The sequence below is a fragment of the Seriola dumerili genome, unplaced genomic scaffold (genome assembly GCF_002260705.1).
Source record: "Seriola dumerili isolate Sdu_G_001 unplaced genomic scaffold, Sdu_1.0 BDQW01000138.1, whole genome shotgun sequence".
NCBI classification, from domain to species: Eukaryota; Metazoa; Chordata; class Actinopteri; order Carangiformes; family Carangidae; genus Seriola; species Seriola dumerili.
In genome coordinates this window covers 7,299,944-7,372,032 of record NW_019174393.1, presented here as the reverse complement: position 1 = coordinate 7,372,032, position 72,089 = coordinate 7,299,944, and the positions used below count along the sequence as shown (strand labels likewise).

The window sequence follows — 72,089 nt, the reverse complement described above, 5'->3', positions numbered from 1 at the left end:
TGCATTACCCTGACTCTCTCCCTGAGCCCTGTAGCGTCAAACGCCTCACGCCTTGCTGTGTGTTTAGCTTCACACTCGCTAAATACAGTAAACTTTCAATTAACACACATGCAGAACACAGTCGACCTTTTGTACATTAATCTACATATACAGCTAAATACAACAAATGAGCAGGGACACACACATATAGACACAAAGTAACATCTCTTATGTATCTACACTGACTTCGCCCACCCTCTTGTAGCACCATCCTTCTACAAATGTCATATGTGAAGTGCTTGCGTCCCAGGGACAATGAGGGGTATAGGGTTTCCTGGCAAGACTTAGCAGCATCCAAACTTAGAACTGACTCCCTAAGGATGTTGGTATGTGTGTGTGTGTGTGTGTGTGTGTGTGTGTGTGTGTGTGTGTATATGTGTATCTGAGTGTGTGTGTGTGTGTGTGTGTGTGTGTGTGTGTGTGTGTGTTTGACGGTTGATAGGAGATAGATGTACACCAAACAGTAAAATTAGCTTCTTGCCAACAGCCTTTGACAGTATGTTCCAGTAATATCCTTCATGTGTTGTGGAGGTTAGAATACCGGACTAATACACACACATTGATACTTCATCTACTTCTTGTTCTGTATGTTGCTGTGAGTGAATTATTTTCACAATGAGTGAAGGACAATCTTTTCAGCTCTTCTGCTGACTAATTCCATCTGAAATGTAAAGAGTCTTTTATTAAAGTACTTGGTTGTTGTGATCATTCTTCCTCTTCGTTCTGGCCTTGAAGTACTCCCTAACTAACACAACTACACTGCAAGAGATGGGAGCCACAAATCCAGAAATGTTGGACAAAGAATCATTTTTCCCAAGTCCAGTTGAAGATCATGAGACCTCACCAGTCTTTTTAGTCAAGAATTCCCTGTTTGTTTCCCTTTCCTTCCCTCTGTTTGTGTCCCTTTCCTTTAGACAGAACATTTATTTGAAACTACTTTGATAGCTGATTAAACAAATAATTTTGGAACAAACATGTTTAAAAAAAGCTTCTAAAATGTGAATATTTGCTGGTTTTCTTTGTGTTCTGTTATATGTGAACATACCGGTATGTTCAGTACAAGGCCGCAGGCGTATCAGCCGTGCTGATATTAGGTACAACATCACTCCCTCTCGTGTGATATTGCTTAAATATCTTCTTAAGCAGCACTTTGGGGGGTGATTTTGCATAAATGAAGACTATTGATTTTAGCCCCTTCTCTCTTATAGTGTAGTCATGTTAGAAGGGGATCGCTTCACAGCCAGTATAGTGAGAAGTAGAGATGAAATGATTCATTGATCAACAGAAAACTGATGTGCAACTACTTTGATAATCTATTATCATTTCCATTATTTTTCAAGCAAAATGTCCTGGTTCCAGCTTCTCTATAGTGGGAGGATCTGATGCTTTTCTAGGTTTTATATAACTGTAAATTAAACAGCTTTAAGTTCTGGACTGTTGTTCGAACAAAACTAGCAATGTGAAGATGTGAAATTGGGCTACAGGAAATAGTGATGGGCATTTTTCTCTATTATACAGTTGATCAAGAAATTGAACGGCAGGTTAATCACTAATGAAAATAATCCTTAGCTGCAGTCCTAGAAAGAAGGAATGATCATAACAACCAACAACTCTCTCAATGTACATGTCATATGAGTATTGTTTTAATAATGACTTGAAAAAAACTGTACCCTATCCTTTAAATTGGGATAAATGGGGACCTATATTTTGGATCAACCACCTTAAACAAGGATTTGGAGAGAATTTCAAATATGCTCAATCAACTAATGTGAGCAGGTGCTGCCGAGAAGGAAACATGAATAAAAGATTGGCCTCACACACAGCTGTAACGTTCCCAAAGGATGTTTGCTCTCACCACAGATCAACATTTGAAACCTCAGATCATTTGAGATCAAAATATTGGTCTCTGTGGTGATAATAAAGACCTTGGATTGTGGTAGTATATAGTAGTAGTAGTATACTTCACATTTTTGAGCCATCACTAGGAGCATCAAGGAAGCTGCAAACTCACCTCAAACACATGTAGTACTTAGTCTTTATATCACACAGCTCTATCAGTGTCACTCCCGGTTTAACACAGTGAAGAGCTTACAACTAAAACCCTGTAAAACACAGAAACTCTGAGAGGCTTCGATCTATGTATTTACAGATGACTGAGGAGATGCTATCTCATCTCATTTAAGTCCCTGGTGTCTACACTGGCACTAATGACTTATGGAAGATAATGACAAGATCCAGTCATCTTCATTCTCAATCATATCAACCTTTGCCTCCATAATGTCTTGGTTTTGATCAAATAGGTAGGGTAGTGTGGAGAATCTCAGAGTGGGGAAAAACAAAAGGACAGTTTCAGTAGGCATCCACTCTGACACCATGAACCCAATTTAAGCAATAGGATGCGGCAAAATGAACCATATCATAACAGTCCTTGTTATGTGCAATAATATACTCTGAAGTGTATCTGAAATTAAGAGAAAGCTTTAGCAGTTAGACATATCAAGTGTTCATGCCCCAAAGTTACTCTTTTTAGTACAAAATTACTTCTGTGTTTCCCTGGACAATGTTTCCATGCCGAGCTACAGTGGAGGGACTGCAGCATATAGTTCACCTGACGATTATATGGCACTTCCTATTCACAGTTACAATGTAAAATGATGGGAAGTATTCTGCTCCTAAAAAGTGATAAATAAATGATCAAGACCTCAACACCGTCGAAAACAAATCAGTGTTATTTTAACAATGTACCCTGAGTCAGAGATCCCATTTTCTTGTATTTGATAATATTCACTTGGAAGACGATTGAATTGTACTACAAATAATGACTGCAAGAGTGGTGGAGTGTGTTATGTTATGTTTCTGTGAGCATTTCTACTTGAGTGAAGATGCTTAAAGCATGCAATACAGTAACACAACAATGGGTGAAGGGGTTAATGTGAGGTCAAGTGGGTGCCTTCTAGAACATGACGCATGTATGCAAGCTCAAACGCACAGCCAAGGGGACACCGGATGTGGTGTACCAACTGTCAGTGTATGAGTCAGACTGCAGGGCAACATTATTGACAACATGAGCGAGCTGACACTTAATTACCTGAAGCCTATAATGCATCACACAATATAAAAAATACACACATCCATGATGGGGAAAAACAAACAGAGCCGAGCCAAGATAAAACAGACAAAGTCTGACAGACGACACACCAGCATTAATAAATTGCATCTAATCCTGTGACTGCCACTACTGACACTTTCTTACAGCATAAAGAATGACAAACTTCAGCAGTTTTTTCCCCCAAATTAGTTCCAAAGTGAGTTTTGCCAGTTTTATGACGTCATCAAGCGAATTATGTCCATATGCTCCCTAAAGTGAAATACAGTCAGGTCCAAAAGAAAAAACTAAAACTGCAAAAATGAGGGTTTAAATAGTATCCTACTTTAAGCTGGTGAGCTAGGGAAAATTATCATTCTAAAACATTATACCCTAAAACACACATTTTACAGCTTAGTGCAGCCCTGCAGGTAAAGTGGCACTTGTGTGATAAAAGCTACTCTTCAAAGTGATGTGGTTTTCCATGAGTAGATGTTAAAAACATATCAGCTTAAATATAGCACACTTATAACAGCTAAAATACTCACCTGAGACCCTGATGCACTCTCTCATCTACCTCTGTGTGGCTACTGGTAACTGGTTTTCTGCACCTAAAGAATTCATATGAATAAAGGAGCAGGACAAACTAAGATTGGTTTAGAAGCTACATAAATGTTATTTTCTTTACACATTTTCAGGCCTGATATATTTCCTTTCCTGCTGAAATGGGTTATTGGTAAAGGACAATGACATTGATTGAAGACAATGGCAGGCATGAGGCAATAATTATGTTCCTTTCCAATTAATTAGGCTTCTAAAAAAAACATATCTTATAAAACCAGAAAGCATTTAAGGTTAAATAGGTGTGCGTCATGAAAAACTCGATAACAATTTGGGGAGAGAAATCACTTCAAAGCCTCACCTGAGGACCTGCAGCTCCACGTCTCCTCTGCTGCTGGCTCCCGGTATCTGCTAACTAGTAAACAAGCTAATGTTCACCTACTGTTGACATTGCTGAGTCCTTATCGTGTACTTTTTAGTGCTCTCTCTGCTTTTTTCTGTGGACGAAACGTTTTGCTGCATCGGTTTGAGTGTTTCTGTTGACGTTATAAAGGCCTGACTTACCGTCCGTTGTGAAAACGTCGGTTGGAAATATCAAAACATGGTCAGTTAGTTAGTTTTGTTATGGTAATTAAACGTAGTTTTGTTTTTTTGTTTGTTTTTTTAAGCGCACCACAGTGTTGTTGGGAAACATTAAATGAAGTCAAACTAATGTTTTCAGAGTCAAAATGGTGTCTCCACTTAGTGGTGGAAGATGCACAGGTGAAAGACAGGAGCCAATTAACTGACCAGGGAACTAATCGGAAGAGGCGGAGCTAGACACATTTTAAATCGGCTACTTCATGAAGTGTTTTTTATCTTACGTTACTTTATATTCCTGCTACATAAATGCAGAAATATTGAATTCAACTAAATTCAAAGGTGCTTTATGGGCATGACAGGTTGAGAAAAACAATATTGCCAAAGCATTAAAGTACTTTCAAATTCTAGCTTTTTCTACTACACTACATTTGTTTTACAGCTAGCCAGTAGTTATCAATACCTTTCAGATTTTTCATATCAGTTTATAGTGATTATGATATCCTACATTATCATATATTGAATTAATCAATAAAAGTGCATACTGACAATTCTCATACATTTCTCAAAATAAAATCAAACTGTGAAAGTTATAATTACCAGTATGTTGTGTAAATAGTCGCAGAGCCTCCTGACACATACAGTATATTATTGTAGTTTTTAAGGTTACTTTTCTGCATCTGTTCTTGTACTGAATTTCCCTGTGTGCACCTATTTTTCATCCATAAAGCAAGATGTTTTAAAGCAGGGATGGATATAATGGGACAGAGTGGCAGTGCTTTTTAGTACTGCAGTGTGACTGGTGCAAATGGTTTATACAAGTCAGACAGAAGGAAAGGTGGTTTCTTTGTGCCTCGGGAAGCTGTCATTGGCACAACACACACTTAGCCTAAATGTATATGTGTATGTGTCTGTCCATGTGACAAGTGAGATGAGTTGTCAATAAAGCTGCAGTACCAGTTAAATTTAGTTATTACTGAAACAAAAATCAATTGGAGCACAAGAATATATTGATCAGAGAGTCATGTCCGGATACAATTTCTTATCCACAATCTACATCATGTTACATAAGAAAAGTGAGAGTATGACCAAAATAGACATTGCCTCATTCACTGTACAGACAGGATCACTCTCCAGGGGATTTTGAGCAGTCACAGGTTTGCTTTTCAAACTAGTCGATCAATACTGTGCAAAAAGAAAATATGCAAATCTGTGGTATGAGTGAACAGAATAACAACAGAGCTCTAAAATCTGTTAAACTAACAGAAGAATCTCCCAGGACACTAAAACTGGAGGCTGTGCCGTGGGGTCTGTCACAGGTCTGTGATTGATTATACTGGGACATTAATGGTCACGGTTCAATATCCATATTCACAGTGAGAGGCACTTTGGAAGACATACAAATATCAGCATTATGGTCGTGTGTCAGAGACAGTATAGAAGGAGAAAATGAGACCAAGAGAAGGGCGGGTAGATGTAAGAAAGGAGGATGAAGGATTGATTTTTGTCCTTCGTCTTCTCCGTCTCACTCTTCTGTTCTTTATGAACTTGCATGTCTGTCCCCTGTTTCTTTCTACAACCTCCTTCCTATATGGTAATTTGAAAAAGAAAAAAAAATCAGCGGAAGGAAAATATTTGTCCCCAAAAATCCTGAGAACAATCTGATGAATCGCTGTCCTTCTCCTTTGCTGTGGTAGGGGGGTGGGGGGGTGGGGGTGTCTGTGTGAGAGAGACAGAGCACAGGGGTTGGGCAAAGAGTGCGACAGTGGCTAAAAATAACCCTGTGTGTAGGCTATGTATGTGTGTGTGTATGTGTGTGTGTTTGTGATGCAGAGTCTAATCAGAGCCAATCTACACTCTTTCTTTTCTAACTGCAGACACACGCACACACACACACACACACACACACACACACACACACACACACACACACACACACACACACACACACACACATCCAAATCCCATACACAAACACAACCAAATACATTTGAATACCCTTATTAAAATCCCCCGCCCCTGACAGAGGCATGTGAGTGCTGATCACACTGACTTTCCTTTGGTTGCTGCCCATGCGTTTCCTCCACAGGGCATTTCACTGCGCTCTCTGGAACTAGAAGAGACAAGCCCCCATGTTCTGACTGGGGGCTGAGGCTTCCAGCTCAGACAGAATTAACCAACTCTCGCTCTCGCTTCTTTTTCTCTCTCCACCCCCGTCCACTTCCCTCCATCAGTTTGGCTAAACCGAAATGTAATTCATTCCGCTCAGAGTTCAAATGAGAAAATTCACCCTGTATCAGTTCATATGCTCATATACACTGAGGTTTTTTTTTTGTTTTTTTTAAGTGTCTGTGCCTGCTGAGGGGATAGCGCACCCAACCCAGGCCAAGCCACAGTCCAAGCCAGGAGCAGCACTGATAAAACATTCCCCCCTTGTAGACAGCGACACAGCAACATGCCATGGCAGATGGTGTGACATTCAGCCTCTGTCAACAGAAGAGGGAAAACAGAGAGGAGCACAAGCGGACACGAGAGATAGTGATGGAGGAGAGGAGGGAATCAGGTGAGAACAGGAGCAAGTGTCAGGGACACTAAAGGGAGATATGATGTTGAGTCAGAGCGCCACCATGTGGACCACGTGGACTGCCTGTGGGCTCTGCAAAGCCAGGCTGAGAAAGAGACATGTCACTGATTTTCCACACAGTCAACAGAATGATTTTGCCATGCAGGGTAAATACACAGCCTCCCATAGTAATTTCTCCAAAATACACACATACATGCACAGTCACACACTCATAATCAAATCCCCGCAGAGCTCTACCTGGCAACGGCATACAAACAGGATATTTTTTTTTCCCCTCCCTTTGTCTCACGCAGAACAACATGCATGTCTGACTCAAAACCCTGAATGGCTGTGTCTATTTATACCTGCATGCGCGCTATGATTAATGAAGAAACAAATACCAAAAAATGTAAGGTGATATGTGATGTTAACAAGAATCATCCTACTGTTTAGCAAAGCAGGAGTCGGTGAGTGATGGGAGGAATGTGTTTATCAGCTATACAGATTAATCAGCACAAATTAAGTCAGCCACCATCCCCGGTCATGTTGAACTACATTTTTTAGTAACTCCACATCTGAATTTTTTTTTTTTTTTTTTTTTTGCAACAATAATCCCTGTGTGGGTGGCTGGACTGGCTAAAGGCGCCTGTCATGTGGTTGTGACGTCCTCGATTTGATTCCAGACTAGGACCTTCGTCGCATGTAATTTGCCTCTCTCTCTCTCTCTGTCTCTAAGCTACCAAAAAATGAAAGAATTTCAAACAAGGAAACAGTGAGTTGTATGATTCATGACTGCGATACCTCACCTATGATCACAGGCTTCAGGTTGTGTCGAAAGGAAATCAGAATTGTAGATAAAAGCAGCAAAAAATGAGCTTTCTCTAAAGGGTGACGAGACTCACCCTTCATGATAAAGTAGAGCTTTACAATTTAGGATCAATTCATCTGTATATTTGTGTGTTTGTCTGGCATGAAACAGCAAAAAGCCAGGCAAAGAAAGAGAGCGTTATGTTAGCATTAAGAGGATTGGATCACTTTCAAGTCTTTTTTTCTCTACAATACATGCTATGAAAGTTATTGCAACTAATCCTGAAGGGAACATGAATGTTTGTCCCATGTTTCATAACAATCCATCCATGACAGAACCAGAAAATGTAGAATCCATTCATTGTTACCTGATGATGGTCTGCAGACCATAAACATCATTAATAAAGGATATTAATAAAGCAAATTTGTTTTTCTTCTTTCACAGTCAGAGTTTATAGCCTGACACCCCTTTTCATAAGACTCTCTGAAGAGCAAGATCTTTGTAGTGATTATTACGCAAAAACACAAATGTCATGGTAGCACCAGCGAAAACCTGAAGGTTTAAAATCCAAATCCATCTATATGATAACATATTTCACTGAATAAGTGAAATAAGTGACCTGCTCAGTCATCCTCATGGCTGCTTTACTAAATTTGATCGCAAATTTATTAGCAATCCAGCTAATAATTGTAAAGATAGTTCACTACAAGCTAAAAAGACCAAACTGCTGGTGTCACTAGAGAAAAAAATTCAGGAGATCACTAGAGTCAGTTTAGGATTCATCCTCTGGGAAATATGAATGTCTATAATCCATCGAGTATAGTTTCAGTCTGGACCTAAGTGGTGGACCGACACAAAGCAAAAACCAGACATTGCTTTCACCCCTTGGTCCTTCCCCCTCTTTTCCTCCATCTGCTCCCCTCACACCTCTTGAACAGCCAAACCAAATGCTCTTAATTAGATTTTAATTTAACTAATATAATGTCTCAGATTAATTTAGCCCAAAGTGAAGTCCAGCACGGGGGGATGTTATGCCTCCCTAACGTCTGACAGAGAGAAAGAGAGAGAGAGAGAGAGGTGTGTGCTTCAGCGTTTGTGTGTGTTTTGTAATTGCAGTGCACGAGCCTCATTAGCATTTTAGCAGCAAGCCTGGCGGGGAGGCAGACTCACAAGATTGGCTAATGACAGAGATGAGATAATTTACAGAGAGGGTGAGAGTGAAGGCTTCTTTTCTTCACCAACACGGGCTTATGCAATGTGTGTGATCACCATGTTAGTCACCCCTGCCCTGCAAACACACATACTGTCCACTGAAATTCAAAGGAGACATTGGAGGTAAATGCCAAACCAGGGCAATTAGTACAAACAGTACCGACTGACTCTAACTGGAACCACATCACAGCATTTCTTCCCATCCAATATCACTTAGTATTAAAAAGGCTTTTCACTGTGAGAAATACTGTATTGCTTCTGTTGAGTTGGGCTGGTATTAAAGGTTTGTGACAGTTTGAATAAATGAAATAAACATTTCAAAAAGAACAGAAATAAACAGAAAATGTGAGACTACCCTATTAATTAGCCAAGAATTGTAAGAATCTCAGCATGTATGGTACATTTAAATTAATTTGATGTTTAAGGAAATCCATACTCCCATACCTCTTTCTCTCCTGTTTCTGGAAAACATGGGATTGATAACTGAGAAGACAGGCGACAGTAAAGGAAGGCGAGAGAACATGGCAGTGCGGGCAATAAGTGTGGACAAAGCAAGTGAAGAGAGCTGACGAGAGAGCACGGAAAACACTTTCAAGGCTGCTTCTGCTAGCAATGAATAAGGTGTCCTTGCTGCAGCTTAAGATTGCTTTTAGATGATAAATTAAATTGACTGAATTTCAGAACCAAAGGAGAAGATGAAAGAACCGGCGGCTGGACATAATTAGGAGTGAGTCACAGCTTTCTGCATGGCAGAGAGGACGAAACAACCACTTATTCTCCCACCCATGTTGTTTAAGTTGACAATACTACATATACCACGAAGGGATACAGAAGTATTTGCACACTTCCTAGTGGTTGTTTTAACCTACTTGCACTGTCACATGGGTGGGGCAGTATGTTGTGTTATTTTTACAAGCACAGACAACAGACCCAATAATCACATCTCGTTATATCTCTCATCTGTTACTGATACAAAACACATCGAGATACAGATCCAGTAATAGCAAAATTCAACTTAATTCAATACAGTTTATTTTTAACCACCATAGCTCCATGGCTCTGAGTCCACCTTTCCACCACTTTGTTCCAGACTGAAATATTTCCATCACTATTGGATGGATTGACATGGTTCGCAGAGGATGAATCCTACTGAGTTAATAATCCTCTGGCTTTTCTTTTTGTGCCACCATGAGGTTCTTAGTGAAGTGTCTTGACAGCTGATGGATGGACTGCCATGACTTTGGTGATGCCCTTTTCCTTTCATTGTAGTGCCACCATCTGGTTAAGGTTGATTTACTTTTACTTTAGTGGCACCATGAGAGTCACTTTTGTGATTTTGAAAAAAAGATCTCAAAAACTATCGAATGGATTGCCATGAAATTAGGTAGAGACTTTTGTGTAATAATTTTGACGATCCCTTAACTTTTTGTCTAGTACTATTTACCAACAGATCAAAACTGTCAATACTTTAGTTTGGTAAATACTTCCTGTTAACATGGAAAGCAGAATGTGGAGAAATACCAGTATTGAATTTGTTTGCAGAGACTTGCATGCTAACCGGCTAACCGTGGCCCATCTCTTAATACCACTTTGAACCTCAAGAGGTGATAGTGAGTCACTGTTGTGTGCAGTCTGCCCTCAGTCCGACAGGAGAGGATGAGGAAGTAGTGCAGTCTAGAGGACAAGAAACCATGTTCACTGCAAAATAAGTGAAAGAAATACAAACAAAATAAGCGTTAACATTGGCGTTGCTTAAATTTCCACTATTGGAGACAGCTCTTGCTGAGTAAAAGAATAAAGTTTGATGCTGAACTTGCAACGTTTCTTCTAGACTGGTAAGTAAACAGCTCTTAGTGCTAACTTTGGCTGTGCACTTAACACCTTTAAACCTACATTTGTGCATTTATTTCAAAGCACTGCTGTGCCTGAACAGCCTCACAGAGCCACTTGCATATCTGTACACTCATAGTCTTGACTTGCTCTGTTGTATATGCTGTGAATTGTATTTAACTCAGAGTATGAAACTAAAAACCTATGTTGCATTTGCAAGAGAGCACACCCACAAACCTAAAGAGCTGAGGATATTTAAATGTCTAGAGACCAAATTGTCATGGAAAAATCATCACTCATGTATGTAGGAAAATATGTTGTATACTTTGACATGAATGATTCAGGTGCTGATTCAGAAAACCAAAACCACCTCTTTGTGGTGAGTTCAAGGATAGAAAAATGAACGTGGGTGACAAATCTGAGGTGTGAACAACTTCACAAACTCTTCAGAAACAAGCCAAACTCCACAGTCTTTGAATGGTCTCCTGAAGGACATTTTAACCACCGGGTCCTTGACAGATTGTGGCAGCTCCTTTCTATTCCTGGAAAGAGTGCAATTACTCTGATGGACGAATGAGGGAAAAATGGAAGGAAAGAAAGCACTGTTTGTTCTGTCTGGAAATGGAAGTTAGAGGGGCAAAACCAGTTTAGGTGGTTGGTTGATATAAATTATTAGCAGTGACTGACCATAAATGAATTCACTGACTGTAGACTCTACAGAAATAGATGTAGATTCTGTGAGAGTGTGAGAAGGAAAAGTAGAGCAACAAAAAGTCTGTCTGTTTGCAAGTGTGTCCATTGCCTGATGAGCAGGAGGCTTAAATTTGAAAAAGGAATTACACACCCACATGTCCTTGTGTACAGTTATGTTCATTTAAAAAATGACCTTTTGCAAATATGGAAAAAGAAATGAGTTGTCAAATTCAATTAAATTCACGCCTCCACCTCCAACAGCAATCATAGCCACTTTAGACGGACAAACACGGGGATGGTTGAAGGGCTTGGTTGTTTATGAGCATCTATTTGGCTCAGAGATCCATATCATTTGCATAATTATGAACAGTAGATATGGTTGTCAAGGGAAACAGACTGGTGGGATGTGAGAGAGACAGAGTGCTGCAATGCTGATATACGATATGAGCTATGACAAGGTATTCTAGCAGAGGTGGGGAAACCTTAAATCTCCTCTAAACCATCCAAATAAATTGAAAATGAAACCCAAACATGAAGTCGAGAATCTGGTAACTATCATCACATTTCTTAATATGTTTAGACTTAATAATAAGCACCAATTGTGTTGTTGATTAAAGCGGCATGGTGTTGAATGTCAGGGGTTTACAAGTCAATAAATCAGCAATCTTTTACACACATGACATTCCAGTGCTCACAATTTGGTCTAAACAATGAACAATATAAACTGTCAGAACCTAATCTGACCAAATGGCAGAGGAAACACAAAATGTAAACAGCTGAAATCCACTGAACATAACTCAACCTACCCTGAAGCCAGAAAACCTGCTCCTGATTAGAACAGGCAACACTCCACATCATAAAGCACCGAAGTAAGCACTGAAGCCTGCCACCAAACTTCACGACTTTATTGAACAAGATCTGATTTTTCATATCATAAATCATTATGTTAGGGCAGCATAAATTACTGGACATGCTGAAAACATTACAGAAAACAGTTATTACTTATATATTACTTATATGCTTACACAATAGTTTAATGGATTTAGTAGTGATTAATCTTTTCATCTAATTAAAATGCGTAAGGTTTTGTTTTCTGCTCTTTCCTCAAACTGAACCGTGGTATCCTCTAGTGACTCTACTTCAAATGGCTGTTGAAAATTAATTACTGGTCAAACCAAAGCAACCCACACATATGAACAAAAGGGCATCACAGCCAGAGACATGAAATGCTTCCCAGGTCTAACACTTTAAATGGAGTTGTTATGTCATTAATTGGGGGCAAGTGTAGTGTGAAGGCCCACACAGATAATTTGGTCTTCTTACACAACATCACCAAATGTGTTTGCTGTGCATGTTAAAACCCCAGAATGTGGTGGATTAACCATGAACATCTAGCAGTAAGATGCATTTTCAAGTAATCCAGTGTTGATATCGTTTTTAGCCATTTCTTCATTCTTCTGAAATATCTCATCAACTACTGGATGAAGTCCCAGAGAACATATCCTACTGACAACGATGATCCCCTAATTTTTCATTTAGTGTCAACCGCTGGTCGAAGGTCACACTTATCCAGTGTAATATCTCAACATCTATCACATGGATTGGCACCACATTTTGTACAGACATTCATGGCCCCCAGTGGATGAAACCAAATGACTTCTGTGTTTCCTTGACTTGTCCTCCAGCACCACTATGAGACCAAACAATCATGACTCCAGGAAGAATTGCATTAACTCTGGTGATCTTATTTTCCTGGTCCTGGTTTGGGATTCAAAAACTGTGTGCTTTACTGCATGATCTCTATGTACTTTAACACTGGTGTGAGAATTGTGGAGGGTGGAGGTTTGAGGCACCCTTGAGGAAGTTAAAGTTAAAAAGTGTTTTTGACATCGAAATGACTTTTTTTGAACTGAAAACATGTTTGCTGCCTGAAGACATATGGGATGTATAATGTGTATGTTTTTGCATCCTGTATGTTTGGGACTGAGCTGTTTCTGTGTCATGTGCTGTTTCTATGCTGACAATTCTTTAATATTATTCTTCTGCTTGAGTGGACTTACAATCTGTTAGATATACATACTGTAACGTTGCATTTGTGGTGACACATTATCCTGGCTGCCGAGGCATTTATGACTGACTTTGATACAGATCCAGAACGACAATTTGACACATTTCTTCTGGGAGAGCTCACACAACCACAAAAGTCTCAGGATAAAACAGAACAAATTTAGATCTAGTCACCGTGAGAGAGTGTGGATGGTTTTTGACAGGAACAGCACCGAAGGCGAAAACACCACCGAGGGGTAAGATGTATGCCGTGTCATAAACAGCTGCAGGCGTGCTGATAGACACAGCATGAATAAATTTCATTTAATGGCATAAAATCTAACAGGTGATAAAAGTCCATCTTCATCCACAAGGTGCAGGACGATTGTTTGTGCGCCGCTGTTCTGTCACATTCCCATTTTTTCTCACACATCATCTTAAGGCGATGAGACAGTGTGAGTCATCCTTCACCACAGAGAATTTAGCAAAAATCAATTTTCTTCATTTATTCCTGGCACTTGTGAGGAAGAGTAAGCGTGATCGATTGCACAGCTTTTGTCCTCAAGGCTCGCATCTTCTTCCATAAGCGTGTGCTGTGCTCTTCTATTTGTTTGGACAGTTTGGACGTTTATTTTTGCACTTATGAGCCTATGTGCACATATTGATTGTATGTGACGTGGGTTGCGTTTACTATCCACACATGAGCGGCATAATTTGCTGTTGCAGACGCATGTTTACGCATAGACATTTTCCATGTGCTGTATGCATGTGCACACCCCGACACTGCATGTGCTTTGAAACAAAAGGAAGCTGTGTGGAGGGGTTGCAATGGACCAAACGACGTTTCCTTGTGGAAGTGTGTGTATGTGTGTGTGTGTGTGTGACACTGTGTCTTTATGATGATTGCACCTGTACACTGGGTGACAAATAGCTGACAGGAAGCGTGTCCAGCAGCAGGTGATGGAGGGGGGGGGGGCTGTCTCATATTGTCCTTGGCTCTCTCATCATATCGATCTCCCTCCGTCTTATTTAGCTCCTGCCAAAACTCGCAGCCTTGTATTGACTCAAGCTTATTACACTTCATCTTTACCCAGCCACACAACAAAGTCAGAACAAAGCAGCTGCTGGCAGGTGAAGTCTGCAAACCAAGTGTTTTCATCAGGTTGTTCACTGAGCTCTGATTGTAGTCAGTAAGGTATGAAGGCCTTGGTGACCACTAGGATAGTAGTTCCCAATCTGGGGTTCAAGACCTCCCAGGATAAAGCTGAGGGGTCACACGGTCATCTCTGCTTGTGAATCAGTCAAAAAACCAAGCTTTACTTTTCTTCATCTTGGAGCAGCAAGCTGCATTCAACTTTTTTGTTTCAAGACATAGACACTCATTCACTCATCACTGCAAAAGCAGAATTATTCACTTGTTTTACAAAAATGAGGTTGGAGGGTGGAGAATTTTAATGGTGATGGTCAGAGAGACTTTCATGTTTCAAATTTCCATTCTCCATCCATTGTCTTACACTTATCTGAGGTCAGGTTGCAGTGGCAGCAGGTCAAGCAAAGTAGCCCAGACATCCATCTCCCCAGCAAAGTTTTCCCAGGCCAGATTAGATGTATAATCTCTCCAGCGTGTTCTGGGTGTATTATGAACATGATTGCTTTAAATAATACATACATACTCCTGGGATTTTTATATATTTATATATACATATATATATATATATACATTGCCATGCCATGGTAATATGCCATCTTTTAAGGAGACAAAATAGTGGGTGTCATTTTTCATATACTGTGTTAAAACTAAAATTATTCCACCCCTATGGGCTGTGGTAAAAGGTTATTTGGACTCAGCTTTACCTTCAAGGTTATGAGTTTACATATAACTGTCATATGTGCTGTAACTCAGTCAACACTTAGTACCTTACAGCATCATGAGGGTGTCATTTTTGCAAATAGGTCGCTCCAGTGGGAATAACACTCCCACAGTGATGTTACCACCCTGTAACTATTGAGCTCCATAGACTTGTAATTTGAAACGCACTGGGAGATCAGCATGGCTCGATAAAGACGCGTAGGATATTACTGCCCATAAAGGAAAGGAGGTTGCCTTTACTTTATTGAAGATGGTCTCAGAGGGCATTTCTGCCTTATTGGATGTCATCGTGAAGGGTTGGAAGAGCTCAGAGGTCAAAGACGCCATATGAGACACAAACCATAACCCAGACACCAACCCATAAAATCATCAGTGCGTAGAGAGCACCTGAGCCCATTGAGAAGCAGAGGCTGTTTCATGAATGTTCATGGCTGCTCAGGTAGCTACTGTATCTACAGGCCGAGATTGAATGGCTGGAGTTGACATGCCGCTCAGGTACTAGCTCAACCATCTGTTGTTTACACTCTGCTGCCCTCAGCAATATCTGACAATGACACAGCTGTCCCTGCCCCTGAAGTGACAGAGACACTGAGACTCTGAGAGCGCCGCCACTGATCTCCTCTGCACTTCCTCTAAGCTGCGCCAGTCACACAAAGCTAACACTGGGTAAAAGGTGCACTGAGAAATCTGACTGACCCGATGCACAAAGAGACGACGATATTTCTGTCGAAAATGATTTCTCTCTCTCTCTTGCTGTAATTTTTTTGAAAGTCTGTGATTTAACAGTAAAACAGACTGAAAATCAAATTCTGAAATTTATTAAAAGAGTCTAAAAGTATTTATTCAATGATGACTGTATGAGTAGCCACAGCGATTTGACATTATATCAAGAAATTAGTTTCCAGAAAAGTAGATTTAGCTGCTAACAATTGTATACTTTTACTTCTGTTACGTCCACTTTAAATGCAGGACTTTTACTTGCAGCTGAGTATATTTTACATTAAATGATTTGAATACTTTTGTACCACTGAATAAAGATCTAGTTTTTATGTTGGGTAATTAGTTCAGTAATGTAATTCATAATTATGGCACATCAAATCCTGATACAGAGCCTGGTGCACACTACAAACCTCAGCGAAGGAAGCTATAAATTCATGTCAGAGTCTGCAAGTCACCCGGTCAAGAGATGACAGCAGCTGTCACGCACAGAGGCATGTCTGAACTATATCTAGATACAGTATGTGACCACTCCTCCTCACCTGTATCCACCAATCATAAAGCAACAGCAGCCGTGAGCGTCTGTCTGCACCTCTGACCCAGCAGCCTGTAAGGAAACGGGGTCTGACATGAGAAACCAGCACGCAGGCTACGAACGCAGTCAAAGAAATATCAGACAAGACTGACAGTTTAGTGTGTGTGTGTGTGTATGCGTGCATGTATGTTATTATTAACAGAGGGCTGATGAAATCAAGGAAAGACGCCAGATGTGTGCGTTTGTATTCCCCATCACTAGGGGAAAAAAAAAAAAAGTTTAAAGAGAGCAGAGAAATAGTGTGTATCCTGTTTCCTCATGTTTTTTCTTCATGCGTACTCTCTGTCCACAAAGCAGCTTGTTATTCACTAAAACAGCCGCGAAGAAGCAGTGAAAAGCAGCAGATCAAAAGAGGCCAGACCTCTGCTTGTGCTCAGCGAAAATATTATGTACTTCTGGGAGTAATGTTTGAACCTCACTCGAGTGAATGTTTGAGCTTGTGGATGCGTGGTAAGATTGAATCAGGTCTCTTCTCGCTCTCTGAGTATGCCAGGTTCGTCTGTCCATGTCCTTGACACAGTTAGAGGACTGTCACCACATGTGGCAAATCCCACCCCTGGACAGAGTGTCAGTAAGTATCTCACACACACACACATACACACACACACACACACACACACACACACCCTTCTCTACCTGCCCATTTCCCTGTAACTGCTGGGTCAACGGCCATTAACGTCCTGTGCTCAGTCTCTTTGCAAAGAAGCAAAGCGAAATGGGGAGATGAGGACGGAAATAGATGTGGCACAAACATCCCTCAGTTCCTCGCCTGTTTTGACTAATGAGCCAGTATTTCAGAGGGGTTAACTCCCAAAGGGTGCACAGGGTAACGTCAGTGCCCCGTTCTCCTTGCCCTAATTTTCTTTTTGCGTGGAGTCTGGGTGTATTTAAACGTGTGTGGTTGACAAGAAATGTTCAGCCTGGGCTGGGCACAGCAAGTATTTGGGTCACAATAAAACCTCTAATGGATGGCTAAAGTGGGTCTCAGACCAGCACACTGTCTTACATTAATAACTCTGAAAACCACAAGGAGATGAACACACTGGCACAATAAATTGGTCAAAAATGGCACTTTGTACTTGAAAGGATGTGTTGACCCAAAGCTTTGAGAAGTACCTCCAATCACTTTCCCTCAGATTGCACCTTCCCCCGTCCTCATTACCACCTCTGAGGTTCCTTTGAGCATGAGGCTCAACCCCCGACTACTCCACTAGAGCTGCTCAGTGGCTAACTGATCGCACTGTGGTTATACTGAGTGTTTATTTCCCAGGTGTGAATTTATGTTACTGTGTCTAACAAAGGATGTTAGAAGGATGCACCTCCTCCAGTATCCTCCAGCTTTTAAAGCGCAGGGGCAGCTAGAACATACCTGCACACTCTGTCCTTCACTCAGGATACAAACTATGCAGTGTGGCCATGTACATGCACACTGGCAAGTTGCTCACGTGCGTGTACCTGTGTGAGCGTTTCTATGTGCACTTGTGCTGTGGGTCAGAGTCTGCTGTACCTTCGGGGTATTGCGTCAGCAGGTTGACATGACCACCTGAGTGTCCCTTAGCACTTTTCCTGTCATTTTACAGTGAAGGTCACAGCAAATAAAACACGACCCTCCCCGTTCTCCCCCCTAGACGCCCTCACAGTTTCCAATGAGATTCCTAGTGTGCTATAAATCTATTTATTACCCATCATGAGTCAAAACTGAAATAAATGAATAAACAAAATAGCATGTAACTCAGCAGCTTTCTTGCTATTACTCAGTGTCATAATGTAAAAAAAAAAATCAATCAATCTTTATTTTACCTAAGGGGGTAAATTTGGTTTGTGGTCAGATTACATCACTCAGTCACAGTAAACAGCAGTGACATCAGACACTGTAACAATGGTCAGACATGCAACACTGTACAATACACAATAAACATCAAATCACCCTAAAGTAAAAATAATTCTTCATATTTTTGTCTTTTTGTGGGGAATTGCTTTCAAATCTACTTAAATTTTCTCTCTCTAAAATAATTTTGAATAATCTTTGATTGATCTCCTGCCTGCTCTGATTCTGGTTTCAACTAGAATCTTGTCAGAATTATACTAACATACTGTTTTCCTATGGGTTTCACCGTTGATGGCTCCTACCAAAATAAAAGGGAGATTTTGAGTCTGGTGCTATACCTAAATGCATGAAACTGAATGAAGATACAGTAAAACACAGACACTCACCCCCTCCACTGTATCCTGTTAAAATGACCCTGTCTGCCTGTTAACTGCAAGATGGCTGCTATTTCCACCTTTCTGCTGCCACCTACTGTACAGAGAAACATTTTAAGCTCTTAAATCAATTTTTGTTCCTCCTTTGGGAGCGTTTGACAGGATTTAAAATGGCTCCACACCAGATAAAACCATAGAAATAAATTGTAAATAGTCATAATAGCATTTATATAGTCATCAATGGTAAAACCATTATTTAATTTTGCCTCAGTGTCCCAGGATATTGTAGAAAACTATCTGATATTTAAATCAGGCTGCTTAAGCTAGGGAACTAAGCCTATTGACGCCCATTTGCACCAAAGTGTTTACATGACAAGGGTGTGGTTTTAATGCTAATCATTGTGCATACTGATTACTCACCTACATCCCACCCCCATCATTCCCAAGTTCCAGTTGGAAATCACTTTGAAGCTCCACTCACGAGCGGAAAAACGCCAAAATATTTACCCTTCAGTTAGTCACTTCTCTCAACAAAGGATCTCCACCAGAGTTCCTTCTCATGGGAGCTGAAATTGCTGCTGCTTCCTTTGTTTTGATTCATGTGAAGAACTTTCCTAATCTGATCTCTCGGGGGTGCGTCCTGAAGTTCACACCAAAACATACATCAGCGCAGACAGATATTCATCAGCGGCTGTCAGCTTGGTATTTTTGACTTCGTGTGGGGTGAAGAGAAGGACTTGAGGATGAAGATTACCTCTTAATTCCCTCCACACATACTGCCGCCTGACATTTATCCGTGATGTGTTTTCACACTTTAAGTAGGGCTCAAACACACACACACACACACACACACACACACACACACACACCACACACACACACACACACACACACACACACACACATTCGCTCACACTCCAGATTCTTTTAACAGCTTCAATTAAAAGGCGGCTGTGTCCAAAGTCCCGTCACAGCCAAATCCCAACTCTTGGCCGGTTGCCCCGTCTCTTCATGTGAGGGCCAAGTGCCCAAATTTCCTCCCAGCAGTGAGGATCTGTGCTGAGCTGGGGACGGACGATGACTGAAAATGCCTCTTTCTGGAACGACATTAATAAAGACACATGATGATCTCTTTGGAGAAATGTCCTCTTTTCACTCATCCTCTCCACAGAGAGGTCAGAGGTCAGCTTGTTCTAGAGGTGGTAGTGATCCTGTGTCACAAGTACTCAAGTGTACTTCAGCTGGGGGATGCACTCGCGGCACTGAGCTGGAACACTTCATATGAGGGTCAAAAGGTCGGTGTACCTGGTCACCAGGGTTGGACTAGGATTTTTTGAAATACTTACGTCCTGAGTCTTCCCAACATAATCCAAGAAAACCTGTATAATGAAAATCTGTATAATCATTTAATTATCAAATTCATTGATTGCTCAGTTAAGTTTTCTGTAAATGTTATACTTGAAGATCTAAATGCTTTTCAAAGGAAAACCTTTGTATTGAAATACTAAAACACATAAAACCTATAAAATACTGAACCCATTCAAGTTTCATTTTCTCATACTTTAACCCCCCACCCCCACCCCCACCCCCACCCCACAAGTCTCTGAATCCCCTACTAATCACTACACAATGACAGCAACAAGGTACTTAACAGTTCTTCATGGCGTCACACTTTTATCATATATTCCTAGCTTTTATCAATGTTTTTTTGTTATTCTCACAATATAAGACTTGGGTATATTTTCTCGTATCGTTTTCAGTAAAAGGCAATGTGTTATTTTAGGTCCCTAATAATTTCCCTAGAAACTAGTTTGGTAGTTTGGTGATAATTACAGGAATACAGAAACAAAGTTCTGAGACAATTCTTTTAAGCTGTAGCTTAATTAGCTGTGTTGTGATTAGAAACAGTTGTTAATTTCCTGAGAATTTCCTTTAAAAATACATTTTTCTTTTTTTAAAACCCAAGAATTCATTATCAGAAACTTTGTTGTTGAAGTGTGCTTGCCTGCAGACAAATTTCAGCTGACCTGCTCTGCACTGGCTGAAAGACTCTCTGGGTTATGTGAGCAATTAAAGGGAATTAATTGGAAGTGAACCAACTGAAGACTTAGTCAGTTTCCCCTATAAATAAAACTTGGAATCATACCACGATTTTGCAGTTACATATCAGTGCCTTTCTATGAAATTTCTATGAAACTATGGGACCCCTAAAATAAAGTGTTTCCAAATAAAATAATAGACTATGCTGTGAAGGCTCATGGAGAATGAGCTATTGTTCCAAATGACCAGATAGGCACATAAGTGAGACGAGCCAACACCCAGACCTTTACACAAGACTGCACCAATCACATGTGGATCGATGCTGTGGCCGCCCACAGGAGTATCTATTAATCAGCCAACAGCAGTCCTGTCCAAGTCTCTCCAATCTCCCACCCACACCCACAGTGCACCTTCAGGTGTAATTGCTGACCATCATACTTGGCAGTTGGACCACAGGGAGAGCTTCTTTTAGATTAACAGGTACTGAACCCGGACAGGCAAACAGTGGCCCTGGGTCCTGCAGCAATAAGAGAGGGTGAAGCCAATGCGTCACTCTACAGCAACAACTGTGGTCATTTCTCAGAGCTATCTGCTTCTGAATCAGACAGGCAGAGATTGAAAGAGAATCAAGATAACTGCACTGCAGCTCTTTCCCAGCTGAGTTTTCTCCCTTAAAAAGACAGAACTATTACTGTGCTGCTTTAAGAACCCCAAAAGGAGCCGCTATAGTTTTAATATCCCATATCAGATGTAGATTAAGTTAGCGTCATAAAGTAAATCACAACTTAAACAGTGATTGTCTTTCAGGTGTGGAATGTTTTCAGTCATTCAGTTACTTTACAAAAAACATCAGTAATTCCTCCCTGCAGCCATAAGACTTCATATAGGAAAGTGCCAGTATGCCCCTGACCGAGAAATGTCAAGCGACATGATCTAAAAGTGGACCACCAATAAACACCTCTCCCTTTGGCATCGACTCAAGTGACCTGGAGGAGTTCACCCTCTCAGCACCTCACATTTGCTGGACACTACTGCCATCATGTGGTAACTTTAAATATTAGTTTTAATATGGATGAATGCCAACACCATTTTTTTCCCCTTCAAATGAGAAATCCCCAGAGTGCACTCTTATTGCAACTTACTTTAAATTGCATCAGTAATTGGCCTGTTGCAGTGCTACTGATGACACTTAAATGGTCAATTTAATCTTTTCAACAGTAGATACCCACTTATTCTGTAAACTAGGTTATTCTCAGTAATTTACATTCTTCTACATGAAATGTCCTTCAGAAGGCCCTGACAGACATCCGCTTACTCTAGTTGAACTGACCTCTATGTGCAGATCCTTAACACATGTACATTTAATGATACAACTTTAGGAGTCAAATTTATGAACGTTCTAAGGATTTGAGCCAAATGTCATGTTTACTATAAAGCCCTTTAACAACTTTGTGGGCAGAGGGAATATAATGAATCTCACTCTGAAATGTGAACACAAAATATCTTGGACTAACTTTTCAGTGTAAGATGGTATTAATCAGGAAGACGAGTTATGAGGCATTAAGAGGCTAGCATTAAAAGACAAAACTATTGCTGTATGGCTTATGATAAATTCCTTTATTGGAGGAACAGTGACAGATATTGAACTGATGAAACAGTACACTATAATTGTGGTCATACGTGCAGGTTTATGCTTACAATTCATAATTTTTTTTGAATTTACCTTGGGATTGTTACTCTTTCAATTATTGAATTTTAAACATATATATATATCTAAATATAAATGTCAACAATCTAGGCTAGCTGGGAAAAGCTAATCTGAAATAAAGCGAATCACACAAAAGTGTCAATTTTACATGTTACAATGCTCATTTACTGAACAGTCATTTAATCATCATACTCAATCACTTTGTAATCTTACAGAATAAATGCAAATTCACACACTCATTTTAACATTAAAGTGATAAACATTTCGAAACAGGATTATCACTTATTTGGACTTTGATCTTCTTGGAAACAGTCGAGATAACTATTGAATGTCACCTTATGTCAGTCACGTGATGACCGACCTCCTTGGTCTCCTGCTCCCCCACAGCCGAGCCACATGTCCTGGCAGGAGTGACCTAGAAAACGCTCAGACAACAGTGACTGTGGAAAGCACTTTCCTGTATCGCATCACAATTTACTACTATTGCCTACATTGACAATGTAGTGCAACATAATACCTGCCCGGGTTTACCTGGATTTCACAATCCGTGGCCAGGCCAGAGCTGTGATGTCTTTGGTTCGTTCCTCTGGGGGGCGCTACGCAAGGCTCAGGAGCGCTCCCTACCGGGCGGGTAGCGTCCAGTGCGCCGCTGTGAGACAAATAAAGCCCAACCATGAATCATGCGACACATAACTCACATTACATGACCTGGGCAACACAAAAGAAACATGATACCATAAGATACAAACATAGCACTCATGTCAAGTATTTACAACGTAACTCTTCACACCTTTATGTTTGTCCTTATGGGGAAAGTCAGTGCTGGAAAGGAAGCCAGACCAGTTTCACAAGGCCACGTAGACCAGTTCATCCCGGTTACCAACAGAGGCCAAACATATCCTCAAAGTCCCTCTGCTGAAAAGCAAGACAGCTTTCGTAACCAGAGTCCAAGGCAGTATACACACTACTGGGCGACAGGGATTCACCATATAGATGTGCAGATGTTTCATTTGAAACTGAAACTGGCTGGATGTCGTTTGTCTTCATATCTTCATACACATTACTCATCAGGTATTGCGTGGTGTTTTCCGGCGCCATTGCCCCTGGTGGATGACGGTTCGTGCAGGCCGCAGCCGGACTTCCCTCATACATGGACTCCCTTTTCTCTTTCTTGCCCATGTCTCCCAGGACTTTGGCGATTTTGACCAGCTGTGCCCGCTTCTGTTCACGGTGGATGTATTTTCGGATGGTCGCCCTCACAGCGGTGGCGTGGCACGGTCTGGGAGCCTCGTCCACATCCGTAGACACACGGAGAAGCCTCCACCTTAACTTAGAATCAGGTTTCCCGGTTTTACGCAGCATACAGTTGGGTTTAATGTGTTTCGAGCTGGTATCCATTGTTTCTAAACACATATCCAACCAAAAAGTAACTGTAGAGAAAAGAACCGTCGATTCCGGAAGAGTGACTTGACGGTTTTTGTTTGTTCTTTCTGTACAGCAAGTTTTCTGAATCTAAAAAAAAAATTCAAAAACTGGCAGGGATAGCCTTTTCTGACAAAATGTCTTTTTTAAAACTTCAAACGCTACAAAAAATGAGAAAATATTCGCTAGATCGTAGGAGCTCAAGCGACACGTCTCTCACGAAGTTCCTTCCAAGCAAAAGTAACTTACAACGTAAGAGTCACGTTGATTTGTATAAGAGAAAATACCCATAATCCTTTGGTTTCTGAAACTGACGATAGGGCTGCACGACGGTGCTGCCACCTACTGGTGTGGAATGAGACATACATACATATATTCTGAAATAACCCAAAAATCAAACTCAATAAAAAATAGATCTCAGCTCATTTTATTTCATTCAGTTTCATTTCAGAGATACATATTTTATTGTTCTCTTATTGATTGATTGACAGACACTGTGATGAGAAGGAGTTGTGAAAAAAAATGGACATGTTGTATCTTTTTTTATTAATTAACAACTTGACATAATAATATTCTAGCAAAGCACTCAGGAATGGCAGCCTCTAACTAGGTTCAGCAGCATCAAATTAGCTTCAGTAGCCATTTCCAATTCTTAGCCAAAAAATTGCAGAACATGATGTGCATAGAGGTGATAATTCTAGTTATTTGTTGGTTGATTGTGGACATTTTTTGCCTCATAATCCTGCAACATACAGGATTTTATTATTATTATTATTATTATTATTATTTATTTATTATACATTTCAAGAGAATTATTAATAAAAAAAAAACACCAAACAATACTAATTTCATGCTGTCATGTATGTTTTTTGGGTCAAATAATTAAAACAAAATTACAACATGAACTCATCATATAGCCCAGAAGGGAATATAACTAATTGTATTTCAGCTGTCTGTGTTATTTCAAGGCAGCATGTGTTTTTTTTATATGTCCAGATCATAAACAGTACACATTGCTCACAGTTACTCTGCACCAGTCATCCTGTGGAAATATGATACTACCATTATATTGTAAGATAATGCTATTAGGATACAATATTCAATAACAGGACTGGACAAGCTGGTCAAAAAGGCTGGGTCTGTGCTTGGCAGGAGACTGGACTCACTCAGGACTGTTGAAAGGCCATCTTAGACAACACCAACCATCCTCTCCACAAAATTCTGGCAGGACAGAGAAGCAGCTACAGCAGCAAACGTCTCATCTCACAGCGCTGCAGAACAGAGGTTTAGGAGATCCTATGATCCCACTGCTATCAGGCTATACAACACCTCAGCCAAAGGGAGTGGACTAATTAAATCATAATTGTTTATCTATTATTAACTGTTATTATTACTGTTACTGATAAATAAAGTATATATGTCTATACATCTATCTATATCTAAACAAAACAACAAATTCTCTATATCCTACAGGAATATTACAATTCAATAATTGACAGAATCTCAAGGGAAATCATTTGTCATTTGTTTATTTGCTTGTGTGCCACTGGATGGCAGACGTCAACATGATACATCTCTTGTACTCACTGAGCAGATTCTTTCATATACCACCAGAGGGCATACATAGATGACAGACTGTTCATTGTGTTGTAAGTACAGACACTTACTTGTGGACGTCTGTTTTCCTCATGGTCTCTTAAAGCCTCTGTGTGTCTTTGAACAAGTAATGTCCTCAGTCATACTGTGTGAGTGTCTCTGTGTATGGACTGTAATGGGATACATGCATTGATTTTAATGTTACTGTACCCACTTCAAACTGCGGGATTCTACGACTTTGCAAAGCTATTTGAGGAGCAGAATAAGGCAGGATACTGTCTCTAAAGTAGTTACAGATTACAGTTTACAATTGATAATTGCCACCACTCAAAATAATGAAACAATGTGTCTTGGATTTCACACAGAAGTGAACAAAAGCAGCTTCTCATTTCTAGCCAGTGAATGTGGATTTTATGAGATGAAATGACGACTTGCAAGCAGATTTTATTAGCTGTAAACTACAAGTTGTTATTTACGTTGGATAGTTGGAGTACAGCTGGCTCCTCTGAGCTTGTTTTGCAGTGGAGATGAAAGCTGTAAGGCTCCACTATAAGGTCGGGCCAAAGAACAACTAAATCTACATACAGCTGGAGAGTTGTCAATGGCTACAGTGAGTGTTTTTATTCAGGGTTAACAAGAATATCACACATTTCAATGCCATGGCTGAATTAACCTGTTACGGGGAAAAGCATAATCCAAATATATCCAAAAAGGTAGTATATAGAGTGAAGCAGATAAAATCTATTTAATTTACATCTCATACTTATGCTTTGTGTTTTCAGCTTGTGGAGAAATCCAAAGATTATGGTTGCAAGGAAATGATTGAACCATCTGCTGTTCAAGGTGAGCATTGTCCTGTAGCGGACCCTACTCTCAGTGGAGGGCAAACTGCCAAAACATGAATATCTCCTGTGGGGTTTTAAAGAGGTTCAGGGTATATTTCTCTGAGCAGCCCTCACACAACGCTAACTGCCTGCTATGTGTTCACTCCTATTTCTGGTCTGACTCTTGGCTTGAGTCACATGGTGTTGCTCAGAGCACAGCACACATCATCTATCAATCTAGACAAACTGTACAATGAATGATGCATACAAGCTTTCCCCCATAAACAGCTATGACTTCACAGAGACAAAGAAGTTGCATAGAGGTTTTAAGCAGTTCATTTCAAATAGAACAAATAAAACTCAGTGTTTTATTGTTATCACTGCCTCTCTGAGTTTGGAAATAAAGTGATTACTTCTTAGGCCACTCTACTTTAAATATTAAGTAATTCTGCATTATTAATACTATTGATGAAAGATGCACCTGCAACAAGGGTACAAATCATTTGGCCTCTTTTGAACCCTGGTTGTTCTCTTATATTCCTTTGAACTCTTGCATATCAAAGTGCATGTCGCTGGTCCCCTTTTAGCACTAATAAACGCTGCTAATTAGCATCCAGCCTAATAAGTTTTCAGCCACTGATTTACTTTTTTTTATTACTATTTTGTGCTGGATAGTTAAAGTACATCTGACTTCTCTGAGCTCATTTAAGAGTTGGGTGGGGATGAAAGCTAAAAGCTAAAAGCTACATACAGCTGGAGAGTTGGTCTTATTTGTCAGTGGCTTCATAAGTAGCCCTCTCACATTACAAGGAGTATATTGATTCAGTGTTAATATGAATAATCTTCAATGCAATGTGAGAAAATGTTATGGGGGCCCCGGGGCAGAAATTTGCTTTTGTGCCTCCACTGTACCCCTTCTACTTTGATTAAATACAACTGTAGGAATATGTATCATGTCAGCAATATATAAACTTAAAACTGCATTACAGAGAATGAGAGCTATTATACGGCCACTTGGAAACAGTGGAAACAACATAACACAGAAATATAGTTTTTTATTAGCTGCAGCTAACTAGTGTAAGCTAACGCTAATGTTCAGTTAGTTGGTTGAAAAGCTTAAAGCTATGTGCTCCAGGAAAAAGTTAGCATCCTCACCAGCTGGTGATGATACATGCAAAACAAAAAACAACTTGTATAGCAGGGTAAGGCTAGTTAACCCTAGTGTTACAGGACGGTATTATAAACAGAAAAAAAACATACTTGGACAGGCGCAGCACAGGAGAAAGCTCTACCTGACTCATTTTACAATGACAATCCTGTTGGCCACTGTGGAAAACAAGCTGTCAACACAACACAAACATATAATCCTTCTTTCTGGTTGATATAGTGAACTTGTAAGAAAACAGATGGTTGACTTACAGATGGGGTACAACATTAGCATTAATTTACATTGAGTGTCATAAGAGTCAACCAAAACAGTAAAGGTGTAGGTCATAAAACCAAAACAATGAGCTGAAAGACACTAAAGTACTCTGTGGAGCTGACAGAAACTCAGAGTTGCATGACATTTCTCACCTTTCACATTACCCATAGTCATTTCATCCATCCAGCTTTAATATAAATATCAACCAATGCTGATTTGAGAGTTGTGCCATGAAGTGTTGAGGTTGTTTTGTCTGCCAGTCAGATGATAGTTCATTAGGATTGGCTCAGCAAAATGTAGTACCCAAATTGCCTATCCAATAAGCAGAGGTAAAGCTTTTTTATTGTGTTCATTACTGGAATTGAAGCAATAGAACTCAATAGCAATAGAACTCTGGAGAAAAATAACATCATTTTTTTTATCTGTGGGGAAATAAACTAGACAGATTAGGAAATGCCACAGCTGTGTCTTAAGTATACATTAGTGGAAGGAAGCAAAAATAATCCTTTCCATTTACCAAGATTTTTTTTTTCACAGACGCACATATTAACACAAACTTTGACAGAAAGCTACAGAAATAAGCCAGAGGCATATGGGAATTTAAAAATCCTTCCAACAAGATCATGTCTGACATATTACATGTATTGCATATACTACTCCTGTTTCTTTTAAATTAGAGATATCAAAGCATCTCTAGTGTGTCAGTTTCTCTACAATTTTATACAGAAACTGAACATGATCATGGGGCTTTTTTTCTTTTTTTTGGGACATTGTTTGTGGGCTAATAAATAATACTGTCCTGTAGGTCTGAGCGTGTGTGTTTGTGTGGGTTGGTTTGTGTGTAGGGCAAGGAGAGAGTTATGTGTGAGTGATATTCACGGGAGCTGGGCACAGTTCAAGTTTCCTCCGCAGTGCAGTGGCTCTATGGAGAGAGAGAGGCAGAGACAGAGACAAACAGAGAGAGAGAGAGAGAGAGAGAGAGAGAGAGAGAGAGAGATGTTGCTGAATAGCCTGACCCCTTAAAACAAATCACTCACTGCACACACACACACACACACACACACACACACACACACACACACACACACACACACACACACACACACACACACACATACCACCAGCAGCTTTATCAAGTGTACATTTGTATGATTTGATGTGACTTTGCGTGTGTGTGCCCGTTCATTGTTGACGGCCTAAATTCAGCTGGACATTTTTCAAATTGCTTGATGTAGATGCTCTATGACCTTGAACAACCAAGTCGCAAACAATACAAATGCCACAAATAAATTTGATCTCTCACTTTCTCATTTAAAGGCAACTTCATTTTGACTCTTTTTTTTTCAGCCTGCCCGTAAGCCTCCATCATGTTCACACAAATCTCACTTTCTCCTCTGGAGGATCTATCCTCCCTCACTATTTGCAGATAGCCAACAGCCTGTTTATCTACAGATAGAGGTCAAAGTCATTTTAATATGACAATTAATAATCTATCAGATATGCTAGCCTGGAAGTCTGGACCAGCATTTGTCAGTCAGTGTGTATGTGTGTGTTTGTGCATTAGGCAGAGGAAGAATTAAAACAACCTTTATCAACATGAGACATAAACTGACAAATCAATGAGATGACTGTGATAAAAGGTCAGATGAGGGAGGGAGAAAGGGAGGAAGGGGGTGGCAACATAACACAGAGTCACCTGAAGCTGTGTAGCAATGGCTTATTCAGCATTATATGTCATTATACTCTTCAGCTTCTGCATCTTGTTTGTTTGTTTAAGCTATGGCTGTATGGATAGCAGTGTTGGTCTGATGGTTTTTGGTCCAGACTGAAATATCTCAACATCTACCTGATGGACTGGCACAAAATTTTGTACAGAAATGCACGTCTCCCTGATGACGAATCCTCCTTCCTTCAGTGATCCTTTAACTTTTCATCTAGTGCTATCATCAGGTCAAGATTGGAAGGAAGCTGTATTTTGTAGCCCCCTTTTAAAAAGAGATGCTGCCATATTGCACCTGACAAGACCTGACTCGTTGTGCTGCTTTTGCTTGTTTACACTGAACCAAACAAAGCTGGCCTCATGCTGGCCACGTGTGTGATTTCATGCCAGCGTTCTGGTATCAGAAGCATGATGTGAAACATAACAGAGTAGGCATCTATCCCGCCTAACCCTGCCAGCCCCCCCCCCCCCCTTTTCAGGATCATCTCTTCTTCACTGAGTATGAATGAAAGTATGCGCATGTTTTCATGTTTTTTTTTTACTTTCTGGAATAATTAAATAAACGATCATACATGTTTTTTCCGCATTTCTTGATGATTAGTAAAGGTATTTTTAAATTCCCCTCTCTTCTCTCAGAAACAATTAGTCAATTACAGTAATTGATTAATGAATCAATAGATGAATAACTGACAATTATTTTGATAATCTTTTAATTGTTTAATTATTTTACAAGCACTACTTCTCACTTGTGAGGATTTGCAGCTTTTTTTTGTCTTATGCACTGTTGTTTGGAAAAAACAAGCAATATGAAGACCTCATCTTAGGTTTTAGAAAATTGTAAAGGACATTTTTCAAAATTTCCTGACATTTTAAAGACAAAATGCTTGATTAAGAGAGAAAGTAATTGTCCTGTTAATCTCTTCGCTTCTGTTTTTTGAGATTTTCTTGGTACAGTTTTGATTTTTGTTTTGTTTATTGTGCCAGAAATAACACATATCCGAGGAAAAAGACCTGTTCTCCAGGGTTTGGTACTTGTTGCCATGACAACGGAATGATAAGAAACAGGAAAATATCTCCATCCTTCAGTCTTGAAGCAGAGGGGCATCATCAATGCCCTTTGTGTCATTTTCACAGAGGATTTACTCCACCACCTCTTGTGTAGGCGTGTAGGCGTGTGTATGTGTGTGTGCATGTGTGTGTGTCGCTACGCCCACTGGCCACCTGCTGCACCAAATGAATACTGGGATATATCACACAGACAGATTGAACAGATGATCAGCTCAGACAGTGCATTTATGTGTGCATCTGCTGACATGCAAAAACCGGCTTAAAATATGGTTTAGGGGGAAGCTTCTGATTCTGAGGATAGCAATTCTGGTAAGATTTCTGGTATGAGGTTGATGCTAACAGTGTCCTATTGTACATTCTGTTCCCATGCTTGCAGCGGGTACAAACTCAAATCAGGTAGTGTACTGCAGTCTTAGTGTTTTGCTAGTGTGAGACAAGTGAGTCTCTTAGTGTTCACCTCACTGTGCTGTGACCCTGGCTCTAGCGGGATGTGTCTAATGAGAGCTATAAATATCCTGAAACAGACCTGGCTGGGGCTCACAAGACCACAACCTCTGCACACACACACACACACACACACACATACACGCACAGGAGCGCATGCACTCATTCCCAGCGCTCCTCCCACAGAGGCCGACGAGAAAGAGATGGGGGGGTGGAGGGTGTGTGTGTGTGGAAGAAACAAATAAATTATGAACAAAGCTCTACAGCACAGTCAGATGCAAACCCCCTGCCTGCTCTCTCCCACCTACTCGTCTTTCCACCCACTTGCCATTATTCTCCAAACTCTTCCTACATGCCTTCCTTCTAGCACCAACATCATGAGTCACAGCAGGTTCCTGTGATTGAATTATCAACAAAAGTAATTTAACAGCTGGGAAAAAGCGGAGATGAGCAAGGAAGAAAAAATGATGGTGGTGAAGGATTAAGCAGTTAATGCAAACTGCACATAGGCTGTTCATATGGTCCCACATCTACAAACACACAGGCATACTGTGCAGAGGGTCTCTCTAATTGTAATTAAGGGTCTTTGCTCTCTGCTGGTGGTTGTTGAGCTCTGTGGTTACAAACAAGCAGCAGGATAGCCCCACACTCACAGCCTGTCGGTCTCATTGGCCTTTCCTCCCCGAGAAAACCATGCATCTCCAGATGTAGGGATTTTTGAATTTTTCAGATGAACTGAAGGAGCTGGTGCTAGCTCTTTCTCTGTTTCCAGTCCTATGCTAAACTAAGCTAACTGGCTTGTGGTTGTAGCTTCAGATTTACCACACAGACAACACAGTGGTATTGATCTTCTCATGTAGCTCTCAGCAAGAAAACAAATAAGCAGATTTCCCATCTATTCCTTAAACCGCCTGAAAGTCTTTTGTGAAATTACTGTGACCTTCGTGCACTGGAAAAGTAAAGTAAACAACACTGAAAAATAATCAAAAGTTTAAAAAAAAAGTTAAAAAAAAGTTTTAGCTTACATGTTAAGCAGATGGTGATTCTGCCATGGTGACAAATGTCAGTAAAATGTCACAACATGGAAATTTGTGTGTCAGAATGATTCAGCAAGGTCACATTTGGAATCATGACATGAGAAAAACTGCATGTTCAGCTTCTGAGTCACAAGATAGCATGTGATAGACAAAATGCAAAACTGAATTCACACCACACTCTTATTCATTGATAAGAAATGAGGACCCTACTTTGCTGACAACTTGCTGTACAATGCTGTAACTGCTGTAATGCTGTACAAGAATGTGCAAGAAGTTGAGATACTATACTGTGTGCCCGGTATTCCATCTAAAATCTAAATAAATCTTGAATTCTCATACCCACTCACCATATGACATATTTTTTTAAATCAGTGTGGCTTTAAGATTACATTCTTTAACATTTTTTTTGCATTAACTGGATAAACACAGCTGAGAGACTTTGGGGAAGAAAAGGCTGGGAGAGATGGAGGAGATTACATGTGACTGAGGTTCTAGGCCAGATTTAAACCGAGGACATTGTGGTTACATGGTACATGCCTTTTCCAGCTGAGCCATCAGGATGACCCTGTAACCCAGTTTTTACCTGTGCTTGCACTGACACAAGCATTGGGTTACTCGAATAAAGAAGTCTCTGTGCATTCATGTTATTTCAGTGAGAAAATAATGTCATATCAGATGAATTAAGTTAAATTCCATGAACAAACACATAGCAAGCATGTACCTCCACTGTAACTTAACTAATACACTTAATAATATACTTAATACTGGAGCAATTTTATGGTAATATCAAAAGCTTTCTGAGCAGTAAAGTCCTTGGTTTTTTTGTAGTGGCCAACAATGAGCAACTGTAGTGGTGTTTTTTCATACTTATTTAGTGTATCTCCATGCTTCATAGTTTCAAACTGACTTCATTATATTCCCACAACAGTTTCCCTGAAGTACATCTATTACGTAAGCCTGTCAAGATTTGGATTTCTCCACATTGTGAAACCATGGATGAATAAAGAGAGCTGGATATGGCACTACCACTCAGCCTCGCTGCCAGTATATCCCTGTGGCCACTCGCGGTTCAATGAAAAAAAATCCTCTGCGGCCCAGAAAGCATTTTCCTCATTGACCACCATTATAAAAGAGAAGTCTGTCTATGAAAGAGATGATCTGAAGCAGATTGTTATGCTTAAATCCATTGGCTTTCATTTCGCTTGCACACACAACGACAGTTATTGTATGTTGGGTTCTGAGTGCTGCCAAAATCGCTGCAAAAGCTTTACTCAACACAATGCCTGAGCACATCCTGTGTAGACACTGATGCAGGACTGAGGCTGCTATTGGGTGCTGTTAAGTTGCACCATTTGTTACCTGGGTTGTTTAGACATTGTGTAATGCACATGTGCTGTAGGTTGCACTAAGTAGAAGCAAACCATGAGAAACAGGAAGACTTTTCTGTGTTATGTGCTGGATAAGCAACCTTCATTCAAGTGAATGGGTGCCATCTTGAAGTCCGGGCTCCAGTTTTTAAAATACATTCATGGTTCAAGTGGTGAGCATGGGAATGTTATACGAATGATTGAGTTTGGAAGGTGTGTATTTCTTTTAGTCTCTCCAAAACTGAAAACACAGGCAAATGTTTGTCTGCTCAAAGGCAATCTGCTAATGTTAGCATGTCCAGATAACTAATGTACTACCGACAGTAGTAACCAGGTGATTCTTGTTTTAAAACAAACTGGAAACATTAAAAAAGACTAATACTGTTAGTTTAATTAGCAAGCTGGATACACCTCATAAAATCTGCTAGCTAGTTTTGCAGCTGTCAATGAGAAGCCTGCTTTTGTCTAGTTCTGTCCAAACCAATTGGGACATATTGCGTCAAAATTTTTTGGAGATTTTGAGTCGAATCTGCAATTGTTTCTGCAAGATCAGAAAGCTCCACCAGCATAGCACGGGGAACACGGCATTGCATATGGTCAGTTATGGTCTCAATGTAATTATGCCTTTTTACAGATGAAATCACTCTGATTGCTGGCAATTTACCTAAAACACTTTGGACAGTTTAGCTTTTAAGCTTGGCTGAAAGATAACCCGTGCTGATGAAAGATAACCTTTAGTCAGTTACTCTTGATCTCTCTTTCTCTTACTTAGAGTGCTGCACATTGATTTGCACATAAAGATCAGACAGATGGCTGGATTGGTCTATCAAAGGCTGCGTTTTGTCATCTTCCTTTCAATTACCAATGCTTTTAACCACATAGATTTTTTTCTGTTTACCCTAAAGAAGGTCAGACTGTAGCTCAATTGAACTATGGTGCACACTTAACCGATTTTAAACTTAACCGATTTTTTAAAAAAAATGCGGGAGACTGCAGACATAACAAATTTAACCTATTTTTAATATGTCAATTGTAATAATGCAGCAGACGATTCAGTCAAGATGCAGGATCACATGCTTGGCCACTTGACACTAAATAGTTTCAGAGTAGCAATTCCAGGGACTTGGGATCTCATAGAAACACACATGGAGGCCAATCGTCATTATCAGCTGGTTGAACTTGTGTGTGTTATGTTTTCCACCAAAAAATGATAAAGTACGAAGAAAAAAAAAAAACTGTGGAAGAAGTCATAGCTGAGAAAACTTAGAATCGGCTTAGCTTATGCACTTTGTAGTTTGAGCTGGAGGCGAGTTGGAAATAAAGTTTCATTGTTGGTAAGCAACATCTAATTGGTGATGCTTCCTGGTCAGCTTACTCTCATATGGGTCCCTGCTGAATATTCTATCGCTGTTCCTTCCACAAAGCAGGATTTTCCATTGCTGTTCCTTTCACATTACAGGATTTCAAATTACGTTTTGAAACTGGGGAGACTCTGATCCAGTCGGTAACATTAAAATTATGTCTGTAAATCCGTCACACAGCAGGATCATTTGGGCAGATAATTGATTCAGACCAGCCTCAAATCAGGAACGCCCCTGGCTGCAATTGTCAGCAGGGGCGAATCGGGCCCAAAATCTGCCCAATTATCCTCTAGTGTAGAGCAGCATTAGCAATTCCTATCCCCTGTGCCTAGGTCCTGGCCAAACCTGGCACAAAGCCAGGGAGTTTATTCAGATGCAGTAGGTTGTGGCTCAGAGTGGTGGGAATGTCATTGGTCCAGAAAGAGCAGGACAATATGATTGGTCCAGGGGCAATGCCACTTTCTGTCCTCCAACTCCTAACCCTGCTTATCTTTCTGTTTGACTCATGCCTGTCTTGTGCCTGCTGACTTTTACTTGCTGAGGCAGTGATAAAAGCACAAAAAGTGCTGACATTTTGACCTCAAGAGTTACACTAGATGAACATCAGACTTCCTCCTACTGAACCCAACAGAGTCAAACAGGAACAGAAAGAAGAAAAATCGAAAGTTTTGAGTTGACTTTCAGCTAAATGTTGGCTTACTGGAACAATTATTTGTGGCACTTAGTACTAAGCTATTTTCATTGTCCCTAATGAACACATTAAAAAAACTGTGAAGTGCTTTGACGTCTGTGCACTTTAGATGTGATGATAAGATCATATAAATACATTACGCATGGATTTCACAATGGCAAACAGCTTTCAAATGAAAGTGCTTAAGTAAATGGCTAAGCTTAAACATTAATGCATGAACTGAGTTCAGTATGAATTTGATTTGCAGTGAAGGGGTGTTTTTACAGTGTTTCAACTTAAACCTGCATTCATGGCAGAGTAAACAAGCTGTAAACACAACAATGACATTATCACTGTTAACATGGATATGACAAACGTAGTAGTTAGCAGCTAGATTACAGATCAGCTCATTTCCAAAGTGGTTAAAGTTGCACTGCAGCCCTTAAATCTTGTTTTCTTCCAGTCCATTTCAATGGACTGCATGGGTTCTTTGGAAGACATCCCAGAGGCCTTCTGCTTTCACCCCCTGTTGGCTATGTGATACATTATGGATTGGATGGAGGGAAAAATGGCACACCACCAGAGCGAAAGCTAGAGAGCGACAGATGATAGCTCTTTTCCTTCTATCTAATAATTTTATTTTTGCTTTTTTGAGCAGAAACAGCTTTTACATATTTCACAGAAAAAACCCTCAGTTTGTTATGTGGAGACCCAACAATGATTATACAGTAGAAAAAGACAAGGATGTTGAAATAAGTCTCTCATCCAACCTAAACAACCATACAAGTTATTTATCCCTATTTTCTTACATGACCCACATGAGCATTTGCCACCTAATAAAACGCAATATGGTGTCATAATAAACTGCTTACACCAACAACCTATGGGGCAGTTTTTATGCGAAGCAAGTCTGCAATTATGTGATCCAAGCATGAATGATAATATTTATACAAGACGTACTCAAATTATTATTCTTACCCACTTACAGACTCTCTTCAAAAGATTTGGATAAGAAACAGAAAACTCTATGAAAGGCATACCATACTCTCACTCTCCCTCGCTTGGATTTCTCTAACCCTCCTCGACTGCTCCTCCCTCCCAGCCCACTTCATGCCTGCATTATCTGCAGGAAAGTAAAAAAAATCAAATTGCAGTCTTGTTGAAATTTTCTCATTTGAAATATGGAAGTATGAGCTCTGACGATATAATACTGAACAATTATAAGGTAGTGGATAGTGCACATAGATTATTGGCAGCCTGAGATTCATGGAGTTGAGATTTTTCAGATGTTTTTCAGTGGGAAATATGTATGTAAGTTTTTCTCATTTTTCTGATAGATAGATAGATAGATAGATAGATAGATAGATAGATAGATAGATAGATAGATAGATAGATAGATAGATACATAGATAGATAGATAGATAGATAGATACATAGATACATAGATACTTTACTTATCCCCTAGGGGAAATTTATGATGCTTGATACCAAAGATTTATTCAAAGAAGCTAACAGAGTAGCTCCAGAAATACAGTATGTTTCGACGCCTTTAACTCCCCATTCAGTAATTGAAACATTCCTTTGCACTGCTCACCTCCCACCAGTCTCCCTTATTATTCCTCCATAATGTCAACACTAGGGAGGGGGTTTGTAGTGACGGGCCAATCCCATAGCTTTTAGGAGCGCAGCCCTGTGCCCTATTGGCCCAGGGGGCCTGCTGCTGGATGTAATGAGAACTGACAATGGGCACCGGTGGGGAAACATGTTTACATTTGCATGTCCCAACGGCCTCTCTCCCCCTCTGCCTCCGTCGTGAATTTACAAGCTGCCAGAGAGCTCAGGAACACTTGTGTGTATGGGTACGTGTGTGTGCATATGAAGGGGGCGAAGTAGTGCCCCATATCAACAGAGAGAATCAAATATAGATGAAAGGCCATGAAAAATGGAACGACAGAAAAGTCATTAAAAAGATTTGATTCCTCTATTATTATTGTTTTATTATTATCATTCCACACAGTGCTGTTTTGAATAGCTGCAGCTTTCAGGTGTGCAGATCAGCACCTTAGCACCAAATGTATTTTATACCTGAACACTTCAGTAGGGACCTAATAAAACTCCTATATCCAGCAGATCAAAGACATCTACATGTAATGTTGATGCTTGTTTTCTGGCAGGCATGAGGATTTTTTGTTAGAAATTTACATCAAGGTTCAAAATGAAAAAAGAAATATCATATTGCAGAACAAGAAACAGATGGACCAGAGCAAAGATAAGGGATCACTTGATTACTCCTGAGGTTAATTATGATTGCTCAAACACTGGTCCTCACAAATTGAACTACTGTACTTGAGAAAATAAAAACGATTTTACTGAATCTAGGAATTTATCTTTTAAAACTACAAGAATATTTGCTTTCCTAACACAACACTATTTATATTTTGAAGAAAATGGTGTTAAATAATTTCAAAATCTAGTCATCTTTCAATACTCTTCTTGTATAAAGTGTAGTTTTCTTATTTCAAGACAGTGACCCTTGTTCACAAAGAAATCCTGACACTGTGCTTATCTCGTACCAGTTTGTTTCTAAAGCTAAGGTGACATGTTGTGCAGACTAATAATCATGGCTCAGTTGTTATTGCCTTAGAAATTTAAAGAAAACAACATTTTGGAATGCAAAGGGAGGTTTTGGCGCCCTATTTCAGATCCTGACAAAGCCGGTTTGCACTGAGGGAAAAATTAACATAAACTCAGAACATTGAGGTGGCGCAGCAGAGACACTGTTTAAATTTGTTTTCTCTCACCTTCTATAAATATCACGTATATTAAAGAGGGATGACAGAGGAGGCAAAACATTTAGCAGTTATACAGCTTGTGCATACTGGCATGTGTACTTGCATGCATACAGCAATACGTCTGCATTTGTGAATTTGGATGACTGGCTGGACCTGATCAATAAGATGCATATTAAGAGCCAGAAATATCCCACAGCTTAGACACTGCGCTTAATGGTGTTGACGCCCTGAATGAATACAGACTGTGCAAGTCTATAGATGGTTGTCTGACCTGAGAATATGGTGCTTATTAGCCAGATGTGGAAATTGAGAACTCAACTTTCAGTTATGACATTGCGGAAGTTGTTGGTAACTTGTTCCTTCTGCGGCTTTGCTTGGAATAAAACCAGGGATAGCAGCTGTATCAACAGCTAGTACCTGAAAATATTTTGACATATAGCCTACTGTATAATATTATCTGACACCCATCTCATTTAGCAATTGTAAAAACAAATTTTGACTTCCTGCCTGTTGAACTTCTGGAATATAAATAAACTCTTGTCTGTTTACAAGAGTCAAGATCTGTGTATGTGTTTCCCCTGTAATTCTTTTGATGCTGTTCAGTAAAGCCTTTCCATATTTATCAATCTGCCTCCTTGTGCTAATGCATGTCGAAGGGGCTATACAGAGCTTCAGTCATATAATTGTTAGTTATAATATGCCCTCAGAGCAGTGCTGCTACGTCAGGACAGACTGAATGCTACAATGACTCACTATCGGAAAACAACAAGCCGGGGCTAGCTGGTTAGCATGCTAAATTCAGTAGAACAAAAAAGTGGTAGAAATAGAAGGTGTTAACATTGGCGTTTCCACTGCTGGAGACAGCTCTTGATGAGTAAAGGAATGAAGTTTGATGCTGAACTCGGATCATTGCAACATTTCTTCTAGACTACTAAGTAAACAGCTGTTAATTCTAACATTGGCTATGTAACAATAGCAAAAATGTACATATAACTCCTTTTAAAAAAACAGGTTATACTGCATGTACTACAACCACACACTAAAGACCTCTGTTAGTTAAAGTAAGCATGTCAGAGACAAGCCAATAAAATAATTACAGACAGTGAGATTTCCTCTGGCTGTTTGGAGTAGTTTAACAGATGGTGTGGAAGTGGGAATTGAGAGGAAATGCAGGCCCACCTCCAAACCCCAGTGTTTTAATGGTCAGATCTCTGTGTGGATCCCACTGTACTGCACATTTGGGATGATGTTTTCATGTTGGTATGTAGTTCCCTTTCTACACCATACATAGTGCTGCATGTTCTCCCCAAACAATTCAACCTTAGTTTCATCAGTCCATAAAACATTTTGCACCATAATCTGCGTGAGGTAGACTCATGAAAGGGGATGTTAACCTGGTCCATTGATTCTTTTAAGCCTTTGGCTGTTACAGGGCTTCATTTTTACTGATCATCACTGATCATTCTGCGTCGTCCTTGGAGTCATCTTAGCTGGACGCCCACTTCTAGGCAGAGTAGCCACAGAACTAAATCTTTTCCATTTCTAAACATTTTGTCTGACTGTGGACTGCTGAATATGTAAACTCTCTGAGATTACCCACCAATTCTTGATCCTAAGTCGTCTGAGAACTCTTTATTGCGAAGCATGGTTTACATCTGCAGATGCTTCCTGTGAAGCAACTTAAAATGTTTTTAATTAGAATTTTTTTCACTTGGTTTTTCTTGCCATTGTATCTTTGCGTGTGCATGTGTGTGTCTGTGCCCGCAGCAAAATACAATCCAGCATCATGTTAGTGGCATTACACTGCTGATTAATTCCACAGACATCTGTCAGACAGCTTCAGCCTGGGCTGAGCTGTTACTCTTAGTAGCATCACAAGACAGTGCCCTAAGAAAGAAAAGGCCCCATCCATATTACTGTACATACCATAATCATATGGTGATGGTGGAGAATATCAGATAGATTTACTTGATCAGTGTAATTGCTGGTGTCTTAACTTTTAATGAGTGTTTATGATTTGTGAAAACTCAAGAGTTTTACTCCACTATATTTCAAAAATACAAGTTAGTGACATTGGTGCAAAAAGCAGATACTCACAGGAATCCATTCATACAAAGGTAACTTATATAATCATGACAGTGCTGCTGCTGTGATACTTCCGCAGAGCAATGTTTCAGTGGTTGATGAAGCTGCTGTGGTACACTGTGTCACATCCAGCACAACAGTGCAGTTGTTAGTCATTTTACATCCAAATGTAGCGCAAATTGTAACTCAATTTCCAGGACATATGCAGTAGAGAAAAAATGCAAATGAATGTGTGTTTCCATCCACTACTGTTACGCAAATATTTGGAGTTGGGTGCACCAACACAAACAGTTGGTGGCGCCAATTCTTAAGTCTTCACCACTCTTCACTGACAAGTAATGTTTAATGTTTAAGTCAAATGCTTCATGTATCACCCCCCCCCCACCCCCTACCCCCCCCCCCCCCCCCCCCCCAGCCAAGCATATTCTTATTTTTTATGCAGATAAATGGGTGGATGATAGAAACATTTGTTGCAATAATGACAGAAATGCAGAGGTGGCTGTTTGTGTTGTGTTTTTTTTCTTTTTGAAAGTTTTCTTTGAATAATAAGATCAGTGTTCTTCAACGCTGAAACCCTGGGGTCTCCTGACCTGGATAATCTAGCCACGCTGTAGATTTATGTGTTGAATTGAAAAGGATACACTGACAGGGTTAAAAAATGAGCTGGTAAACAGACACGTGCTGTACAAGGAATCCCATTTAAAGCTGAATATCTGCTGGCATCTCTGACAAGGCCAAAGACTGGAAAAGCCAGAATTCTTAGTGTACATGGCTCCACTGACCTGCCAATAAAAGCTTTATGGAATCCTGCGGTATATTATAGTATATAATATGCATTATATATGCATCTAAAGAAGCAGAGTCACCTGCTAAGAGCATCAGTGGTGCCATAAGCAAATAAAAACATTACATGCTGTAGTCAGACAGTCACTCAGTACCTCTTAGTCTTTCATTATAGACTTAAAGGAGGTCATCTGACTGTCCAAAACAGTGTTTACAGTTACTTCACTGTCCAGTCACCGCTCACAGCAGAGCACGAATCTCTTCGAGAGGAGCTCTTTGAATACAGATTTGTTTTGTAACACATCAGTAACAAGAATGAAGATAGAAAATGAAACTTATGAAGGTCAAAGGTCTGTGACAGAAAAGGATGGTCATGAAATCAGTGTAACAATAAACATTAAACCCTTCAAGTGTATCAAATTCCAGCATTGCATGGCACACAAAACTTTATTTCCATATCAGCACATTGAGTGAGTTCTGGGTGTATCCTGTGGAAAGACAAAAACACTCATGCATGTCCAAGAGTTGCTATTATAAGCTTTAATAGTGCAGACACTGTGTGTGTGTGTGTGTGTGTGTGTGTGTGTGTGTGTGTGTGTGTGTGTGTATCTGTGTGTGTATGTGTGTGTGTCTGGGAGAGACAGAGATTTTCTTAATCCCACTCAACTTTTAACATTTCCTACTTTGTATGGGTAGGTTGCTTGAGTGCCAGAAATAGAAAGAAGACATAGCAATTCTCTTAATCATAGTTGACCACAGTGGTGGACCAGCCAACAGAGTGACATTGCCATCCACATAGCTATGCTACTAGCGTGGCTAAATATAGTATAATTCCCTAAAGGTGGAACTGTCCCTTTGCAAGTAATACATTCCCTGTTGCAAGCAAATGCACACACATGTACACACACAAGCACACTCTCATCTATTTCCTTCAAATCTCCATAATTAAATCTCTGTCATCGTTAATATGCTCCATCCTCTCCATACCAGATAGACAAATTAGGGCCTTGATCATAAGTACAGTACATGTGAAGCTGAACGGTCCAGCGGGGAACAGGGGCCTGAGAGACAGCTGTGCAGCTTTTGCTGACACATCTTTAAAAATTCATGGCCCAGAAAACAGGCCATGCAGACGGGGCTGTGGCAAGCAGAGGGATTCACTGATGCCATAATTGCCATTCTGCAGGAGCAGAAACATTCATAACCTGTAAACAAACTAAGTCCTGCACACCCACACAAACGGTAAAGCGCAGGAAATGGTTTGAGAGGCCTCACAAAAACAGAAGTAGAAGTAAAACACCTCTCAATTTTAAACTCAGCTGCTCTACATTTATCTTTTGTTAATATGTGGCTATGAAACAAGACATCACCTAAGAATGAGCACATGTAACAGCAGCACCTGGCAATGCTCCAACACCAGAACAATCTTTAAGAAAACCACACAGCTGCAAGCATTTTTCATTTTCCTTCTTTTATTGGACACCAGTGTTGCCTTGTATAAGGATATGGTTGTTTTCATCAGTTTTTTTTTTCTTATTCATCCTTCACAGTTTATTCCAGGTGGCACATACAATTGGTTGAACTGCATTTCTGATGTATTTTGTAACATGCTCAGGCAGGGTCGCTCACATCAGATGATTTGAATGAGCAGAGGAGGTGATGGTTGGGTCGGCACAAACAGCAGTGCCTTCAACATGTTTTTTTTCTTTTTGTAACAAAATGAGTCAGTCAAGGCAAATAAAGCACATTTACATCTGCTGTTTAAAATAACCAAGCTTGGCATAACATCAAATATTTTAAATATGTAGGAAAGTTGAGCAAAAATTGTAAAATTTTAAAAATGATTATTTGTACTTATTTTAACCTAATGTATTGCATCACCACAACTACAATTGTGTCAATAATTAATCAGATTATAGTATAGTTTAACATGAAGTATATTTGATTTTTAATTATTTGTCTGGGATTTGATTCCAGTTTTTTAAAGCCACTATGTGCAGAATTTGAATATAGCTGACTTTGGCGCCCCTAGTGGTAGTATTGAAAAATACAGCAATGACTCAACCCAAGGACAGTGAGATGAATGGCCTGTCTTATTTCTTATAGACAATATATGCCACTAGGATAATTTGGAAAATACGCTACAATCGTATAGAAATCCTACACATAGAGGCTTTAACTTGTTTTTCTGCCTAAACATTAGTAGTCAGTAGTTTCGTCAGATTAAAACAAATGGCAAAATGTATTTGCATTTACTAATTGACCCACTTCATATTAAGTTTGTAATGTCATTTGTGATACAGCGTGTCCTCACAAAACCATCTCTGCATCTGACACTCTCTGCTGGGTTAAACCTGCACTAAGATCATCAGCATGAACAACTAGGACCGAACAGTAGAAGACGTTATCATCATGAGGTGGGATACAGCTGCAGAACTAATAGACACATAAACAGTGGCTGGGTTTCACACTGTAATCATGTAGGAATAGGAGTGTCTTGCTCAAGATCCGTGCGGCTCATCATACGGCTGCTATGGGGGGATCAAACATGTGACCTTACTATGACCAGACTCCAACCAACTGGTCACCCTGCAGCCACACATACTGTGGCTAGATAAATGTGACCAGTTGGCCTGAGACAGGGAAGGAAATGGACAATACCGTCATTGTGTGTTCTATTTTTGCTCTGTTTCATTACACTTTTTTCCCCCCTGATGGAACTCATGCTAACACTGGCAGCATTAAAGGAATAGTTCGACATTTTGGGGAAAATGCATTGATTCACTTTTTTTCCCACCCAAGAGTTAGATGAGAAATGTAACGTGTGCATTTTAGAGTAGTATTGATTTTCTCGTGTGCTTATTAGCAAGAAAGCCAATACGTGTATTTCCCCAAGTGTCAAGCAAGTCGACACTGGAAAACACAAGCATGATCATGACACTGTAGAGCACACGTTGGCTTGTTACAACTGCTCGACATGAAACTTGTGATTGGAATGTAAAAAACTGATGATATGCTGCCCTTGTTGCTGATGGTGATGATATTGCTCTTACACGTTCTTCCACGCTAGATCAATAACTGAAACCTGATGTATGATGTCACTGGTTAAGACTTTGTGCTTCGAACTGACAAGATGCACACAACACGTGACAAGTGAGCTGTGCAGGTTGAAGCAGGAAGAGCACGGCTGCAAACACTCGGATGTTTTTTTCCTTTGGTGACAACTGCAGTTTGTTTCGACTTTGTTTAGACTTTAGAGAAGTTTACTTTTAAAGAATGATCGGAGATCGGGAAACGAATTGGTCGCAGCGCTAAAAGACCAACGTTTACATCACAGATTCATCTCCTTTTCGATAAGAGATCCCGGCTCTGGAGCGGGTCTTCCATCGGTCAGATAGGATGGAATGAAGGTTTGAAGCCAAACATAATGGGTATAGGTAAAAATCTGTGTACCAAAACACATACACATTTAAAAATCATCATGCTTACTTAAATTTCACACCGTGTCACAACTCATTCATTCACAATACTGGGCAGGAGAGAAAAAAAAAAATATAAAGGTGCAAATAAGAAAACATCACAATAAGTAAAACAAATTGGTCTAAGTGTTCATCATGTTCAGTTCTCAGTCTCCAGGAGCCACATGTGCGGTCGGACTGGAAATGATTAAATTTTGTTTCATCTCATTAACTTGGTCCAGCTGTATGTAGCTCACTTTAAGTAAATTTTATGTGACGTCAGGGGTCATTAATGCGTCACATATTGTCCTGTGACTGATCCACAGTTTAACCAAGAAAATCAAAACACATGTAAGAGCATGATCAGCATTAGAAATGTCCCTCGTTTGAATGATTCTTTTTGCCTTGATACATCTCAAAGGCACTGGACCTTATTCAGTTTTAACAGACAAGGAGTGGATAAAAGCATAAAGCACCGAACTATCCACATGTTCCGCACCTCGAGTCTGAGGAGCATTTTGAAGGGTTGTGGTACACTCCATGCACTTTCCATGCAGAGTCATCCATTGTTGCGATTCTGACGATATGGCACGGGCACATTTATCACGCTTAAGTAACATAACATTTCTTTTTACGAAAAAGAAAAAAAAATTAAATCAAGTACATTGTTGTCCATCTGCAAGGCCTGCAAGTACAAAAAAACCAAACAAAAAAACATCTGTCATGGTGGCTTCATGAGCGAGTTATTTTTTTCTTGTGCACAGAAAAAACAAAAAAAAAAAAAACAATTATAAAAAGGAACACAGGACAGCGGCTCAGTTCTTCCTGTGCTCTGATGCCAAAAACAAAACACATTAACTAACATTAACACAATTTAATCTATATGGTGTCTAAAGAAACAAAGTCACCCCATTAAAATGCCACTTAGTGACATCGAGTCCTCAAGTCTGTTTCTGTCACTACCTCTCTTTATATGAGTGTCTTGCCATTATAGAGCCCAAGGACAGTGCGAGAACATGTATCAAAGAGACCACTGTTCCCTTGGCTTGGCACTTGGCAAGTACAGCAGTTACCAAGAGGCGACTTCTAGCAGCCCCTCTAAAGAAGTGGGATAGGCTTTTTTAAATGTAAGGAGCCTGCCTGTGATTGAATCATACCAAACAGTCAGTGATGACGCCAGATGAAAGGTAAGGTAACTCCGTGTGATGTTCTTTTTTTTTTTCATATCTCATTATATATGTTGATAATGCTTCCTCTCTTCTCTTCGTGGCCACTGACAAAAGAAGAATTCACATTAATCCTGAAAAATCACATTTGGCAAACAAAGACAATATGGATACACTGTGGTGTGCTCGTTTTCCCTTTTCGGTGAAGGGTTAAAATGCAGCTTGGCTAAACATTCGAGGGAATATAGGACTTAAGACTCCATTTCTAATGGCTCCTGCTTTGAACTAAAGCTCTGTCTGGCACCAGAGAATGCCTATCAAGCGCTTGGTTGAAGGAAAGCAGAGAAAAATCCTTTCATACACACACCAGCCAGCTTTCACTCTCCCCCCTGCCACTCTTTTTTTTCCTCCATAAAATTTCAGCCCTATTCAAGCTACTAGGTACTAGACACCATTATCTCTCCCTTGTTCCTCGCATTTCGCCAGTCTTTCAGTGCGTTTTATTATTCCCCCCGGTCCTCCATTCCTTCTGTCTCTGTTTAACAAAGACCCAGAGGGGGGTTAGGTCCAGCTGCCCCATATGTCAGTCAGATACAGTAGTCAGCATACAAAAAACCCCCATCCCCCACACATCCACAACCACACACTCTCACCTTCATTAGTCCCAGCTGAGGCTTCCCATAAAAAGAGACACATCTGTGAACACACAGTTTCAGAAACACGGGGTAGAGATATGGCAGGTTTTTGGGAATGTATGATTATTTTACATTTTGTGTGTGTGTGTGTGTTTGTGTATTTGTGTGTGTTTTTGTGTGTGTGTGTGTGTGTGCCAATGTCTACTCTGTCCCTGATGCTGCTGGTCTGGGTGGAGGACATTCTTATGATAATTAGGGATTAGCGGGAGTGTGTATGGACACAGATGCAGTGCCGAGGTTCCTCAGAGGAAACATGTGCACCCATTTATGTCAGGACAACAACTTCCTGCTTAGTCACGACCTAAAAATCTTATTCTGCTTGAACTGACCACAACATCACTTCCCAAAAGCACTCTAACTCCCTCCTTCCTGGGGGGGGCAGTGTCCCACCCTCATGCGCAGCGTGCCGCTTTTGTGGAGGTGCCAAAGCTGGACAAACTCCTCTGGCATGGCGTGGAACCACTTATATGGCAGTATGTTGTCATAGTAATGGTGGCTGACTGGCTGCTCGTCCAGGCCGACGGAGAACGGCCAGAAGCCGTAGGCCGTCACTTCCTCGCACAGCCCGAGGGCCAGGCTGATCAGGAAGAGCCCTGTGGAGAGGCGTTTGGCGTGCACGCTGCGGGCCTTCCAGAATTTGCCCACGGTGCGCAGGAATTCGGGGTTAGCAAACAGCATGGTGAGGTTGGAGGAGGTGTCTGCCAGGGCGTAATACGCCCGCAGTGATGGGTCGGTGCCGGGCTTCATGGAGAACGCTGGCATGTAGATGTAGCTGGAGCCGTAGACCTTCATACTGTCCACAAAGGCTTTTCTCGACCACAGAAGGTTCTGAAATCTGAGTGACGAAGGCAGAGTGATACAGAGAAAAAGTGTTTATTCTAGTTATTCTACATGTTGTGGTGAAACAACTGAGATAAAGTTTTGGGTCATACATGATCTCCTGTGTAGTCATCTGCTCCTTCTTCCTTTTCTTTGCCTGTCTATAGAGGAAGTGAGTTTCCTTCATTCTCATAAAGGAATAGGGTCATTGTGGTGTTGACTGGTTTTACTAAACGTTTTGCTAATTTAATTTAGTTAGGGCGAAAAGTTTTGTGAACTGCGCTTTTAAGTTTAATCGTTGTTTCTCATAAATCAGTATCTCAGTACATCTACAGGCACCATCACACTGATTCCACCTTGTAACCCATCAGCCTTTTCTATCCATCTGTGCTAAGATGCTCAAACAGACTCTGTATAATTAGATGCCGACATGTTTCTGATTCCGTGCGATGTTCGAAGTTCAACCTGGTTACCTCTTCTCGATGATGCTGGGGTTGGCTGTAACCAGATGTGTTCTGGTTCCTACATCCTCCACATATTCCTTTGAGAGTGGCGGGAGGTTGCACCTAAATCAGCAAAACACACACGATATATCCACAATGTTGATTGATGTAAGCTGTTCAAACACACACACTAACACACACACACAAAGTATAAACACTTAAATGATTCATTTAAGTCATTATGGCTAATTAGATTTGATTACAATAGTGAACAGAGGCCGATGAGAGCTGCCCCTGCTCATCCAGAGTAGTCGTTATATTTTAAATCATTAATAACCGTAGTGATGATGTCCCTGTGTAATTACAGCCTATGCTGCTGTGGTTGAAATGGTTGAACACAACTTTCCTCTTCACTTTCTTCCTCTGTCACACACAGGAACACAAAGTGGCACAGCGTCCCTTATGATGCTAATTAAAACAATAACATTGCATCCAAAAATTTATATTTCGTGTTTAATGGATTGAATTACAATAATTATGGTTTAATTGCTTCCCCACATGCATGATCTGTGGTTTATGACTTCTGTCACATCAGAGATGTTTATGATCAGCAGATGCAGGAATTGAAAGACAGCTGAAAAGGGCTTTTTGTTTTGTGAATGCTGAAAAATGTCTTTGTGTGCTTGCTATAGTTCCCCCCTCTCTCCTAGTTTTTGATAAGCTCCTACTTTAGTTTAGGTTCAACTGTCTCAGAAGTTCAGTCTTCTGGGTCCGTGCTTGATGTTGACCAGTCACTGTTTGACTTTTACTTCCCTGTCAGTTGCATTTTTTGGAAGAGTCATTCAAATCTGGCTGCCTGAGGAAGCTGGATGATCATTACTGTCGATGAAAGAGTTGATGCAGCCTGAAATTGCTTAAAATTTAAATTTTTGTCACAGTGGGTGGCACAGCGGTACAGTGGTTAGCTCGCATTAAGAAGGTTCTGGGCTCGAATCCCGGTTGGGGCCTTTCTGTGTGGAGTTTGCATGTTCTCCCTGTGCCTGTGTGGGTTCTCTCTCGGTACTCCGGCTTCCTCCCACAGTCCAAAAATATGCACAATAGGTTAACTGGCAACTCTAAAGTGCCCATAGGTGTGAAAGAGAGTATGAATGCTTGTGCGTCTCTTTATGTCAGCGATAGACTGGCGACCTAAGCCTAAGCAGTATAGATAATGGACGGATGTTTGACAGAAACTGGCATAAATGATGACAAGACATTTTTCTTCTCTCTTCCAGGCAAAACTTGAGTTTTGCCTGGAAGAGAGTTGTTGTTAGGCCGTTTCAATTCCAGCTCCTTTCATCTCCTTTCAAAACACGTCTGGTAGGTTTCTTCAGCCTTTCTCCAAAGAAAATTGTTATTGTTGTGCAGCAGATGGAGAGTGCAATATCCTGCTGGGGGGCAGACGGGGGTCTCTTTTTATGTTAATTTCAGATTTTTGGCCACATTTTAAAGTGGTTTAGTTGCAGTGTCTTGGGGTTTTGTGCAACAGTGTCACTTCCGTCAAACTGGGAATGAAACAAGAGCCTGTAAGAGCAGTGACATGGCGGTAAAGAAACACTGTAAAAAAAAAAAAAAAAAAAAAAAAAAAAAAAAAAAAGAGAAAGGTTTCCAAAGCAGGTCAGTAATCACACTCAGAACAAAGGAGGGAAGATGATGAATACAAAAATGGGAGATAATTTAATATGATCAATATGTGCACAAAAACAGGCCCTCCTTGGCATGAAGGACACACAAAAGACTTGATTGCATTGTGTTTCAGGATTGATGCTCATCCTCAGGCAGCATCACATTTCACCTCCTCCCCCTCCTTTCGTCTGGGTAAACTGACAATGATGAAAACACTGATGATCCACAAGCAGGGGTACAAATTTTTCTTTCACGTCACATCACAATGAAATTTAACCAGCACAGTCAACTCGAACAATCAGGATTAAGAGATCAAGTAAACAAGTTTGTTATTTTGCAGCAAGTAAAACACCGTAGTCCTCATCAGTCCGCACAGTCTGCTGTACATGCAGTAGCTTCTAGCTCTCTGTGGTGAAAAGTATCAAAAGCTAAAAGCCACATTTGTCGGACGGGGATCTAATTTATCAATCTTCAACGTACATAATTAGCTTAGAATAATTAGCTTGTCACACAATAGTAAGCCAACAAGCTCTCCAACCAAAACGACTGTAGGTTGTTTATCCCTACCCTCGGATACGACCTATAGGAGCGTATCTGATCTAATTGATATACTTTGTGTCACTGTGTAAATAGCAGTTCATGTTTATCAAACTGCTGCAGAAGAAAGTCTCTCATTTTCTTTTAGCTCCATCAGTCTTTCACACTGAGTGAGAATAAAATGGGTCATGGGTTTCCTGCAACGTAGGCGCAAGTAAGTTCAAACACTTGTCACTGAAATGCATGAGGTTAGCGTTAGGAAATCAACTGACCTGGAAAAAAGCAAGTAGCATGAGCTGTATGACTGTATTTTTGCTTTGTATTTAGAAGTGATTAGTGGTTTAAGAGCCTTTACAGTCAAAGACAGATATAATGATAATTTAGGCTTTTGTTCCACTACTGTGGATCAGAGGTTTTGCAAACATCTGTCAGGCAGTCGACCCAATCTAAGATGCCATGCATTTTTCTGATCTGAACTTAATGACTGTAGATTTTACATCAGTTCTCTCTTCAACCTATTCTGCTGCAACACTCTCTTCAGAGATGGTTTCCTCCTCCAAACCAACACACACACATCTCTTTTTCAAATGGGAAGCATCTTGATCTTATGTCCACAGTATGTAAATGATAAATGATTCTTCTCGTGTGATTCTAATAAAATCCCACATCATCACTCTGCATTTATTTTTTAGTTGAGGATTGAGTTTTCTTGAAGCTAAATATTTTTAATGCCCCACCAGATGGATTCATTCTGCTTTATGCCTCATCTTATCATCTTAGTCTGTTCCTATTTTGCTTGCTCATTCCTACCAACCTCTTTTCTCTCTTGCCCTCGCCCTGCCCCATTTTTCTGTCTGTCTGTCTGTCTCTCTCTTGCCTACAGTCGACACCAGCTCTCATTATCACTGATGGCTGATGGTGTTTGGCTGCTCTCTTGGGCACGGCTGATTCACATTCGAAGGCGCAGTGAAGCAGTCATATTCGTGCACACACTTGCAGCCACAGAAACAGAGAGTCGTTTATTTCTCACCGCATGACGAAGTCGGCCTGGTCAATGTGCCGTCCACATTTGCTGTGTCTGAGGATGCCACCGTTGCCCACCACCGCACACTTCTTCAGGGGCAGCTGCAGAGGGTTGTCCTAGGGAGAAAACATCATGCATCTTTGTTAGAATGCACATGGACATAAACACATAAAGCCAGTTACACACATGCACAAAAACAAATATCAATTTTCTCTGAACTCCCTCCTAAACTTCAGGCAGGCGCATGAATCACTCTGTGTTCAGCAGATCTCGGGACCTCAGCTACTCCTCATTTCCCCTTCACAGCCTTACATGCTGACAGACAAACGAGCAAAGGAGATATGAACCGAGGAGCTGCACAAAACCAAGTCGGGGTCATACATCTTATGAATCAGCTTCCGTTGCTCGCATATGCTCCTTGAACAAGGAGATATTTGTGGTGAAATGATCAAAAATACCAACCATGTAAAATCTGAAATTAAACAGGGTGTTCAACCAAGCAAAAAACACTGTATCATAAAAATAAACAAAGATTATCTAAATCATCTAGCCAAAAACTATACAGTGGATGTACACTTTGACCTAAAGGTCCTCACATTATTTGTCACATAAAACGACAGATTGCAGTGGTCCAACCTTTTTTATCTGACATACTCCCACAGCCCTGACAGAAGTATCCTTTCATTTCAACTACTTTTAAACTCCATATTATTAATGTGATTATATAAAACTTGATATTGTTACAATAATTTTTAATACAACTAAACTGTTGCATTAAATGTTGAGATTGGATGATCGTGCTACCACGCGGAGCGCAGTGTTGGGCGTTGAGTTATTATCACCTTTTAGCTAATTATTTCAACCATTTATCCCCCACTTTTGGCTAACTATTTTAATGCTTTATTATGTACTTTTAGCTAACTATTTCAACCATTTATCCCTTTCTTTTAGCTAACTATTTCAACTGTTTATCCATTATTATTAGCTAGCTATTGCAACCATTAATCCTTTACTTTTAGCTAACTATTTCAAGTGTTAACAATTTCACAATCTTCCACGTACCCCAAAGCAACTGGAAAAATCTCCTGGTTGTGAATTACTGCCCTATCATCCTCTAAATTAAAGCAGTGTATAGACCAGTATTAAATCTGTTACAGAGGACACTGAAATACCACACTTCATGAAGCTAGGGCCAAAAATGTCCTTACTCTTTGCCTTGGCTGCATTTAAGTCAGTGGCATGGATTAAGCAAGACAGCGGAAACAATTGTGCTCATTATTCCCCTCGGAGCGCACACACACATACACACAAATGCACACACACACTTCTCTTTGCCTCAGGGTCTCTTTTGGACCGTGACAGGGGGGTAAGTCAGTGGACAACAGCCTGCTAACAGGACATCAAGCAAGGGAGGGGAACCAGTTGGGCTTTAACTTATAGGATAGGGACACTGTCCAGTCCAGCAGCTTCTGTAAAGCTTTTAATCCAAATCTTTTACCAATATCTTGACAGATTTTGGTTTAGTTTGTTCCCTAAGATTTTCAAGTAATGCTTTTGTCCATAAAATGTCAGATCCCGAGCTGGGCCAAAACTTTTTGACTGTTTTTTGGTTGCAGTTTCATAATGACAAACCTTCAATGTACGTGTTTGTCATGTGATTTATGAATGATCAACAATATTTTGTTGCAATTTACAGACTTTTGTGTGGGATTGCCAAACCTTTCATGATGCTGAAATTAGATTCTTTTATTTAAAGCCTATCCTTTATCCCAGCCATGTCTGTTGCGTACACTGTCATGGGACAACAGAAATGGGAAGTACAAGAAGGTTACATCAGAAAAGAAAAGATCATAGGACTCTACTGTACAGTCCAGTAAGCTGTGTGTATGGATGCTCTGTTTGAGCTATTGAACCAACCAGCAATTAACTGTCAAAGCCCTAATTGGCACATTCCCTGGCAGATGCCCAGATACTGTAGCCGCTGCCAGCTTAGTGTAGTGTGGCTGGTTGTCTGTGAACAGACCTGCAATCACAGCACTGGTAGTTAAGAGTAGAGAGTATTTATGTCCGTGAGTCTGAACATTGTCCATCCCACCTAAATACCAGTTACCTTCCTTCTGGGAAACACAGAACTGGCCACAATATAGGCTTGTACAGTAAGTGCAACCATGCTACTAAAAATAGGGCTTGCAAGCATTAGATAGAGAGTCACAAGAGCACAAAGTTGTACAATGCACCGACGTGTCACCACAACCATGGGAATGGTGATGCACTGGAGTCAGAAACAAAGAAAAATAAGGAGCAGCAACATCCCAGTGCGACAGAGTCATGATGGATGGAACAGAATGTAACATCTAAGTGTGATTATTGCTGAACCTGTGTGTGAACCAAGAATATTTGTCACAACACAGATTACTCACACAAACGCACAGCCAAAGAGTTAAGGAAATACAATGGATAACTGTGAAGATTAGCGTTAAAGGGACAGTCCACCCAAATCACAAACATACCTTATTCTTCTTCTTATTCTGAATAGAATCTATGTAAATATAGTTGGTTTTATTCACTGAGGTTGTAAGATATCTGCTTCATAGATTCAAATTATGTTGATTAAGAAACCAGGACATTCCTTCAGGAAAGACAAACTGCTGTTGAGTTTTCCAAATGTAAAAAATGTCTTATAGGTGGTGGCAAATATCTCAGCTGTGGATACAGTCTGCAGAAAAATTATTTCTTTATTATTTTTTAATTTTCATTATTGACTAATCTCTTCATTACTTTCTCTGTTAATCAATAACACATTTTTGTCAATAAAATGTCATAAAATAGTAAAACTTGAGGTGATATCTTGAAACTGCTCATTTTGTCCAACCAACAGAATAGATCATAAACATAATTTTCTCAATTGACTAATCAAGGAATCAGCTCTAATTTGGATGAACCAGTATATTCTGAATTTACCACCGTCATTAGAAATAAAACAGTGTAGAAATTCTACTTTATACACACACACACACACACACACACACACACACACAAAAACCCAGTGACATTAAACTCTGTTTAAACCTACTGCTGTACATTCACTGGTCTTGCTCAGCCGCTCTCACTTCATATTCTCATCTCTTTATTTATTCATCCTCTCCTCCCCCATCCATCATGAATGAAAATGCACGGCTCACGCCTGCAAATTAGGGTCAGATATTCATCACATCTACAGACCGGCATATTAGACTGCAGTTGTGCGGCATCAGTAATAGGGATCCAATCTTGATTATTAGTGATTATCATTACTATCTTATTATTATTAGATGTGTTGCCCATGGATACAAAAACCACAGCAACAGCACTTACACCTGAATTTCTCATCCTGTCCTGTTTCCAGGCACAAACACATATAAACACCCTCATCCAGATGCGCACACACACCCACACACAGGCATGGAACCATGTAAAAATAGCCCAACAGCCCTTATCTGGGTACAGACACACAAACAGAGGCATAAATACACATTCTACGTCCATTTTTGCACTATGCTGAGGTCTGGAAAGGAAAAAGGGATAACTTGAGAGGGGTAAACTTGAAGCACATCCTCCTCCACTATTTACTCATGGTTTAAATACCCCTATCTTAGATTAGACCAAAGTGGAAAGAAACACGACAAGACAAATCCTCTTCTGTGATAAACACAGAGCAGGAGCCTCATCTGATGTAAAAAAAAATAAGTATACACACACACACACATATATGTGATACATAAATATTGTGGAGTTGAATAAATGAATATGAAAGAACATGACATATATCCTTGATTCTTGTATTTTAACTGATGTTTCCAGCATCTTTAAGTTGTCTTGTCGCACTAACCGGCTCCTCCTCATTCACATCTTCACAGTGACTCCCCCTCACACTGAAAACACTATAGCAGTAATCCTCTCTGCTTTTGAGAGTGTCTATCTGCTCCACAGCCTCCTCCCCCGCGTCATTATGGATCAACAAGGATCCATGCTAAAACCCACAGTACCCACTACAGTGTCGTATTGCGCTGACTGGTAGAAAAATCGTTTTCCAACATCTGGTCTTAGTTACATTTCAAGAGGACAGCTGCCTCTTTGAAAGTCATGTATCTTGATGACTGCAAGGAAGTCTGTGGCTGTCTGAGGGAAAAAAGGAACCATTAAATCTCAATGCAGAATAAAAGCCTCACACCCTTCAGACTGTCACTGCAAATACAATTGTGATTCAGCCAATTGTATTACAGCTACTGTTTATATGGATGGTTATTAAACTCTTTCCTACCTGCACAAAGAGTGGGTATGTCTCGTTGTTGACAGTGTGCGAGTGGTAAAACTCGCCATCGTACCACAGCACCTTGCCCATTGGTGAGTTCTCCTTGGTTACTGCAAACATCCTCTGTGGATCGCAGCAGTCTGTCAACAACTTCCTGTGCAGAGAGGATGTGAGAAATTATAATTAAATAAAAATAAGTTTAGACACTTTAACACAAATTGGATTTCACAGGGCATCAGGGGTTCTAGTCTAGGCTATAATAACTGCTTACTTAATTGCCTAGAGACAGCCTGAGCAAGATGTGTATTAATATGGTAGGACAAAGGACCACTGTGTGAGGTCAGTTACTGTACATGAGAGGAAATGATCAAATATTTTATCTTATTTGTGCCTCAATTTAATAATATCAGGCTGGAGATGAAAGGATTTGAGCATTCAGTTGCAGGCTCGTTGGAAACTGGGACTGTCCTCATCTCTCTCACTGTTAATTCCTCATCCCCATCTCATCTCATCCCCCAGTAGGCCCTGCCCGCTGCTCTGCAAGTGTCACCTTCTCTGATTATCCTAATCGGCATTGCCTCGGGAGAATCATCTGCACATGTTCTCTGCAGGATAATCTTTAAATAAGACTGTCACTGTGTAACGAACATGCTCTGTTGATAAAGTTTTCATTTAAAAACAGTGTCACTGCCCAAATACAAAAGCATCTGTGCTGCCTAAGTGTTTGTTTTTATGTCTGTGTGGCCTGTGGTATTACTGTGATATCTCTCACTGATGTCTTGCAAAGTTCTGACTGATGGAACATTTGAATGTTTTTTTTTTTTTTTGAGAATTACAGTTGTTATTTTTGCTTGATTCGTTTCTAATCTTTACACTTTAACACTTTGATATTTCCCTTCTCAAAAGTGGATACATGTCAAAAATAAAAACCATAAACAAATAGGAAAATCTGCACTTTTCTTGTTGCATTCTGTTATTCACTGCCCCTTTATTAGCAGGGCTCCTAGCAACCTATTTAAGGACAGATGGAGGCCCCGGGCCGCACATTGGGAAACACTGCTTTAAATCAATGAAGAGAAACGTGAGCCCTGAAACGAACCTGTACAAGTCGATGCCGGTCTGATTCTTCTGCCATATTTCCCCCTGCCTCAGCACCTCCTCCACTATTTCTTTATCGCGTGGGAGTCTGTACACGGGGAAAATGTAAAACCAGCAGAGCACCAGCACGCACAGGGCGGCCCACACCGACAGCTTGCCCCGGTAGCATCGCACCAACATCTTTCCCTCTCTTGTCCGTTGCACGGCTCAAAACAACCGGTGCATGCACATCCAAACCGGTGCAGTAAAAAGCAGGCTTGGTTCAAAGCTGGTCTCTCCGTCCACTGCAAACCCCCGTCTCATTCCGCAGACAGGGTGGAGGGGGTATGAATGGAGCTGCGAGGTAGTCTGTTAACCGGTTGTTTGGCTCAAGCATCGGTTTGGAAACCCGGTTTTCTGTTGGTGAGGATTTGATGGAGAGAAGCAAGAGTGGTTATCCCTGCAGCAGCGTCTCACGCTCGGTTGCGGGTTTGTGGTGCAGTGTGTCAGGCTCTGCAGGATTCCACCGCTCTGCTCTCCGTGCATCACCACCATCATTACAGCCTGCGGATCGTGAGGAATCATGCGGGCCCCCTCCCCGCCCGGTCTCCCGCTGCATCCCAGTCCGAAAGGGTGGTCCGCGTGCGTGTGTGTATGTATGCCGGTCCACTAAGATCCGCTTTCTCCCGCCCGATCCGGTCCCCTTCTCGGGCCTCCGCCGTCCTCGTCCTGCTGCTGCAGGGTCTGCGCTGCAAGTGAACCGGTCCAGTCCAATTCAGTCTCCCTCCTCCTCTTTCTCCTGTCAACACCCCCTCCGCCGAGACAAAGTGCTTCTTGTGCTGTGAGAGGCGCGTCCAGTCGGCCAGAAAAGCGCGGGTGAAAGCGGAAGTCGGCGTTCAAAAATAAAAGCACACATACACACTAAACTAATCAATAGCCCTTTGTTAGTGTTGCTGAGCTTAGCACTTTAAGTTTCTCTCCAGACATGTTCTGGACTATGTAAAAAATACTCTGCTATGATTGATATTTTGTTTCACAGGATTTTCCCACATATAAAGTTAAAAAACAATCAAAAACTGGGACTGTAAGCACATCTCTGCTTACTTCCTCATTGAGAAATCCGGATCAGGCCTTATGCCCCGCCCACCACCGCTGCTCGTGCTAGTTTAACAGGTGAAACGGCAGTGCCTATTAAGATAGATGGTTACCAGAAGAAATATCGGAGACTTAGCTATAAGTTTGAGCCTCAGTCAGAACAAGACTCAGGAGTTTTTGAGGAGTTTATTTTGCACTAAAGTCGGCGACTAGAAGACGTATCAGAACGGTAAGCGTAGTTAATTGGTTGGTTAGCTTGTAACTGGCTGACAGTGTTAGTGCCTGTGCTAATACAAACGGCTAGTTCTCTGCGCTGACTAGCTTTCGGTTAGCGCAGTTAGCATCTTTTATTTGTTTAGGCTGTTTGTTAGCTTGTTACTGGCAGTGTTGGTGGTTGTGCTGATGCAAACTGTTGCTCACTGTACGATTTCTGTCTTCTCAAATGTAAGGATTTGATGCTTTTCTTTGTCATACATAATAGTATACCTATAATTATAACAAGCATTTTTCACTATTTTTTGACATTTTATAAACAAAATTTTGAATTGCATTACTACGTACTAAAAAGTATTTACTAAATTACTAAAAATAATTGGGACACTAACTGATAATGGAAAGAATTGTTACTTGCTGCCCTAATGTAAACTTCCCCAGACCAAATAAAGAGCAAGAAAGAGTTTTTCTTGTTAAAACAACATTCATAATTAATGCTGTAAAACAAGAGCTGCAGAGCTTTTATCAACTGTAACATTTTAGATGCAGCTTGTTTTAATGTAGGTTATCTTTTCATGAATCGTGATATACTGTTACTGAAATGTAGAACAGAGATCTGTGGGTTTAGACTGTGCGTCTGCAAAACACAAGTCATCATGCTCCACTCGCTCGAGGATGTTGAAAATGGCGTCATGCATAATTACTGAGGCCTCAGAACGGGTGCTCTGGTTTACAAGTTCTAGTTTAACAGCTATTGATGTAAAGTGATTGTATAAAGCAGAAGACATACCTATACATGTGACGTCTCTTATGTGCAAAAAACATGGCCGGATTAACAAATGGGCCTACTGGCCACAGGCCTAGGGGTCGAAAGGTTTCGGGGCCTCTATCCTCAGTTTTCACATTGATAATTTAGGATTTTGTTCATTATCTACTCTGCCATATGGATATATGTGATATTTTCTTTTTTAGTCTTATTTGGGACCCATTCCCAATTTAATAGCTTAAAATCATTTATTATTATTTTGTATATTAAGTATTATTTTGAAACTCCTGCTTCCTTTCTGTTTTTATTCCTGTTGACTTGACACTGGCTGCTGCAGAACATTTAGCATCTCCCTAGCCTCCCGCTGAGCACAGTGATGTGATGAGCTGCCGCCCCCTGCTGGACTTTGTTTGCGTCAAATAAAAAATGCTTTCAAATGACTGAGACATTGCAGCTGATGTCAGCCACAGAACCACACCCTAACTCCACACTGAAAGCACCTTATGATCTTATTTAATCCACACATTTTCTACCTATTTCTATCTACAAATTAAAGCAGCATATTCAAATTATGCCCTACAATACTATATATTTTCTATTTTGTTCAGATTTTCAGCATACTTGCAGATGAAGTAGCTCTCGTTTAGACAAAATCAGTGTTCAGACTTTATTGAAGCTGATTTATTTCCATAGAAAACGTGGGTGGAGGCAGACACTGCACATTTTTAATGACTTGCAACACAGTATAAATATACAGTACAAATATAACAAAAGGAAGGAATTGTCATCAAATACCCTTCTTTCAGAGAGTCATGGTCAGGGACATGCATGAATGTAGATGACCTACAAGGCTGTGTGTGTGTGTGTGTGTGTGTGTGTGTGTGTGTGTGTGTGTGTGTGTGTGTGTGTGTGAGATAGACTATTAAAATCAGTTGCCTTTATTTTTTCTTAAAAAAGGAAAATGTCTTGTGCTGAAGGAACTGATGCAAATCTTGTGTATTTTTTTTCCTTCATTTGTTTGCGCATTAAAATAGAATTATTATAACATATGATATGTACACAGAGGCATTCCCACATATGCAAAAACACTTTTACCTACATATACCTAGATACATTAATTTGAACAAAACAAAAAAGGTAGGGAGCTAGAAGTGCATACAAAGATCTCTCCTAAAGACAGGATTAAGTCAAATAGTCAACACTATATAAGCAGACACGTCACTAAAACAATGCACTAGCAACCATCCTACAGTTATTTCACAGCCCCCCTGTCCCTTTGTCTGGATATACAGGCTGATAAAAGGGAGGGTAGTTGAGAAATGTGGGCTACTCAGGGCATCCACTGCACCCTATTAGGAATCTTGGAGGGCAGCGTCAAGGTTAGACCAGTGGGCAGAGGGATGCCATGGCAGGCCGTTTGGCTGAAGTCCTGTGTCAGCTGCTCTCTGTGTCCCGTGTCCAAACAAAGGTGCCAGTATGGAGGTCTGTAAGATCCAAAAAGAGTGAGGAGAGAGGCAGGCAGGGTTGCAGAAGAACAGAAGAAAAATGACTTGAATCTTCTTTGATATTCATTCTGCAGTTCTCTAGTTAAAGGCAGAACATTATTTATTATTAGGTATCAGGAGAAGCAGTAAATCTTAATAATCCTCCATGAATTATCTTTATCAGCTTCTCCTATGATTTTATGACTGTTTCCCCCGGTTTCCAGTCTTTATGCTGAGCTAACCTGCTGAAGGTGCTAGCTTTATATTTAATGGACAGACATAAGAATGGCATCAATATTTTATCCTACTTTCTGCCAAAAAATGACCAAAATGCCAAACTTTTCCTGTAGGTAAACACGATGAGGGGAATATCCTCTACTATAAGTGCTGCATTCAAAATGATACTCAAGGAAAAGTAGGCTACAGTAGTACTACAGTTAACCTAGTAAACCCCTAACCCTTATGTAAACATAGGAGGACAGGTATAAGATAAACTTAAATGGAAATACTGAACTACCTCAAAAATTATACTTTAGCACTATACTTAGTTACTCTCCACCACTGAGTCACTGAATGGCCTTAATACATTGTACATTTAGTGTACAGTACCCAGTGTATTGCTTGCTGTTTATAGCCTAATGGACTTGATCATTATTTGGGTAATGGCGTACAGTACAAAGTGGTTTTAAGAGGTAATACAGACCCCAAAATCAACATCTAGTCACCTCATGGCTGAGCTGGTTGGATCATGACCTTGGGTTCAAATGGATTATATAGCAACCACTGACAAAAAAAATAACACTTCAAAGAGCAGGTGAGAATGGATGAAATCCCTTGAAGATCAAGCTCCATCAACCTGTCTTCGAGGCTTCTGTAGCTGTAGCTGATGTCCTTTCTTCTTTGCCTCCTTCCCAAAGGTTCAGAATGCGTTCAACTGTTAAGATTTACTGTGTGAGGAGAAATACGTTGCAACACACAGAGCCGTCACCTATACCTATTTAGGAAAGCAGCAACAGCAGAAAGTGCGTTACAAGCACTTCCCCGATACCAAGGCCTCAGGATTCTTTTGTGTATGTGTCTGCGTGGAGGCAGAAGGGAGTTGGGTTGCAGCAGAAATAGCACTCCCACCTGCTGAGGATCACTGAAAAAAAAAAAAGACAGAACATTTGCCGTCCCATGCGTCTTCCTCCTTTTATTGCCTTTCATTGCTCACTGAGGTATTGTCTCTTTAGCTCCTGTTCCCCCTCTGTTGTATTTGTGGAAGAAAGCAACACCGGATGGTGTTCAACACTGTAGCACTAATATAACAGGAACTTTGCTGGGGTATGTCAAAACAAAACTGATCTGCCAGTGCCTTGTAAAAACTTGGGGAAATGAATTTATACTAAAAATTCTCAGAGGCCTGTGGTGTAAGAATATGTTAATACTGTCAAATGTTTGTTTAAGGTGACTGTAAGGAAATTATTGGAGTGGGGAGGAGTGCTGAGGCTTTAAAAAAAAAAAAAAAAAAAAGAAAAAGCAAGGCTTAGAGTTATTTATATTTCCTTTGCACCCTCCCCCTTGACTAACTACAACACCCTCCCTCAACATGTCAAAATCATACAACAGCAGAGAACTGGTTCAACTCATGTCTTCATTAACTAAAAAGAGGCAAAGCACAAATAATTTAATGGGTATACTATAGTTCAAAATTATATTTATGGAACAACGGTTTTCACATAGCCACCAACTGTGCATTCAGGACTTGAATTAGCAATTGTCGGTATCAAATATAGCACATATAACAAAATGGTGAATATTCTAGTCGCTGCTAAATAAACAGTTATTACTCCCACCAAATGAAGTAATTGCCCTTGAATTATATTACACATTAAATAAAATATAAATCTGAGGTGAGAAAACAAAAGGCCCTCACCTTTCTCGCCCTCCCTCCATCCCAAATAATTTTTAGAGTCCCTAATGCATGTTTAATGAGATCATTTTCATGACATAACATAAAGAATACAGTATTTAAAGTGAAAATCACAAGCAAACACACACAAGAAAATCACTTAACTAAGTTGTAACCTGCTCTTCTTGTTGCAGACAAATTCTCATTTATTTCCACTCTGGTTTGTAATCTCCGGAAAGCCCTCACAACTCAGAGGTCAAAGGTTTAACATGCACTCCTCCATGTTTTGCGTGGCTCTTCCGAAGATGTCCTTGCAGCTAATGCTCAGTTTACCAAAAACATCTTAGCACTTGCATCAGCTTTATTCCAGTGTAAGCCAGTGGAAAGAAGAGAAACTTGATGCTTGGAGGGGTTAAGTGATTTACAAGAAGTGTCAGCGCTCGAGCACCTAGATTAGCACTCATGCTCTGAAATCTTGATAAAGCCCAGCCAAGAAATTGTTGACTGCAGAGGTAAATACAAACTTACACATGTAAATGTAAACAGGATAAAGATGTCAGTTGAGGTGAAGAAGTCAGAGAGCACAGGACTTTTAATGACCAAAGGAATTCATGAATTTACTAAACTGTATCATCACCGCGCAAACAGTCACTGCCAGAATATTTGCAGAACATCAGCCATTGCAGTGGAGTCAAGTGTTATAAACAGATCAATATCGAATGAACAGTCTTTCACATCTCGGATGTCTGTTTTACATCTTCTTAATGATACTGTTGAGGCAGCTGGTTCCACTGGAAACAGCATTTGAAGGTTTATCTTAACGTGCTTCCTGGTACAAGTTCTTGCTCCCAAGTGAACTTTGAAACCACTAATTCCCTGTCCACATTTGAATGTTATTTGGCTTTACTTCCATCTTACCAGTCTCTTTATCATTTAAACTTTTTGTGGATGATTTTAGGTTGTATTTATTGGTGTTTTAAAGATTTTTCCTCTTCACCTCCTCAACCCACTCCTTGTCTCCCAGTCTATATTTGGTCTAAATTATATTGTACAGGGTAGCTTCACTGTAGTAGCTATTTAAACCCGTTATTCCCCCTCCCCCGCCTCCTCTTCCGTTGAACTCCGAGCCAATGTGGCGAAAATGGAGCAACCTCTTGTTATTTTGGGGCACTACATAATCACACCAACCAGTATTTTTTTTTTTTTATCATAATAACTGTGGTTAGAGTAAATCAAATGTCATAGGCTAATTCCTGTTATTTAACCTTGATAATGTCACACTACACTCCCCCCTATGATAAATGCTTATGTCAAAAGCCAACAGTCACTGCATGTCTGCCATACAGATACAGATGTATGGCCTGCATATCATTAACCTTTGTACTTGTTGACACGTTTGACTTAATAGTGAATTATTTTCTTGAATCTGGTCTTATGTGTTGACAGTGTTACTGAATTCATGCTACCACAGTTAAAAGCAGCCTATAATGGGAAAGGAACCTGACCTATTCTTAAATTGTGATTCAGTGCTTTTGCTATGCATGAGGGCTTTGGGTGTGTATAGTTCTCATCAGCTGTATTAGAGAATGGGCCCTCTTCTCAGTCCCAGTTCTACTTACTTTAACTGTTACCCATTCATGTAATGACTTATTTGACATGTTTAGTTTCAGGGAAATATGTTTGATTGTTTTCTTGCTGAGAGTTAAATGAGAAGATTGTTCTATCAGTCTACCATCACCAGCTAGTTAACTTAGCATAGTAGAAAGACCAGAAACAAGGGGAAACAGCTAACACTATCCTACCATCCATCTACCAGCACATCCGAGGCTAATTACAACCATGTCTCTTAGAAAGTATATTTATATATAAATATTTTGCATCAACAAATAGCCTACATTTTTAAGGAAATGTAATTCTGGTTGGTATATTTTGCAATTTGAAAAAATGTTGATGCTGAATGTATCAGTAAAAATTTTTTTTTTTTTTCATTTTCTGAAAAAATATGCAGTCTTGCTCATTTTGTCTACAGCCTTACTAAAGTTTTTATGGTCATGTTTAGGCACTGGCACCACATGGTTAAGATTAGGGAAAGATCGTGGGCTTGTTTGATACAATAAAAGTCAGTGTTAGTCAGAGATCTGAATCTGTTGCTGTCATTTCCCTGACCTTAACCACAGTGGTTTTGTTGCCTAAACTGAACGACAGATGGGACTCTGGTCTTTGGAATCAACATCCTCTGCTCTGTACACTCACCATCCACCCCGACCACCCCTTGTGACTCAGAAGCAGTTCATAAATGTAGCGCTTCATTCATTAAAAAAATATGTTGCCTTTGAACATAATCCAGGCAGTGACTGTCATTACAACATACTTGGGAAACCGATTTAGTAAAGTAAAAACTTAAGTTCTAGGATATGGGTTTTCTAATTAACATATATATCAAACTATATCTAGTTTGTGTAATACATATAAAAATCAAGTGTCCCCTATAAAATTAATGATTATACATTTTGTTTTTGTATGAATTTAACAAACAGAAACTGTATTCATTAATTGGCTTTGAAGGTGCTACTAGGTGGATTTTGTTACCTATGGACAGAGCCAAGCTAGCTGTTTCCCCTTGTTTCCAGACTTTGTGCTAAGCTAAGCTGACCAGCTGCTGGCAACAGCTACATATTAATTAACACAAAAGCAAATAAGCCTCAACCTCAAGATTTCCAACTTTTCTTTTAAGTTATAGGCTACTCATAAATGTGACAGACACGATGATATCAATATTTGTGACAGTTACATGACTTAATGTAATTTCACCATCATTCCAAGGAGAAACAATACGATTATTTCTAGATAAATACCATTACGGTAATGCTCATTATTTATTATTACACTTCCCTGGTGTTGTCGCAGCGTCAGGGGAGGTGATATTTCTTGCTTGGTCTCATGCCAGCACATTCTTGGGACCAGACGTTATATCTGCTGTCCACTCGTCACACGGGCTCACATAAAAAGCTGCCCATTGTCTTCAGCAGCCGCTGTTTGACTCTCCACACCTCTGCAGTCACCCATTCACAGGTAACAAAATTATTGTTTTAGTGTATTGTTCAAGTATTTAAAGCTTTCTGTGTGTATTGAACAACTGTATTTGTAGTGTTGTCATTTTATAAAAGCCTGAATAAGTATTGCCAGAGCTTTTTGAATATTTTAGACCAGTTGATAAAACTTATTATAGACAATAGGGCAGTGTTTTACCAGTTTTACAGAGGTAAAACTTCTATTTCAGTAAAACAATCAATAATCATAAAACAAAATCTGCCCAATGAGTAGACTCGATCACCAGATCTTTTGCTTGTGACTTTTGCTTCTGCTGTGTTGGATTCTGTCAGTTATCAGATACAGATGGTGTAGCTTTTAACAAAGTTGTTGAGCTGTCATTAATCATACAGCAAAAAAGTGAGACGATGCTTGATAAAGTGGAGGGCATTGTTCTCGACATATCCTTGCTTTAATCCTGTTGTCAGAGGATGCTGAGGACTTTGTGTGCTATGTGGCGCCTTGATGGGTCAAATTACAATGTGGTTCAATGGGGTGACGCATTACCCCTAAACTGTACTAATGCATACCACTGTGTCTCTTATGTGTTGTTTGTTGTTGTGAAACTAAAACATAGTGTGAGGTAAGAACATTTCTATTATCCTCCATCTCTGAATGCTACTGTGATGGTTCATATTTGCGTAACTGATTGAACTGCTCCTGATTGAAAGAAAGCTAAATTTGAGATAAACAGAACCTCTTTTATTGTCTCACCTAAACCTCATTATGATTGCCAATAGCATCATCGCCCTCATTTGTCACTGTTTGCTGTTTCAGGAGCCTGACAGACTCAGCGCGATGAATCCCAAAGGGGATAAGGTGAGCCAGTTATATTCTACAGTGTTAATCCTCCATGCATGGAGAGGGGACACATTGTCCTTATGCACATGGCAAAGAACTGGCAGTGGTTATCTGTCAGATTTGTTATCTGCCTCCCTGAGAGCTTTCCCCTTGACTGCATCCTAATAATAAAGCATTATCTTTTCACATGTTGCTGCAGTAAGTGTTGTCAAGTTTGACGCTCACAGGTCCTTCCATACATGTATGTAATGTACTTTTTACTTCTGGTGAGCTGAGCAGGAACATCTCAGAGTTATTTCAGTATAAAAGTCCTCAAAGAAACTGAAGTTTGTAAAGATCAGTTTTAGTAGAAAGATGTTGATGCAACTCATTGCAAGGTGTAGCCTACTTGTATACTAATATATATATATATCTATATATATATAGATATATATAATGTGTGTTCCCCTTTACGAAACTGAATAATGTCAATGACTGTTGATTTATGACCAAAATTTAATTCTCTATTTAATTGTGACATTATATTGACAAAAACCTTTTTCCACAGCCGAAGTCGAAGATTTCGGCTTCTCGCAAGCTCTCCCTCAAGGTGAGTAGAATATATATCAGATGATATATCAGTGGTTCCCAGCGTTTTTTGTTTATCATACCCCCACAGACCAGTCAGATGAACACTTATCGTGTTCCATTATGTGTTCATTTGAAATGAATGAACTAGATATCATCTAACTAACAATTATATAAAACATAATGTTTTCATACAATTGAATGTCAATATTGTGGTAATTTATACTACTATTACTGCTGCTATGAATGGCGGAAGACATTTCAACCATTTCTCCATTAGCTTGTTTAGCTAACCATGTCAGCTGTTTATCCATTACTTTTAGATATTTCACTATTCATCCTTTACTTTTACCTTTTTTTATATTTCAACCATATATCTTGACTATTACTTTAGGCTAACTACTTCAACCATTAGCTAACATATCAATGATTTCATCCATTATTTTTAGCCAATTATTGCAAGTGTTTGATATTTTTAGCTAACCTATTTTTAGGTTCTGCTTGTTTGCTAACTGGTGTTCACACACAGTCACAGCACATGGTGTTAAGGTGTTACAGCTGAATCCATACAACAACAAATTTCCTAATCAAAACGTAATAATTTAATTTCTTTTTAAATTCATCGACCTATACAAACCCAAGCAACTGTGGTGTCTCTGGTTGGGAATCACTGCTGTATAACATACAAGCTGTTGTGATAGTGTACACATGTACTAACATATATAGGCGACTGTAAATTCAACCGTTATATCTTTTTGTCGTCTATTGAAATAAATTTGGAGCAACTTTGAGTCTGTTGAGGATTTCCATGCCCTGTTTTGAATGATATCTGTTTTGTCCAATCAGATGCTTCTCCTCACAAGAGCCTGTGAGGATTTGGAGAGGGAAAGGCAGGAGAGAGAGGAAGAAAAAGTACGGTATCTAGGAGAGAAGTTGCCCCCTTTGCAACTGTCTGGACTGTCACCGGATGAGTTACAAGTAAGGGTCATAAACCACAAAAAAACAGCTTTTTTTCCCCCCACATGAGAAAATATATTAACATATTTGAGTAATATTTTTTTACCCTCAGAATCTATGCAAGCAGCTTCATTCAAAAATTGATGTTGTGGATGAGGAGAGATATGACTGTGAATCCAAAGTGAGCAAGCACAACAAAGATGTAAGTCTCTGAACATCTTCCTTATTATGTTGCACAGTGCAGTCAATATTTTAAAATGAAAAAAAGTTTTTCTCTTTTACTTGAAACCAGAGAATAAAACCTGGAGAGCAAACTTTGACTTCTTGAAAGTTTGCTTAATGTACTGTATTCCAGCACAAATCTATGCAATGTAATTGTTGCTACAGTTTTAGCAAATTCAGTCCTTTAGAAAAAGGCTTGGTCAGTAAAATTCAGACCTTCCCAGAAGCATGAACGGTTGATTTTTGCTGTAGCTGTTTTCGTGTTTGTTTCTGTAACTCTGTCATATTTTATTTTAGATCCATGAGCTGAAACTGAAGGTACAGGACCTTGGAGGCAAGTTCAAAAAGCCTGCCCTGAGAAAGGTGAGGGTGTCAGCAGATGAGATGATGAGAGCTCTTCTGGGCTCCAAACACAAGGGCTCAATGGACCTCAGAGCCAACCTCAAGTCTGTGAAGAAGGAGGATGTCAAACAGGACAAGGTAACAGACTCAGTACTCCCAAACCTTTAGTCTGTTAGTGTGATGGTTCTCACAATGCCTTGATACTTCCTACTGCACACAAATATTGATTACTAGGGAAAGATAATTCATCTCCTCGGGAATAAGATGTGTTTTAATTTTTATTTCCATTTTTCTCTTCAATCCCAGGTGCTTACTAGTGAAGTGGGTGACTGGCGTAAGAATGTGGAGGCCATGTCCGGCATGGAGGGCCGCAAGAAGATGTTCGATACAGGCGGCGGAGGACAGTGAGACACTGATGAGTTAAAAGCAGGAAAAAGAAACTGGCTAGACAGAAATATAGAATAATGATCTCAGCGCTAATTGACTTAGGAATTAAGCATAAAGGTCAAAAGCATGTACAACCCCCAGTTCATCAGCTGTGCCTCCATTTGCTTGGTGGCTGTTTCCTAAGCAATAACTCAAAGCACTTAAAGTGTACGATGAGTAGAGACCCGGAGTTTTTTATTACCATTTTTGTTTTGTTATGACATCTTTAGAAAATTAAAGTGGATCCGAATAAACATATATTGTTTCAGTCTTTGATGTTCCATATCTGTACTTGACTTTATCATGTTTCATTTTATTGGCACTCATTTGTTTATGTGCGGCATGCGAGAGGATGGAAAGCAGCTTAGCTGATGATGGATTAAAAAAAGGAGGATGAAAAGTCAAGGGAGGGGGAACAACAGGTGTTACCTACCTAAATTCAACTTCATAGTGTTTAAATAGATCTTGCAGACACATCCATAAAAAGAGGAGTGAAAGAATGTTTTAAAGTAAACTCATTCAATTGAAATTGGATATAACAAATAGAGTCTCATGATAAAATAAAGATGAAGCTTTGGGAATTTTGAATGAGCAATGAGGTCATTAAATTCAAAAGAAAATCAGCTTCCAATATGATTATAACCGCCAAGTAAGTTTTTTGGCCATTATCAGAATTATGTTTTGCTCATTTTAATTTCAGAAATAATGAACAGAATTGAATGTACTTTGGAGTTTAATAGAACTACTTCTTGATGTGTTATATTTAAAGTAGTTTGATGATAGAAATAAACCGCAGGAGATGTGACTTTCCACCAGATGGTGAATCTTCAAACACCTGGGCCTGTGTATTTTTAGCCATGTTGTTGTCCTCCATAACTCCTAGCCTTGGAAAGCAAAACTTGAGCTGGATAGCACAACCCGCTGCCATTGTTGTCCTACACATTGCATGCATGCATGTGCTTCTGCTGTATGTGTCAGTGGGTTGACTCACGGTTGCCACTCAGCCATCGCTATTTGAAGTATGATAGTTACACCAACAATAGCCTAAAGATCCCTGAATGTGCGCTTCAGTTGGTTTATTGTACGTCTTTATGGGCTGTTTATGGAAAGAAGAGCATTTTAAGAGCAAGTACACGTCACTCCAACATGTCAAAGTCCACTAACTCATAATCTGGGGGATAACAATGTCTGATGATTGTGTGACATATGAATGATGAAAAGTCACATCCTTCTCATCTCAGTTTGTCCTATCAATCTACACGTGCAGCGTTAAATACATGTGCGCCAGGCCGACATTTGTGCTCATGTTGAAAAGCTGATATATAGCCTCTTGTCTGCCCTTGCGCTCAGTCTTGGCAAGCTGGTAATGAAAAGTCTGGATACATGCTCTGTGTGTCTATAAATAAACAGGCACTGATGAGAGCGACCTTCACATAGAACAAATGTTCCAGATGTGATATCCAGAGTGCATTCATGTCAACACCACATGATGGCGTCTGTTAAATACAATGCAAAGGTCATGACGCTGGAGTCTCCCAGGAAACTTGTTGAGATGACAAACACATTCAAGTGTGGCTTGACGTGCCAAAACCACAGGCAGTGTCAGTGGGGTGCAACACACTGGTCACACTTGTGCTGTTCAGTTAGTGCCACTTGGTGGCAGTCAACAGTTGCTGTAATATTTCTACTGTGGTAAATATTAAAAAACAGATAACTGAATAGTATGTGTTCAGCTTTGGAAATTCACTAAGACACCAAAAATGGTCTCATAATTGGTCTCTAGTTTAAAAATTCTCAGTTTAATTTTTTGTGGCACATGCAATTTCAGATTTTTCAATAATAATTTTCCAAAATGAAAAGTCTGAAAGGAAAGCAAATGCATTTTATTTTATCTAGTAAGTTTAAGTTTGACAGACAATTGCTCCTCTTAGAGAAACTAAGACTCACTACTGCAGCACCTGGGGGAAAAGATTTTATTAAATTTTATTTTATTAAATTTTATTAATGGAAAAATGTTAGTAGAAGAAAGTTGAGTCAGTTCCTGCCTGTTGCAGAGTAAAACACAGATGCTAAGTGTTATCACCACGCTTTACAGTCCTCGAGATAGAGAACATCCTGTTTTAGTGATACTATACCTGGGAGTTAGTCAACGCTGTCTTAGAACCAACAGTTGTATTTCTAGGCTATAAAAATAAAACTGACATTAAAAAAAAGAAAAACATAAAGAAACTCCCTCTAGCTATTCCCTCATGTTTTACAACTCTTGATCCACATTCTTGAGGAGAAAGGAAACTGTATTTCCACAAGTTGTGAGATGGAAGAACAAGTGGAGCCTGACAATAAATAATTACCACTGTGGCTCAAAGCAGTGCCAGCTCATTTCACTCATGAAATAACCCAAAAGGAAAAGAAAAATGAGCGTTAGTCTGCAAAGGAAACACCGAAGCAGATTACAGTGTTTGCAGTGTGTATGTGCGTGGCTTGATGAGGAAGTGTGATTGATATCATACAGCACGAGCAGTGTATTTATTGCTGATGGGACCTGGAGGGAGGGGGTGTTTGTGTGTGTGCGTGTGTGTGTGTGTGTGTGTATACAATATTGAGTTGACAGTAACAGAGGGTGGCCTGGTGATTAGACAGACTGCCCTGTGACTGGAAGCTGCAGGCTTAATCCTTAATGTTGTGTACGCAAGCAGTCATGTGTCTTGTCAAAATGTCCTTCAGCAAGATAGTGTATAGGGTGAGCCTGTGAGTAGAAGTCACAATAAAAGTGGCATTTTGGGAGCATCTAGCTTCTGTAGTATGATGTATTTCCTGTTCAAACATGTCCACAATGACTGATGCTGGTTATTTTGCCAGTGTTATGAGGTTTCGTGAGTCTAGCTATATTTTAACTTATAGCACATAAGCCTGTATTTTCTCTCTTTTTAACTTATGAAATCATGATCTAACCTTACATGCAAAGTGGTCAACAAGCACACACCTGAAAAATGGCTTGAAAATAAAATGATTACTGATCTTAAAACCTTTTGATTACAATCATGATCCTGTCTCTTCAAAATTAAGTGATAAGTGATGCTGAACCAGATTCACAAAGGCTCAAACATGGTAATCAAAAATGCAGAAATTAGTTTTTTTGCCTGTTTTTTAATACTTTTCCTTTTTATCCTGGTACAAAAAATACTGCCACAGTGATACTGTTTTCAACTGACATGTGAGACTAAACCTGTAATTGGCAAACCATTTTCTCGTAAATTTAAACTGCAACTCGCCCCCCCCCCCCCAATTATCTGTATCCTGCAGTTCAGATGCTTGGCAACAAGGATGAACAGGATAAATTAAAGGCTCTTTTATAGAAGTTGCTCAATAAACAGGCTTGCAGTAGACAATGTGGAGACGGAGAGAGTCAGATAAACAACTCAAAGAGCAGGGCAGGCCAGCTGCAGACGAGCAGTTGCTTTTAAAACTCAGACAAATTATACTGAACGGTTCAGGTAAACACAGGGCTGGAGCTGACAGAATGACCAGATTCTCTTTTGCTCTCGCACGTGTAGCTTTATCCTCAATCTTTTAGCATTATATCATCATGTGCATAATGTATGATGCATTTATGCAGGCTTCATGTTTAAAATGGAAAGGTGTCAGCCAAAGCCAGCTATGTTACCTATGCATCATGAAACAGGACGTTGCACAACTAATACATTGTTTTCTGAGAAAGCAAGTGAGGATTTATTCATATACTTCCCCACTTTTACATTCCCTCATTGGTTTGGGGCTGCAAACTATGTAAAACCTATTTTTTCTTTAACCTTTGGGCTCACGCGTCCCTAAAGTAGCTACTGTATGTGTTCACAGCTTTCTGTGGTGATGTGACAAATAAGCAGCTTGAGGCAAATCCTGTTTCTTTTCTGTCTATATTT

General features: G+C 40.0%; 2 protein-coding genes and 1 long non-coding RNA gene across 3 annotated transcripts; 1 reads left to right on the top strand and 2 right to left on the bottom strand.

Annotated features, from left to right (window-relative positions):
• Positions 1–22,434: 22,434 nt before the first annotated feature.
• LOC111224862 lies at positions 22,435–24,195 on the bottom strand. The gene is made up of 2 exons (XR_002665245.1): positions 23,339–24,195; positions 22,435–23,197 (listed from the first exon to the last, which is right to left on the bottom strand). It is a non-coding gene; the product is annotated as an uncharacterized LOC111224862 (long non-coding RNA).
• An 18,289-nt stretch (positions 24,196–42,484) lies between these two features.
• st8sia1 (ST8 alpha-N-acetyl-neuraminide alpha-2,8-sialyltransferase 1) lies at positions 42,485–57,039 on the bottom strand. Its single transcript, XM_022749687.1, has 5 exons — positions 56,338–57,039; positions 55,248–55,392; positions 50,954–51,063; positions 47,752–47,844; positions 42,485–47,294 (listed from the first exon to the last, which is right to left on the bottom strand). Exons 1-5 carry the CDS (start codon positions 56,514–56,516, stop codon positions 46,814–46,816), a joined length of 1,008 nt encoding a protein of 335 aa, XP_022605408.1. The 5' UTR covers positions 56,517–57,039; the 3' UTR covers positions 42,485–46,813.
• Positions 57,040–64,743: 7,704 nt separating this feature from the next.
• LOC111224684 (troponin I, slow skeletal muscle-like) lies at positions 64,744–68,440 on the top strand. Its single transcript, XM_022749266.1, has 8 exons — positions 64,744–64,836; positions 65,432–65,437; positions 65,632–65,673; positions 66,203–66,244; positions 67,069–67,200; positions 67,292–67,381; positions 67,699–67,881; positions 68,050–68,440. The coding sequence occupies exons 3-8, from the start codon at positions 65,653–65,655 to the stop codon at positions 68,149–68,151; spliced, it is 570 nt and encodes a 189-aa protein (XP_022604987.1). The 5' UTR covers positions 64,744–64,836; positions 65,432–65,437; positions 65,632–65,652; the 3' UTR covers positions 68,152–68,440.
• Positions 68,441–72,089: the final 3,649 nt, after the last annotated feature.

What these genes read in the sequence shown, in the direction of transcription:
- LOC111224684 (XM_022749266.1), top strand. Translation starts at nt 65,653, where the DNA reads ATGAATCCCAAAGGGGATAAG. An exon ending in TGTCACCGGATGAGTTACAA is followed by an intron (nt 67,201 to 67,291) that starts GTAAGGGTCATA and finishes TTTTACCCTCAG; the next exon opens with AATCTATGCAAGCAGCTTCA. An exon ending in AGGATGTCAAACAGGACAAG is followed by an intron (nt 67,882 to 68,049) that starts GTAACAGACTCA and finishes CTTCAATCCCAG; the next exon opens with GTGCTTACTAGTGAAGTGGG.
- st8sia1 (XM_022749687.1), bottom strand. Translation starts at nt 56,516, where the DNA reads ATGTTGGTGCGATGCTACCGGGGCAAGCTGTCGGTGTGGGCCGCCCTG. An exon ending in ACCGGCATCGACTTGTACAG is followed by an intron (nt 55,393 to 56,337) that starts GTTCGTTTCAGG and finishes CTCTCTGCACAG; the next exon opens with GAAGTTGTTGACAGACTGCT. An exon ending in CATACCCACTCTTTGTGCAG is followed by an intron (nt 51,064 to 55,247) that starts GTAGGAAAGAGT and finishes TTTTCTCCCTAG; the next exon opens with GACAACCCTCTGCAGCTGCC.